Below are 72,089 nucleotides of genomic sequence, written 5' to 3'. Positions count from 1 at the left end.
CTCACAAATCTGTTGCCTTTATATATACCAACAATAGTTAAGCTAAAAAAGCAGTTAATAACTCTATTCTTTTTACACTAGTGCCAAAGGAGATGAAATATTTGGGAGTTTACTTAACAAAGGACATGAAAATTCTTTATAATTTTAACCATGAATCTCTGAGAAGAGAAATAGATGAACATATTAACAAATGGAAAAACATACCATGATAATGGCTGGGAAGAATCAACATGTTCAAATGACTATACTACCCAAAGCAATATACAATTTTCATGCAATCCCTATTAAAGCACCACCATCATACTTTAAAGACTTCAAAAAAATAATACTTCATTTTATATGGAATCAGAAAAAAACCTTGATTAGCCAAGACATTACTCAGAAATAAAAACAAATCAGGGGGAATCATGCTACCAGACCTCAGAATATACTATAACTCTATAGTGATCAAAACAGTATGGTACTGGGACAAAAACAGAGAGGTATATTTATGGAACAGAGTAGAGAACCAAAAGATAAATCCGGATACTTATCATCATTTGTTCTTTGATAAGCCTATCTAGAACATTCAGTGGAGAAAAGACTCCTTATTTAACAAATGATGCTGGGTGACCTGGTTGGTGATCTATAGGAGACTGAAACTAGATTCAGAACTTTCACCATTAACAAAAATAGATTATAACTGGATATAAGATTTAAACTTAAGACATGAAACTATAAAAATCCTAGAACAGAGTGCAAGGAAAATACTAGAAAAATTGGGCTGGGAGAATATTTTATGAGGAGGCATACCCTCAGACAATTGCAGCAAAACCAAAAATACATTACTGGGTCCTGATCAAATGAAAAGTTTCTGCATGGCCAAGAACACAGTATGTAAAGCAAGCAGACATCCCTCAGAATGGGAGAAGATATTTGCAGATTTTGTCTCTGGCAAAGGTTTGATAATCAGAATCCACAGAGAACTCAAACATGTTAGCAAGAAAAGAACAAATGATCCCATCTCCTTGTGGGCATGATATTTGGATAGAAACCTCTCTGAAGAAGACAGGTGCATGGCCTACAGACACAGCTATGACTTAATAATTTTTTAAAAAGCTGAGTGGTGGTTTTCATTTGCATTTCTCTAATAATTAGGGTTGGGGCAAGACATAATTGTAAGAGGGTCTTTACCTAACAAATGCAATCAGTGTAACCTGGTTTCTTGTACCCTCAATGAATCCCCAACAATAATAATAATAATAATAATAATAAAAAGCTGAGTGGAACTGATCCTCAGGGCTACTGTCAAAACCTCACAAAAGGGCAGTGGTTCCCTGTGCTCCTGCCTTTCAAAATTCTATTCTGTGTGTCTTGTCTATTTGTCTCTCATCATTGTTTCTAACTTTCTATTTTTTAAGTCAGATACCACCAGATCCACAGTCTTCATGAACCCTGCCCATGGGGCAGGATCCCAGCACAATCAGCCAGCCAGCCACTTCAGTGCAGCACTTCAGTGGGGAATTCAATCCCTTGAAGGTTACTGAGAGTATTGATAAGTGTGGTGGAATATTATTAATCTTGTTATGGGAAAGTCTGTTGTGTAGTTTTATCCTTTGCACCATTGTGGAAGCTATGTTTTGGCCTTTGGTTTCTAGGTGTTTACATTGGTGGTCCATTGTGGTATTCAGTGTTGAGAATAGGTCTAAGTATTTCCTGTGTAGCTGGTCTTGTTCTGACAAATTGCCTCATTGTTTTTACAAGCACAAAAGATTTTATTTCTTCATCAATGTTCAAGGTTATTTTAGCAGGATAAATAATTCTAGGCTGAAAATTATTTTGTTTAGGGATGTTGAAGTTGGATGACCATTCTCATCTGGCCTGGAAAGTTTTAGTTGGAAAATCTGTTGTCATCATAATGGCTCTTCCCCTCTAGTTCAATTGGCTCTTACTCTTAGCTGCTTGAAAAATTTTCTCCATCATCTTGAGTTTTGACAGGTTCATTACAATGTGTCTTGGAGAAGCTCTGTTAGAATTGAGATGCCCTGTGGTTCAGTATCCATTTGAAATGACTAACTTCCTTAGTGATACTTAGGAAGTTTTCATTTATGTTAGTCTCCAGTAGGGCTTCAATACCTTTGGGACAATCTTCCTCCCCTTCAGAGATTACTATTATACATATATGTGAACACTTCATGGAGTTTCATAATTCTCTAAGCCCCTGCTATGCTTTCGCTCTCTTTTTTTCTGCTTCTGTAACTACCTGGATTAACTTGAACACTTTATTCTCTAACTCTGATGTTCTTTCTTATCCATGGCTTAATCTATTTTTTATACTTTCTACTGCATCTTTACAGTACCTAATTGTATCCTTCATTTCCTTAATTCCTACCATATCCCTTCTATACTTTCCACATCTCTCATCCAAGTCTTCGTTCTGTCTATCCATTTTCTCATCCATTACCTTTATTGTCTTAATCATTCATACTTTAAATTCCCTTTCTTTGAAATACATTAATTCCTTATAGAAGAAGTCTTCTGTAAAAGCAGCTTCATGGTCCCTTGGAGGGGTTGCTCTATTTCTTTTTATGCTGTTTGAAATTTTCAATTTATTTCCTCCTCATCTGTGGTTTCTTCTTGTTCACTTCTTTGTGCTCCTTTTTACTTCTCACTTCCTCCTTTGCTTCAGATTACTTTGTCTTAGAATTTAGGTGATGAAGAGGCCTCTTGATATGAGGCAAAAAGGAGGAGAAAGGTAAAGAATGAGCAGGGACAAACAAGAGGAAGGGAAAGGCAGTATCAGAAAGAAGAAGAGAGTAAAGACAAAATGGGGAAGGAGGTAACAGAAAAACTTAAAGAACAAGAGAGAAAGATGTCAGGAAAAGAGGACGAGAATGATGGGAGAAATGGTGCTGATCAGAACAGTGATATGGTCACACCTGTATCTTAAGGATTTTGAGGAGCTTCCTGAAAATGAGATGCTCCTTGCCATCCTGAGTGGACTCAGATTCTTCCTCTAAAAAAAAATAGGAAAAGAAGAAAAAGAGCAAAGACAAAAGACACGAAGGAAAAATTACGTAGGTATGCAAATGACGTAGAAAAATTCTGCAATATAATTGTGCCAAGACTTTCTTCCTAGGGTCCAGAGTAGAAAGGTCTTTTATCTCCCTTGAGCCAGACCTCTGCTGCAGCCTCCCTGCCAAACCACAGCTGTGTCACTGCACCACTCAGCAAACAGAGAAAAAGAAAGATAGAAAAGGAAGTAATGGTAAAATAAGAATAGATAAAGGAAATTAAAAATATCATTGAATCAAATAAAGGAGAAAGAATGAAGTGGGATTATAAAAAGGAGGAAGACAAAGAAAAGGACCAGATATTTTAGCTGTTGCAGAAGTGATTTGTGAGGTAAAGATGAGAAAGATAGAAGAGTCTCTAAGCAAAGAGAGAATATACAGTAGTGTAATAGGGAGAGATAAATATGAGGCTAAAGTACTATAACCAAAAAAATGCAGGATACATTTCTCTTATTGAAAGTAAAAATGGAAGTTAAGAAAAGAACCAACCAAACAAATTAGCAAGAACCAAAACACATCAATACAAAAAACCCACAAAGCTCTAATAACCAACAATAAGCAACCTCAGAAACTAACAAAAAAAGGAACAAAAAAAGAAAGAGAAAAGAAAAAAAATATGCTAACAAGAAAAAAAGGATAAAAAATAGATAAGAAAATAATATATATACATATATAAACATATTTTTATTAAATTATAACTGTGTAGATTAATACATTTATTGGGTACAATGTGCTGATTTGATATACAATGCGGAATGCTTATGTCAAATTGGTTAACATAACCTTCACTTCACTTACTTATTTGTTGTGGTAAGACATTTACACTCTATTCTTAATAATTTTGACATATAACACTGCATTCTGCACTTTAGCTGAGGTCCCACCAAATATACTTCCTCCTCCCATCCTCCCCACTTCCCATCTCTTTCTCTTCCTTCCTTCTTTCTGAACTATAGTTTAGTTTTATCATTTGTATGAAAACGTACATAATTATATATTGGTTTCATAATACTATGGAATACATTGGTTACTTTTTTATTCCAGTCTTGAGATACTTTACTAAGAAGAATATGTTCAAGATCCATCCAGGTAAACAGAAAAGATGTAAAGTCTCCATCTTTTTATGCCTGCACAGTATTCCATGGTACACATATACTCAATTTCTTAATCTATTCATGGATTGATGGGCACTTGGGCTACTTCCATGATGTGGCAATTATGAATTGGGCTGCAATAAGTATTCTGGTGCAAATGTCTTTATTGTGAAATGATTTTTGATCATTTGGGTGCATACCTAGTAGAGCAATTGCAGAAACAAATGGTAGGTCTACTTTTAGTTCCTTGAGTAGTCTTCAAAATTCTTTCCAAAAAGGATGAATTAGCTTGCATTCCTAGCAGAACTGCAGAAGCGTTCTGTTCTCTATATATCTATGCCAACATTGGTAATTTGGGGATTTTTTGATGAGAGCTAATCTTACGGAAATTAGATGATATCCCAAAGTAGTTTTGATTTTCATTTCTCTGATTATTAAAGAAGATGAGCATTTTTTCATGTGTTTGTAGGCCATGCACCTGTTCCTCAGTGAAGGTTCTGTTCAAGTCTCTTGCCCACATAGAAATGGGGTGATTTGTTTTTATCTTATTGATTAGTTTGAATTCTCTGTGGATTCTAGTTATCAGACCTTTGTCAGAAACATAACATGCAAAAATCTTCTACCATTTTGAAGGCTTTCTGCTTGCTTTACTTACTGTGTTCTTGGCTGTGAAGAAGCATTTTATTTTAATCAGATCCCAAAAATATATTTTTGGTTTTGCTTCAATTGCTGGGGGGGTCCTCCTCAAAAAATATTCTCACAGCCCAATTTCTTCAAGCATTTTCCCTGTACTCTCTTCTAGTACTTTTAGAGTTTCATTGTTTTAAGTTTAAATCTTTTATCCAGTGAGAATCAATTTTTGTTAATCGTGACAAGTGGACATCTGGTTTCAGTCTTCTATATGTCTCTAGCCAGTTCATCCAGTATCATTTGTTAAATAAGGAGTCTTTCCCCCACTGAATGTTTTTGAAAGGCTTATCAAAGATCAAATGATGATAAGTGGCTAGGTTCATCTCTTGATTCTCTATTCTGTTCCATGCGTCTACCTCTCTATTTTTGTGCCAGTACTGGACTGTTTTGATCACTATAGATTTATAGTATAGCCTGAAGTCTGGTAATGTGATACCTCCTGATTTGTTTTTATCTCTGAGTAATGTATTGGTTATTAAAGGTTTTTTTCTGATTACATATAAAATGAAATACTATTTTTTCAAGTTTTTCATAGTGTAACATTTGTACATTAATAGGAACTGCATTAAACCTGTAGATTGCTTTGGGTAGTATGGACATTTGAACAATGTTGATTCTTCCCATATGTGAGCACAGTGTGTTTTCCATTTGTTAACATCTTTAGCTATTTCTTTTCTCAAAGTTTTGTAATTCTCTTTATAGAGATTTTTCATGTCCTTTGTTATGTAAGTTCCCAGATATTTCATATTCTCAGACACTATTGTAAAATGAATGGAATCCTTGACCATCTTCAGCTTGACTATTCTTGGTATATATAAAAGCCACTGATTTGTAAATATTGATTTTGTATCCTGAGATGCTGCTGTATTTGCTGTATTCATTGAGAACATCTAAGAGTTTTTTAGTTGAGTCCCAGTGTTTTCCAGCTATAAGATCATATCATCTGCAAAGAGAGAGAGTTTGAACTCCTCTCACCCCATTTGGATACCCTTGATTGCCTTATCCTGCCTGATTTCAATGGCTAAGACTTCCATTCCTATGATGAATAGCAGTGGAGACAATGTGCATCCTTGTGTAGTTCAAAATCTGAGGGAAAAAGGTTTCAGTTTTACTCTATTCAATATTATGGCCTGTATCAGTTTAAGAAATGATCTATCTAAGCCCATTTTCTTAAGTGTTCTGATCATGAAACATGCTGGATAGTGCCAAAAGGTTTTTCTGCAACAGTTGAGAGAATCATATGGTCTTTGCTTTTGTTTTACTCATGTGATATATTATATTTACAGATTTAGGTATGTTGAATCAACCTTGTAAACCTGGGGTAAAATGAACTTGATCATAATGTATAATGTTTTTGATGTGTTGTTGAATTCTGTTTGCCAGGGTCTTATTGAATAGTTTTGCATTAATATTCATTAATGATATTGGTCTATAGTTTTCTTTCTTTCTTGTTCCTTTCCTATTTTGGGGACCAGGATGATATTTGCTTCAGAAAATATGTTGGGAAGTATTCCTTTTTTTTCCCCCTATGTTTTGCAAAAGGTAATGGAATATAGGTACCAGTTCCTTTTTAAAGATTTGATGTGAAGCTATCTGGTCCCAGACTTTTCTTTTTCTTTGGGAATTTTCTTTTTTTTTTTTTTTTTTTTTTGAGACAGAGCCTCAAGCTGTCCCCCTGGGTAGAGTGCCGTGGCATTACAGCTCACAGCAACCTCCAACTCCTGGGCTCAAGCGAGTCTCCTGCCTCCGCCTCCCAAGTAGCTGGGACCACAGGCGCCCGCCACAACGCCCGGCCCATTTTTGGTTGCAGCCGTCATTGTTGTCTGGCGGGTCCGGGCTGGGGACTCGAACCCGCCACCTTAGGTGTACGTGGCTGGCGCCCTAGCCGGTTGAGCCATAGGCGCCGAGCCGGGAATTTTCAATAGTTGATGTTATTTCACTGCTTTATATAAGTCTATTAAAAATTTCCAATTCTTTCTGGCTGAGTATAGGATTGTGGCATACTTCTAGGTATTGAACCATTTCCTACAGATTTTCATATTTTTGAAAAAACTTTTTTTTGTGGTAATCATTGAGGTTGTTTGAATTTCCCAGGAGTCTGTTATTATTTCTCCTTTATCATTTCTGACTTACAATATTAGAAATTTGACTTTTCTATTTATCGTTAGGTTAGCCAAAGGTTTATCAATTTTGTTAATTTTTTTCAAATAACCAACTTTTAACTTTCGTTTCTTTGGTCTTCTGAATAATACTGTTGCTCTCAATTTCATTTAATTCTGCACTAATTTAGGTTATTTCTCTTTTTCTGCTGGCTTTGTGGTTGGAATGTTCTTTATTTTCAAGTTGCTTGTGATGACCCATTAAGTTGTTGACTTCCTCTCTTTCTATTTTCTTGATGAAGACTTCCAACACTATAAATTTTTCTCATAGGACTGCCTTTGCAGTATCCCTCTGGTTTTGATAATTTGTGTTTTCTGTATCATTTTGTTCCAAAAATTTGGTGATTTCCTTCTTAATTCATCTTTGACTGAGATATCATTCAGAATAAGGTTATTTAATTTCCATGACTTTGTTAGAGCACGAAGATTCTTGTAGCTATTGAGTTCAACTTTTATTCCATGATGGTCCAAGAAAATACAAAGAATAATTTCTATTCTTTTAAATTGTATGAAGTTAGAATTGTGTCCTAAATATTATCAGTTATCACCGTGGGCTGATGAGAAGAATGTGTATTCAGTTTTATTAGGATGAAATGTTCTGTATATGTCTGTTACCTCCATTTGTTCTAGGGTCAAGTTGAAGTCCATTATTTCTTTGTTTAGTATCTTCTTGACAATAAGGTGTTAATACCTGCAACTATATAGTACAGGAAGATATCAAAATATTCATATCTATTAGGGTTTACTTTATAAATTGAGGAGCATTCTGGTAGGATGCATAAATGTTAATTATCAACATTTCTTCATGTTGAGTGTTTATCTTGATAAATATGTAGTGCCCATCATTATCTTTCCTTATCTTTGTTGGTTCAAAACTTTTTGTATCTACAAATAGAATTGCAACCCCTGCTTTTTTCTGATTTTTATTTGCCTGCATTGTAGATGTTCATCCCTTCACCCTGAGTCTTTTTTTATCCTTTAAGGTAAGTGAGACTCCTGTATGTAACATATATCTGGCTTGAGTTTTTGGATTCAGTCAGCCAATCTGTGCCTCTTTAGAAGACAAGTTAAGTCATTCACATTAATTGATAGAATTGATAAGCATGATAGTGTTTTGGGTATCATGTTTCAAATGTCCAGGGGATGTTTTTAATCTTTTCACCATGATAGGAATTAATTTTCTTTAAAAATTTCTGGGTGAGTTTACTTTGGTGGTAGATCATTGTGCCAATTATAATGGAGGATGGGTCTGAGAATATCTTGGCGATCTTGTTTAGTTATGGCAATTATTTTTTCAAAAAAATTGTGTAATTCTGTAAGTATTTGATTCCTCCATCACAAATGAAACTCAGTTTAACTGGATACAGAATCCTGGGCCAAAATTGTTTTGTTTTTGGAGATTGAAGGTTGATGACCATCCTCTTCTGGCTTGAAAAGTTTTGGCTGAGAGACCTGCAGTCATTCTAATATTCTTCCCCTTGTAGTTTATATTTTTCTTACATCTGGCTGCTAGCAGAATTTTGTCCTTAAGTTAATTACAATGTGTCTAGGACATGCTGTATTTGGATTGAGTCTTCTTAGACTTCTGAAATTGTCTGCTATCTCAATTCCTGAATCTCTTGCAATTTGGGGAAAATTCTCATCCATAATATCTTGGAGTGGAGCATCTGTGCCTTTTCGATTGTCCTCTTCTTCAGGAATTCCTAGAAGATGAATTTTTGCTCTTTTGAAGTGGTCCCACAATTCTCTCAGAGAATGATGTTTTTGCTGTCCATTTTTCTTCCCCTATAAGTGTTTGGAAGCATTCAAAAGCTTTGTCTTCAATTTCAGAGATTTTTTCTTCTGTCAGGTTTACTCTATTACTTGAGGATTCTACTGTAGTATGGACCTCCTTAAAAAGTTTTTTCATTTCCTTGAACTATGCTATCTGTTTTCTCATTATGTCCATATTCTTGATGATTTTATCTTTGAATTAGTTATTCTTAAGACAACTTTTGCACAACTCTTTGGCTTTCTATTTCCATATTTTTCTCCATTCTATTCATTTTATTCGCCATCCATATTTCTGACATTTCAGCCATTTGTTTATGAATAGCATCTTCTGATGTATCTCCTTCATCATTGTTTGGGAGAGTTGATCTGCTCTGATTTTTCATGTTGCCAGAGTTCTTTCACTGGTTCCACCCATGTTGATTTTCCAGTTGATTTCCCATGTTGTTTGGTGAGTAAAACTGGTAAAGTGACATTGGCTTTTATACTCCAGGAATTGTAGTTAAGCATTCTTTTACCAAGTAGCTGGGACTGGTGATTATGGTTTTTTCCCAGAGCTTTCCAATGGTCTCTTTCAGACCTGAAGTCAGAGACTCTGAGAACCTGATTGGTTTGATAAGACTAGCTTTGTCTGTTTTATATTCATCCAGTCTCTATCCAATCCTAATGAATCACAAATTTAGGCTGAAATATCAGCTAGGGAGAGATACAAGCAACTGAGACACTCCACACCCCATGATAACAGGAAGAGGAGAATCAATCAGTCCCTCTCAATACAACACATCCATGGCTCAACATTGGTCAGTCCCCAGGTGGCCAGGTCAGGTCAGTAGTTCCAATCTAATTGTCTCAGGCAGCATAATCACTGCTAATCTGGGAGACTTCAAATGGTTTCTAGCAACCTGACAGCAGAGATGTACAGGCAGCTCCTTCTTGATAACCCAAGAGGCTGGAGTGTGGCTCCCTATGGTTCTCAATGGAGTCAGAAAGGCCTGCCTAGCCTAAGAGTCAGTTCAAGGAGGTCAGCACTTCCTTTCCTGCCTTACATCACAGTCATGCCCCTCATCAGTAAACGCATGGAGATGTGGCCCTGCTCCCTCCAGTCCGCAAATGTACCAGGGATATGCACCTGTGAGGGTTAAAGGGGAATCGGTGCCTCATTCTCTACCACTGCAGAATCTGGGCCAATGGGTACCATTATAGCATGTATTTCTCTCCCACAGAGTCTGTGTCTCCTCCAGCCACACTCTACCTCTAACACCCCAATTGAATTGAGTTCTGGCTCGCTCCAGTGGTCTACAGAGTAGGGAAAGTGTTTCTCCAAACTCTGACCAGGCATGAGCCTCATCACCATTGTTGCTGTGTCATAGCTGCTGCCGCCACCACCAACATGCAGCCGCCTCATACTCTCGAAGTTCTGCCCTTCTCTTTTTCCCTGTATGTCCCCTAACTTCTACCTGAGTCACTCATTCAGTGCAGTTTTGCAGTGGCCCATGTAATGCTCATTTCTCCCAAGGAATTGCCAGACACTCTGGGCTCTGCAGGAGACAGGTTTTTAGGCCACCAGGTGATAGAGGAAGAGTAGATTGGGAGTTCAGAACTGCAAGGAAAATATTTATTCAATTTTATTCTGGGCAAGAGAATGCCTAGGGTCACATATGGACCTCTCTCAATAAGGAGTCCTGGTGTTTAGCAGCTCTCTCCTGTGTGGTAAAATAATAGGTCTTCTGAACACTTCTCACTGGTAGAGAACACTCAGCAAGCCACTCTCTTGAGGGAGGAGTCTCTCATCCTCTTGGTGATGGATTTTGTACCTGGAGTTTGTTTCTTTGGAGTTGCAACTTGCCTCAGTAGGAATGATATGCATTCATCAGTCTTCTTTGTTAGCTCAACTCCTTACATTCAGCTTCATTCAGTTCATTCTGCTTATTATCTCTCCCTCTGGATGGGAGTCTCTGTTGAAAGCTGATTCTAGTAGACCATCTAACCTCCTCCTCCTCCTTCTTCCTCTCTCTCTCTCTCTCTCTCTCTCTATATATATATATATATATATATGTCTCAGAAGGGTCTGACTTTAGTAGGAATGTATTTGTGTTGCAATATATTACCAGGACACCAGGTGGTGCCATAGCTTTAACAGATGAACAACAGGTTACCATTAGTAATCTCTCTCTATTTCTCAGGCATAGACCTGTATTTAGGGGATGGACAACACAATTAGTAACCTCTCTCTATTTCCCAGGCATTGTCCGTGATGATGGCTTGATCATTTCCTCAGTATTCATGCCCCACCAGGTTCGGATCACAAAACTCTCCAGAATCCTTCAGAGGCAGTTCTCACCGTGCCTCCGCACAAAAGTTCCCATGTGCTACTAGAGTCCTTGAGCCTGTCATGAGTAGAGGTTTGGTCCCAGCAGGCGGAACTATGAAGACCGTGTCCCCGTATTTCTGCCCTCACCACCTTCTTGGATCCTTCCCACAGTGGCCACTCCCTGGCTGCCAGGACCTGCCAAGTATGACAGTCTCTGCTACTGCCAAACCAGCAGCAAGTCCACTCTGACCAGCCCTCACAACTGGCTGCTGTATGCTGTGTTCAGATGCACTTGTTCTTCTAGGCTTTCCTCTCAACTGCAGCTTCCACCGAGAACCTAAAACGGTAAAAGGTTTTCCTCTCATCCCGGAGTGGTTACTCCCACTTGCAAAATCTTGCCTAGTGTATCAGAACACTGCTGCTCCATTTTATGCACTGCCTGCAGCCCCTCATCACCTCGTTGTGCATCCCAAGCCACAGCTCCATGCAAGGACTCTGCACCAGGCACAGCCTGGCTTTCTTTTGTTCCTCAGTTGTAGTAGGAACATTCTGCCAAATGCTCTTTCTGGTCTGCCATTTTGCTTCACCAGCTAGTTTCATATTAATATTGAGTGTATTGAATACTTGCTTTTCCATTCATGTGATACTTTACTAAGAAGAATGTGTTTCAACTCCATCCAGGTTAATATAAAAGATGTGAAGTGTCCACCTTTCTTTATAGTGAATAGTATTCCATGATATATGTGTGTGTGTGTGTATCACAGTTTATTAATTATTCATGGGTTGATGGGCAGTTGGTTATTTTCACATTTTTGATATTCTGATTTGAGCTGGTATAAACATTCAAGAGTAAATATCCTTATGATAAAAATGAATTTTCTTTTTCCTTCTGGATAGATATCTAGTAAGAGAATTGTGGTATCAAACAAAAGGTCTATTTTTGGCTTTTTGAGGATTCTTCATACTTTTTTCTCTGAGCAGACTGCATTAATTTGCACTCTCAGCAATAGTGTGTAAATGTTCCCTTCTCTCTTCACCCAGGCCAGCATCTGCAGCTTTGGGACTTTGTGATGTGGGCTATTCTTGCTGCAGTTAAGTGGTATCTCAAGATGGTTTCAATTTGTATTTCTCTAATGACTAGGTAATCCACATGTTAAAATACCCATACTACTGAAAGTGATCTATAGTTTTAATGCAATCCCCATTGAAGCATCAATGTCACACTTTGAAGAACTTGAAAAACTAGTTCTTTTTTTCATACGGAATCAGAAAACAAAACAGAATAGCCAATGAAATTCTAAGAAATGAAGAAAAGAACCTGGAGGCATCAAATTATGAGACTTCATGTTATACTGCAAGTCTATAGTTATCAAAAGCATGGAGTATGGGCACAAAAATAGAGACATAGATCTATGGAGTAGAATAGCGCACCTAAAGGTGAAACCAGTTACATATCACAATCCAATATTTGATAAACCAAACAAAAGCATACAGTGGGGAAAAGAATCCCTATTTAGTAGATTGCGCTGGGAGAACTGGTTATCCACACATAAAAGAATGAAACTGTATCCACATCCCTCACCACTTACAAAAATTGATTTACACTGGATTAAAGGTTTAAATATAAGACACAAAATGTTGAAAATTCCAGAAGAAAGTGTGAGAAGAATTGTTGATGATATTAGCATGGGAAAAGGTTTTATGAAGAAATCCCCTTGGCAACTGCAGCAAAACCAAAAACAAATAAATGGGACATGATCAAGTTAAAATCTTTCTACACAGCTAAGGGCACAACAACTAAAGCAATCAGACAACATTCAGAATAGGAGAAGATATTTACATGTGGAAAATCTGGAAAAGGCCCAATAACCAGAATCTACATACAACTCGAACTAATCAACAAGGAAATAGTAAACAACCCCATGGATTTTTGAGTAAGAGACATGAATGGAACCTTCTCTCAAGAAAACAGAAGAATGGCTAACAATACATGAAAAAATGCTCCTCTTTCAAAAATTTGTTTTAATAGATTTAGCGGGTACAATTTTTTTTTTTTTTACATGCATGAACTTTGTATTGGTGAAGTCTGGGCTTGTAGTGTTACCTATCACTCAAATACTATACCTAGTGCCCAGTAATTTTTGTCCCTCATCCTCTACACACCCTCCCCTCTTCTGAATCCCAAATTTCTATTTACCATCCTATATGACCATATATAACAATAGCATAGCTCCCACTTACAAGTAAGAATATTTATATGTTCTTTCAATGATATCACTGTGGCTAAGGAGACAGGATAATCAAAGTGGTCATTAATGTCATATGTAAATTAGTGTATTATTATTATTTTTTGACTGGGGCTGGGTTTGAACCTGCCACCTCCTGCATATGTGGCTGGCACCCTACTCCTTTGAGCCACAGGTGCCACCTGGAAATTAGTGTATTATGATGATGTTTTTACACTAGTATATGATCCTTGGAAACTAATATGGAGCCTCTCTGATGTAACCTTACAAGCTGGGAACTATGAAGGACTCAATGGGATAAACATTCTATTTAATGAGGCCTATCATAGAGGGGCAGTTATGATATAGTGGAAAGTGCTTGGGCCTCAGGGTCAAATACACTTGGTTGGGCTAGTATTCCAGCACATCACTTACTGCTATATAACCATAAGGAAATCATTAATTCTGTTTAAATCAGAGTTATTTTTGGTAAAATGAAGATTACAAAGAGTACCTATTACCTAGGAATATCATCAGGACTATATAAGGCAAAATATTGAAGTAGGAAAGCATATGAGAGATAATCACTGAATATTAATTTTTAATTTTCCTTTTCTTTCTCTGCATGTTTCCTTGAAAAGACTTGTTAAGGAAAATAATTTGCTTCTGGTAGAAAGCACAAAGAACAAAATGTTTTGTGGATGACAGCCATGTGGCTAGGCAGCTGCCCTCAGTTGGTATCCATTTTGTTCAGACATATAGCATCTGAACCCTTGGCATTTATGTGAAGTTTCTGAGGCCTTAAAAGACTAACTGCTGGATGCACTGAAATTTGTCAATCACCTGTTCACAGAGATCTGATTTCCTTGTGTCCTTCTAGGGGTATGGAGTGGTAGTGCCACAGGCAAACACTGCATGAATTCCAAATCATACAAGGGCCACTTATGTGCTAACCCTTCCTGTGCCTCCATTACCATCCATAAATTAGAAGGGTCAGTCAATCTCCCCCACTGTACCAGCATTCATTATTTTATTGGGTGAGAAAATGTAAGGCCCTATTGGGCTTTAAAGAAGGCCTTTTTTGAAACACAGGCAAGAAGGAAACATCACAGGCACCAACTTCTTACTCCTCCTCCATTCTGTGGTGGCTCCTTAAGTAAGCCGTTTTGTGGCCTGTGATGGTACTTCCTAATACCTTTTCCTATACCCATTCTTAAGGCTATATTGTTTTATTCTATCTTCTTCCTTTTATATGAGTGATACTTCCTAAGTCTTTCTCCTCTATCTTCTTCCTACATGTTTTTTCTTCCTTTTATCTTCAGGATATGTACAGTATACAAGGCTCAGAAAAGAGAGAAATGAATGGGACTCTGCATCTCTCTCTCTCTTTTTTTTTTTTTTTGTCCTGAATTGAGTAACTGAGTGGTGTGATGTGTGTGTGTGTGTATGTGTTCGTGTGTATGTTTGGAGAGAGAAACAAAATAAGAGAGACAGAAAGAAAGTGAAAAGGGGTGAGAGAGATTGTTTATGGATTTATTCTTGGTAACATAGTGTTTAGAAAGTAATTAACTTGGCAAACCAGTAATACTATACTCAGAGATCAATGATCACTGAAAATTTTTAAAGAGAGCTTTATTGAGGTATATTTTACATATTACACAATTTATCCACTATAAACTGCAGAAATTAATGATTGTTATTACCTTTATTGAGTGGTGTAGCCATTATTGTAACTCAAATTTAGAACATTGTAATCCTGTAAATAAGATCTCTCACGCTGATTATATTAATATTTAATCCATTTTTTCACATCTGGGCAACCATTAATCTACCTTCTGTCTCTATTAGCTCTATTAAATTATGGTAAACCACAACATTCAAAGATAAATGGTTTCTTTCTATGTGGTGCCTTTAATCCAATGAGACTGTAAAATACACATATATTACTTTTAAAAGATATTTTATGTAATTGAATCAAACAACATTTTTTCTCTTGTATATGGCTTTTTTCACCTACCATGCTTTGATATGTATCTATAGTGTATCATGCGTCAGAAGTTCAATCAATTTTATTTTTGAATGGTATTCCATTATATGTATCTGCCACACTTATTTATTCATCATCTAATGATGGACCTTTCTGTTTCCACCTTTTAAGTTGTATAAATACTATTTCTGTGAATATCTATGTACAAGTAGTATGTATACATATGTTTTTAATAAACTTTGGTATATAGATCTAAGTGGAATTACCAAATAACTGGATCATATGGTAACTCAAACTTTAACTTTGGTAGGAACTGCCAAACTATTTTCAAAAATGGCTGTACTAAGCCAGGCACAGTGGCTCATACCTGTAATCCTAGTACTCTGGGACGCAGAGGCTGGTGGATTGCTTGAGCTCAGGAGTGCAAGACCATCCCAAGCAAGAGCGAGACCCTGTTTCTTTTTTTTCTTTTTTCTTTTTTTTCCTGACAATATATCTATAAATTACTCATTTATAAGGAAAGAAAGATAATTAAAATGTACCTTCCTTCAATGGCAGCCACTAAAAATATAGGTAATGAGGCAGGTATGGGAGGCAGGAGAGGGACAGGAGGAATTATCATCATCTCAATGTGGCAAAGCTGTGTGCTGGGCAAGGGAAGCACTATAGTTTGGTCCCTTTCATAAGCCTGAATCTGAGAACTCTGAGGGAGAAAGTGGCTCTCCCGGACTCCTCTTTGTCAAAATCCAATTCAAAGCATATGGAGAGGAAAACATTGAAACAAAAACCTAACTCACTCCTAGCAAACATCTCTCCTCCCTTATAAACAACTTTTTGTCTTTTTGATAGTTCAAATCTGGACAACTCAACTATTATCTAGGCTTGGAGGTATATCTAAAATATTTTTTATCAAGTATACTTAGTGCTTCTGAAGGGGGTCTCTGAAAAGCAAAAATCAACCCCTGTCTATCATTCAGAGGGACTCTCTGAAAACCATGGAGCAGTCCTGAGACAAACATTAGAAATCAGCAAAACAAAGCGTAAGGTCAGAGAAGATTAACACAGGAACAAACAAGATGGAACCACAGGAACCAGAGGGCTCTTGTGCTGGCTGAGAGAGGGAGTCATGAGAATGTAGGGGAAGTTATCTTTCTTGCACAGTGAATGATACTATGTATGAAACTGATTTTAGATTTCACAACGTGTGATTATCTTGCACCAAGATCTTATCTCAAGTGCCAACCAGGAGCAGGGTAGGAGAGTCTGATGTTCCCCAGAAACACTGGCTTTGAAGGATTTACAAGAGGTTGGAAAGGAGGTTGCTGAGACTATGAAAATTAAGGAGATTGCCATACTAGGAAAAGGTAGCTTTGGGTATATAAGAAGTAAAAATTTGAGTAAGGGTTGGTGAGCCATTTCCACCACCCTTCTACTGTTAATCCTTGTCTTAACTATTTTAGAGCTTTTTGATGTCTTTTAATACACTCTGAATTATCTAAGGTGGCATGTACTCTTTCCTTCACGCTGGTTGTCCTGTATGCTCAGAAGGGGTGTGTCAATTGAAAGCCTCTGACTAGGGTACTCCCTCTTGTGGCTTGAGGACCTCCCTGGAAGATAGGTGGATGAATTGCCTTTGAGGTTGGCAAGCAGGCTTTTCTCTGGTTCATTTTTCACAAAGGATGGTTGCCTGTTCTAGTCTGTTTTGTGGCTCTGTATTCAATGGTAAGGTGACCAGATGTCCCACTTTTTAACAATTTGTCCTGAGTCCCACTGCATTTTTAAAAAGTCCCAATTTTTGGAAAGAATGCACAACAAGCTAGGGAACAGCAGGACAATGGGACGGGAATATACAGTTTTCAGCTGCTGAAAAGGTTAATGTAACGCCATTTGGGAATGAAAAAGTTAATGTAACTTCATTTGGAAATGAAAAGGCTAATGTAAACTCCCTACTCCCATCCTGGGCAAGGGTGCCCAGGTGGAATCAGTTTCAGAAGGAGACTGGCTTCCTCTCTCACTTCTAGGCAAGGACAATTAGCTCAGAAGGAGCCAAACTGTCTGGAACAAACAAGTAGCCCCCCCCCAGGGTCCCTAACCATAAACATCTCAGCCAATAGCAGCCCAGCCCAACAAAACACCTGATGAAATTCCTCTGTGAGCTTTAAAAACCTTAGCTTGCTTCACTAGGGGGTTGCCCTTCCTCCAGCCATGCTGAGGGAAGAGTGGCCCAGGCATATGCTTGCAAAATAAAGCACTTTTTGTATTTACATGTGTGTGATGGTCTGTCAGCGGCAATTCTGGTCCCAACATTGTCATGTGGCTACTTCACCAGGATATGAGTTTTATATTATTTTTGTTAATTTTATAATGTTAACTTTAATAATAAATAATTGTTGAGAACTGATTATCGAGAACTGCTTATCAAAGTTCGCATTGTGGATCAGTTGTTAGAATTCAATCACCATGTTTGGACTTAATGAACAATGGCATTTTTTGGCATTGGCAACCACAAAAAGATTTTGTAACTGTTTCTCAGATGATACACATCGTACTGCATGCTAGTGCTAGTTAAACAAGTGATGTCAACAAATCAGCTATACAGATATTTTAGGTAAATTATTTATTTATTTATTTCATGAATTTAGTAGACAGTACTCATATTATTTATATTTTATAGTGGCAGCAAAAAGGCTAGCACCAGCCTTGAAAGTGACACTTATGACTTACAAGGTATCATTATTAAAAAAATATATTATAAGGAAAAGATTAACTCTTGGGTATCAGCAAAAATCACAATAGAGAACAAAAGTTTAGAAATATTTTATCATTTTGAAACAAACCATGTTCCATACACTAATGCACTAAAAATTGTGGGATATGTGCTGTCCTTACCAGGAACTAATGCTGCGACTGAACGGGTTTTTTCTACAGTAAATAAAGTGTGGACATCAGAAAAATCACAATTAAGTATTGTGACTTTGAAAGCCATTTTATGTGTAAAATATAATTTAACAAATTCTTGTAAAAAATTTCATGACCTTTTAAACAACAACAGCAATCTACTAAAAAAAATTCACTCAAATGAGAAATATGCCAAAGAATAAAATAATACTATACTTTTTTTTTTTTTTTTTTTGGCCAGGGCTGGGTTTGAACCCACCACCTTTGGCATATGGGGCTGGCCCCCTACTCCTTTGAGCCCCAGGTGCCACCCTATACATATTTTTTTAATGTATTATATTTGTAAATTGTACTTATGTTGAAATGTAAAAAATATATATTACAATACTATTTTTGCATTCTATGAAAATTTTTTGTTGCTCCATATAGACCAAATTTTTAATTAAGAACCACCACTACCACCCCCCTCCACCAGCAGGTCAATGGTGTCCCGCTTTACTAATGTTAAAATCTGGTCACCTTATTCAATAGTGATATGTCTTTCAATTCTTTGTCTGACCACCCAAGAGCCCACTGTTTAAAGCTCCAGAACACTTTCACTTCCACTGACCAATAACCTCCAAGTAGAAAAGACACATAAAAGTACAGTGTTCAAACAAAGATGCACCCACTTTAAAATCAATGAAAAAGAAATCTTTTTTTTTTTTTTTGAGACAGAGTCTTGCTATGTCACTCTTAGACATAAGAGTAGAGTGTTCTTGCATCACAGCTCACAGCAACCTCAAACTCTTGGGCTTAAGCAATTCTCCTGCCTCAGCCTCCCAAGTAGCTGGGACTACAGGTGCCCACCACAACACCAGCTATTTTTTGTTGCAGTTGTCATTGTTGGTTAGCTAGTCTGGGCTGGATTTGAACCCACCAACTACAGTGTATGTGGCTGGCGCTGTAACCACTGTGCTATAGGCATCAAACCGAAAATGAAATCTTTAAAAGAACTATCGTGGTATAAACACTCAAATATGACATTTGCTGTGTCCATACAGTAATTATAATTAATCCTTCACATTACCTCTACCCAAAATACCTTAAAAAGAAAAGCAAAATAAAAACTTCACTGTCTTTTTACAATTCCCATCTCCTATTGTTAAATGTCAGAAAGTTGGAACCAAAGCAATTCTGGGTATAGCTTGGGATTGTCACACAATGTTCATGCCATGAGAAAGCACAGTGAAGAGAGCATTATTGTTATTATTACTGTATCATAATCACTATCTTTCCCACACAGCAACAGTCTCAGACTTGGGCTTGAGCCACTGCCAGGCACATGGTGACTTTTGAACATTTGGGGCCTGTTGAAGCTGAATCATCCATTGCTTGGGTACTAGTTCTTCCCCTACAAGAAGGTATAGACATGACTAATTAAAGACAGATAAAAATAAACTGTGTGTAGAGAAGAGCAGAGTTAAGGACCAAAAATGAGAGATTATTCTGAGACATAAATGAAAGGAATTGGAGTTAAAGTTCTGTGTGAGCAATGTGGCCTTTATTCCACTCTGGTGCAAGCGAGCTGAGTCTGAGAAAGAAGTCAACATGTGGGTTAAGGTGGATGGGAATACAAAAGTTTGGAGGGATAGGGATTGGCACATTCATTTATTCCTGGGTGGGATATTAATGCACTCATTCCTTCCTGGATGGGACATTATATTTGGGTGGGTTCCTACATTTGCCCCTATCATTCTGGTCTTTTTAGTGTATTATAGGGAGGTGAGGTGATAGGCATGGTGTCTCTTTGACTGCTTACTGAAGACTGAGGGTCTGCATGGGCTGTCTATAAGGAAAAGGGAGGGGATCCAGAGTGGTGTTTATAGAAACACTCTTGGATCATCAGTCTGAACTGGTTGATATCTGTGTAGAGAGAGGATATGAGCGGTTGTTTATTGAGTGACTGCCTGGTCAATAAATCAGAAAATAAGGTGGGGAATTACTGGTATAAAACTGAGAGTGAGAAAGATAACAATTAGTGGCCCTAAAATAGAAAATAACCAAGGAGACCAGAAATCAAGTAAGAACCAGGGATTAGATTATTCAAGGTCTGTTTGTCTGTTTGATTCATTCTTGGAGTTCTTTTACTTTGCCTGTTATTATTCCTGACTGGTTAAAAAGGAGCAACATTCTTCTCTCTAAGAGACACTGGACCATGTGGTTATGGAGGTGGATCCCAGGAGTGTTGGTTTGGTAATTCCAATTGGGATCTTTCTGGGGGATGGCCTTAGATGACCCTCTGGCAATATTTTGTGTGTCCTCCATAGATCTTTGGAGTGAACGTGGGCCTGGGTCCAGATTTTCTCTCTCTCCTCTGAATTTAGGGTGGAGGTGATGATAACATATAAATCATGTCAGGTCAGATCATATGACTGAGATAGAGGTCTAAATTCTTGAGATTATTTTGTGGGATCTGTGGAGAAGGAACCCAGTTTCTGACTTACGTGGGATAGGTCTGAGAGAGAAAAGGGGACATGAACCCTGATGATACCCTCTGTTCCTGCAACATCTTGGAGGGGATGTAGAGTTGTGGTGGTCTGGAAGTGGAAGGTCCAATGATGTGTTCAGTATGAGGTGGGGAAATTGGGCTCACCATGTTGCCTTCCATGCCTAGATCTGCCAAGTTTCCTTTCCTGCCACTCAGATTATCTTTTCTTTTTTGCCTACATACAGCTGAAGGAGGATGGAGGATAGTGCAGAGAGAGGGTAGAACTTTTCGGGTGGGAAGGAGCTTAGGAGGGGTTGTGAAAGTGCAGAAGGAGGAGGGTTGTTTTTTAGGTTGAAGGAAGACAATGGAGATTCAAGGGGCTCAGGGAAGGCTGGTTTGGCCCATGCAAGGAAAATTTGAGGGAGTTCACAAGACAACACAAAGAAGAAATGTTTTAGAGGAGGAGGAAGGCCTGAATGTAGAGGATCTCTGGTCATTTGCTCAATATTAGATAGTAATTGTCGAGGTCAGTGAGGATCAAAAGGTCAAAGGTGCCATTTCCAGGCCATTGTGAGCCATTGTCTAGCTTATACATAGGCCAAGCGGTATTACAGAAAAAGATGAGGATTTTAGATTTAAGGTAAGCATAGAGCTATAGGGGATTGAGGTGAGTTAAAAGCAGTTTAAAGGTGAAAAAATGGAACTCCATGACTGACTGGTCTCCATATCAGAAACTAGAGGTAGAAAATAAATGGAGTAAAAGAGAGGATGAAAGAAGAACTTCAATGGGGAGGAGAAAGGAAGTGGCTGAGGCTGGGGCCGGGGAAGTTACAAGACCTCCATATATGACCTTTAATGAGCCAGAAAAGAGTGATCCAGGCCCATGAGAGGGCATCCCCACACACAAAGCAATGGATGGGCAAGTCTGACTCCCCAGGGTTAGTCTGTGACTGGTACTGTATTTAGGAGGCATGAACCACCAGGGTTTTTTTTGGCTCAGAGTGAGGAAAGGGAAGAAAAGTTTAAAAAGTCCAGAAAGGGATTCTAGGCAAATGCTCTCCTCACCATTAAATGGATGAATTTGGGGCAGGGGTCGGAGGTGTCACCCCCTCCCTTTCCCTTCATCTAGTTGGAACAAGAGTCCGTCTAGTTGAGTCCAATGGGGTGCATCTCGGCCCCTGGGGGGCTTTTCCCCGTTTCCTGTTTTCAGCACCAAAATGAGAGATTAAGGACTAAAAATGACAGATTATTCTGAGATGTGAATGAAAGGAATCAGAGTCCAGGTTCTGTGTGGGCAATGTGGCCTTTTTTCCACTCAGGTGCTAGACAGCTGAGTCTGAGAAAGGAGTCAGCACATGGGTTAAGGTGAATGGGGATATAAAAGCTATGAGGGACAGGGATTGGCACATTCATTTTTTCCTGGGTGGGATGTTCATGCATTCATTCCTGGAAGGGACATTCTATTTGGGTGGATCCCTACATTCAGCCTTATCACAGAGACCCTGAATACTAAGGGTCTAAAAGTTTGGCTTACATATATTTGCTAATACCTGCATGAAGCCAGACTATTTGGTGCATGTTTATAATTCAATTGCTTCTAATCTCCAGTCCAGCACAAGGGAAGCCTTTTTTCTTTTTCCCAGGTGAATTTAGCACCTTAATTAATGGGTTACTCCTGGGGCCCTTACTCAGTGTTTGCTTATGTGACTATACCCAAACATGCATTTAATAAAATCTTAAAATTAGAAATATTACTGTAGAGAGAACTCCTTTCCCAGGGATAGGACCTTCTGCCAAATGTACTTAATTAACTACTAAGTACTTGTGGCATAGAAATTAAGTGTACAAGGCTCAGAAAGGTACTGAGATAATAAAGGAGAATACAGCCTCTAAGAAGCCTATTTTTCCTCTGGCCATGAGGTATGTAGGTATGAGTTAAAGGCAAACAGACACTTTAAAAAGAATAAAAGGGAAAGGAGTAGTGGGAGAACTGGGATTAAATTGACTGATCAGTAGAAAAAGACAGCAAGATGCCTTTCCTCTCCACACTCAGCAGCCTCTAAATGGATTGGGAGACATCTTTGGGGAACTGCTTGGAAGCAGTTTGGGCCGAGAGGGAAGGTAAACTTGGTTTAGAAATATTCTATATGTTTCCAAGAGGGCAAACTTTATCCCTTTTGCCTATGAATGTGGAGAGTTATAGCACCTCAGTTATAGGATAAGGACTAGGAAATTCCCAGAGAAATGGCTTGCCCTGCCCTATGCTTCCACTTAGAACTATTGTTCTTCAAATATACACAAGACCCTCCAGGTGACCCTGGGAGTACAGTGAATCTAGAGGACCTGGAATAAAGAATAAATCTTACAGGCTGTAGGTGGTAAGAGTCAGAGGAGACAATAGCAAAAAAAAAAAAAAAAAAAACCAGAAAAAGTGTTTTTAAATCTCCCCAAAACTTCATCCTGTCCCAGGTAGAGTAAGACTCAGATGAAATCATGTTTTTTTTTTTTTTTTTTTTCTTTAAGATTAATGTGAAGGTACAAATGTTTAGGTTACATCGTTTTTGATTCTAAGAAAAAGTTCAAGTTGTAGTTGAGCCTTTCACCAAAGGGGCATGCTGAGCACCGTCACATTTGAACACCCTCACATTGCACACATTAGGTGAGATTCCCCCCCCAGCTTCTTCCCTTCTCCCCTTACCCTTATCTCCCCTCTCCCTCACAAGAATATACCTGTGTTTTTCTTTCATGTGGGCTTTTAGTTGTTTATATATTAGTTTCATATTAGCATTGAGTACATTGGATGCTTATTTTTCCATTCTTGTGATACTTTACTAAGAAGAACATTTTAATTTTTCATGGAAGACTACTCTGCTGCCTCAGGAGTACTTGATAGATTATGGGGCCAGCTGTTTTTCCTAGCAGTGTAATGGGCTGTCTTAATCAATCTCCTAATCTCTTCCTTAGGCTTTTCCTTGATTTTTAAGGATTAGTCAGACTATGTCTAGTAAAGAGAAATAACCAAAGAGGACACTTTGTCATGCCTGCCTGTATCTATACCATAGCCAAGAGCAGGCATCCTCAAACTACCACTCATGGGCCACATGCAGCCTGCTTAGGACATTTATCCAGCCCACTGGGTGTTTTTGTCCCCTCTGACTGTTCTGCTTAGCAGCCAACTCATCCCGGGACCCACATCCGGCCCTGCAACAGTGTGAGGGACAGTGAACTGGCCCCCTGTTTAAGAAATTTGAGGACCCCTGGCCAAGAGTATTTCTGCTCTACCTGCCTTTCCCTGACCTCTACTCTCAGTCATGGGATCCACACTTGGGTAGAGTGGTTGTGTGGGACAGGCTGCCTTCCTCAAATATAAACTGCTTTGGGTAAGTCAATTCTGTGTGGGTCTGAAGTTCCTTATTTTTATAATAGCTATAATGTATGAATGAGATTTTTCAAATTGTGAGGTACTGAACTGTTATTATTGACGGTTTTGCTCTAATAATTTGCAATCATTCTGCAGGAGGTTTTTAAAGATAAGAGAATTCCCCCTTTCATATTTAAATGAAAATAAATCTTCAAGTCATGCAAACGAAAATCTTAAAGACCCTTAAATTGCACAAAGGACAAAGAGATGTAGGGCAAGTAGGTTATAGTCCTACTGGTTCCAGGTTTTATCCCCTCTTTCAGACCCTAGGAGCAAAGAAAGGTAAGATAGCTAGAAAGAAATAGTCCTGTCTGGCCTTGCAACTTTTCTCGCTTTCTGATATTTTTTAAGAAACAGTGTTAAATAGAAATCTCTTAAATTTCCACTGGTGTCAGAACTGGCAGAGGATGTATGAGGCCTGAAGTAGGGAGAGGAGTAGGGAGTAGGTAAGAGGAGAGGACTGGATTTGTATGGTGGTTAAGGGCATTACCTCATTCACATGCAGGCATAAGGGCCATATTTCTCTATCTATCTTATTTTATTCCAAAAAGAGTAATTTTTCTGGAACAAATATGCCAGGAAAACTTAAATCCTCCTATTCCAAAGCACTATCTTCCAGAAATGAAGATTTCAAGATATTGAAGAGATCCTGAGGGCATCCTAGCCTTGCTATTTACCCCTGCATCACTGAGTAATTTAAGGCCATTGTTTTCTGTCTCTGGGTCTCAGTTTCCTTATCTGAAGACTGAGTATGATAATACATGCCTTGCCCACATCAGGGTCTAGCCAAAAATCCAAGGATATGATGCCTGTGAAAGCACATGACAAAATGTAAAGTGGAGTACCCATATATATTGTAAATTTCAGAATTTTTAACACAGCATAACTGTGTTTTACCCCTATTCTTGTGTTTGAAAATTAAATCACTCAATATTCCGGATGACATAAGCAGCTTTTATGTAAAGGAGCCAGTTGCTCTACTCACTTCAATACTTTTCCCTTTCAAACCTGACCCATGATTAGGGAGTAGGTATCAGCCCAAATGGTCCATTATAAACATAAGTGAAGACTTAAAAACAACTCATGTTTCTCACACCTGAGACTTGAGAGTCTCATTTTCCCTGTTCTATCAAAAAGCCATGGAGAAAGCAGTTTCATTTCATGCTGAGAAGCATGGGAAACTAGCAGTTAGGGCTTGAGAGATTAATTGGTTCACTCTAAACTAGGAAAGCACAAAATAGTACCTAAGCTGTCCTAGTGCCAGGTGTGAGTAAGAACTTTAGCTCCTCAATTTCCTCTCCCAGACCCCAAGAACTTCACTGTCATCCCAAAGACCATAGCTCTGAGCTCTGATCTAGTCCCTGAGTTTTGATCTTTAAAAGAACAGGAACCAGGAAGGAAAATAAGAGGCAAGAGTATAAGGTAAATAAAAATGAAAAAAAAAAAAAAAACCCTTAGGACCATCTTAAAGATCAAAAATACATTGATTTAAATCCTCAGTAAAGAATGGTAGAAAACTATTTGGGGGGAGGAAAACTCTAGCAAATATACTGACTCCAAAGCTGTTACAGCTACAGAAACCTAAGACATGATTTAGAGGATCACAGCACCAGACCATCCCCCCAAAATGCGTGTGTGTGTGTGTGTGTGTGTGTGTGTGTGTGAATTGAGAGAGAGGCATTGTGAAGGTTTGATTTTTCTCTCTAAAGTGCTAGGTATATGCATAAATAGAGTTCTGAGAGGCTGACCTAAACAAAAACGCCATCAGAAAAACTCTACCCCATTTATTGTCATTTCCTCCCTTATTCCCTATAATCAAGTTAAGCTAGCAGCATGTCTTCTAGTCCTGTGACCAGGGAATCTGGCTGTCCAAGCTAGATCTGGGAGTGAGAAACACTGCAAGTCAGTCTTGTGAACATACTGGAGAATCAATTCCCTCAAGGTGTAGGATAGACTACATTCCATCCATAGAATGCTGACTGTTGTGAATACCACATGCCATCCACATGCCATTCTCCTCCTGTTGTGGTATGTAAACAAGGCAAGAGAGCCTAGGAGAACAATAGGGTAAGGCTTCCAGCAACACAAGAGACCTAGGGAGGGAGTAGAGCAAGTTGGAAACCTATGGATCAATCTCACTAGCTTCCACCTCTCCCTACCCCACAATATGTGTTAGGTCGATAGCTTAGGATCCAGTAGAAGAAATACATCACCCAGCTAGGGAGATAACATTCTACCCTATTCCAGATTGGTAAACTCACTCTTTATGAAAGTTGATTGAATTCTAAGCTCCACATATTTTAAAGGAATTAAAGTGATGATTTTCAGAGGTCAGATGCTTTCTTTAAACCTCTGGAGGGCTATCACGAGGCAGAAGAAGCAGATGAAGTCTGTTCAGCTGAAGGAACAAACCCAGGGCCCATAGGTGTGTACTACAAAAAGTAAAAGTTTTTCTTTTACTTTTCTTTCTTTCTTTTTTTTTTTCTAGAGACAGTCTCACTTCATCACCCTCAGTAGGGTGCTTTGGCGTTACTGTTCACAGCAACCTCCAGCTCTTGTGCTTAGGCGATTCTTTTGCCTCAGCCTTCTAAGTATCTGGGACTACAGGCACCTGCCACAACACCTGGTTATTTTTTCTTTTTATTTTATTTATTTACTTATTTATTTTTGTCGCAGTTTGGCCAGGGCCGGGTTTGAACCCGCCACCCTCTGTATATGGGGCTGGTGCCCCACTCACTGAGTCACAGGCACCATCCCTGTCTATCTCTTTTGTTGTTGAAATTTGGCTATAGCTGGGCTTGAACCCACCACCCTCAGTATATGGGGCCAGTGCCCTACTCACTGAGCCATAGGTGCTGCCCAAATTTTTCTTTATATTGTAATATATATTAAGCAATAGTGAGCTCTCTGCCACTGCAAGTATGTGAGCAAAAACTAAACAAATACTTTGGGAGAATATTTAAAAGGACCAAAGCAGGGATTAAAGGCTTTGGGTAGATGGATTAGATAACATTGAAGGTATACAGTCAGACTGATTTACTACCAATAACTTGGCTTTCAACTGTTGTACATTGTTCACATTTTCTTAGGTAAGATGTAGGAAGGAAGTTATTGGAGGACTTTAGAATATGTTAGCTGAAGAAATATACAAATAGGCAGTTAAAGGTAGTTGGCTATTTGAAAAGTAGGAAACTACTCACAATCCTACCTCATACTACCTCATGCTACAATAAACCTCTGAGAAAGTAACATTGACTATGGAATACTTCCAATGGAGTTGGATAAGCTCTAAAATGGAGCCCCCAAACTTAGCTTCTAGCCCAGTTTTGCTACTGACTTGCTTTGTGACTTTGAGTAATCACTTTTTCTCTCTGCATTTCAGTTCCTGTCTCTATAAAATGAGGCTAATATACCCTTATCTGCTAACCACCAAAGAGTATTATGAAGATCAGATGATTATAGTAGATGTGGAAGGGTTGTGTAAATTGTGACTGGGGCAGTAATGGGAGTGAAAAACTAACACAGTTTAAATATCTCTAAATTATCAGACACCATAAAAGGTGCGTTTGCCTACATTTTTCATTCAACCCTCATAAGAAATTATGAGATAGGTAGTATTTTCTACTTTTTAGAGATGAATAATTTGAGGCTTAGAGAGGTGAAGGGATTTATACGATCTTTAATTAGTTATTAGGGACGAAAGTAGATTTGAAATATAGGGCTGCCAGATGACCAAGGCTTATATGGTTTTTCTACTGTGCTACACTGCTTGTACATAGGAAAGGGGCCTGAGAGAACTTGCAAAAAGCCAGAGTGGAGACTGGTATCATGGCAACCTGGCCAATTTCCTGACAACTGCAGACCCAAAAGTTGATGTCTGACTGGTTTAAAGGTTAACACCACCACTGTTGTCCCTTCACCCACTAGTGTTTCTGGCTTGCTGCTTGCTGTTCCTTTATACCTAGCCCTACTGAGCAATTGGACTCCAGAGGGAAATTCCCTGAAAGTAATCCCTAATGTTTGGGGTTTTTTGCCCCACCTTTCTAGCTCACCTCAGTACAGTTAATGTCTGGGAATTTCAAAGGGCACATTGAGCTCCAGGTTATCCCCAGAGCTTTCAGCTGTGTTTTTTCCTGATGTCTCAGCTCCAATATAGAAGGCAGAGCTGGAAAACTTTTGTAGGTCCAGATCTGTGCATTCAATGGGGTTGTGGACCCAGTGGGAGTCGCTGTCTGAGGCACAAGAGGCCATGGTAAAGGACTCTTGTGTGGGGAAGCTACAAGTTTAGCTGCAGTCATCCTCCAGGATGGGGTTAAATGGTTGGTTCTCAAAGATGCTCTCATTCACTAGGGTCTCTGGACTGGTTTCCTGGCCAGGTGGCATGGGGAAGAGAGATTCCTTCTCTGCTACCTTGTCAGCCTCAAGCTTCAGTGAACCTCCTGCAACTCAAAGCAGAAAGTCACTGAATCACTCAAAAGCAAAGGTCCTTCTCAGCAGGCCACATTGTCCTGAGCACAAGATAGGAGCGGGATCTGAGAGGTAAGTATGTTCCCCTTTCTTCACCCTGAGGTCCAGAGCCCCTATCACCAGACTGAGGTGACACAATTACCAGAGATAAATGAGGTGACACAGTTATATCCACAGAAAGGGAAATCCTTTGCTGGTAACAAAATTTTGACAGCCCTTCTCCTCCCACAAACTTCATCCCCTGGTGTTAAGTCTGTGTATGTTATTCTGTATGGCAAAGAGACTTGTTAGCTGGAATTTAAATGATGGATCTTTAAAAAGGGAGATAATTATGGATTAATCGGATGGGTTCAATGTAATCATTTGTTCTTGACAGGAACAGTAGTAAATGAAGGCAGAAGAAACAAAGAGTAGAGTATCAGAGAGATGTAGCATGAGAAAAACTCAACTCTCTATTATTAGTTTTCAAAACAGAAGGGAATCATGAGCCAAAGAATTTGAGTATCATTGAGAAGATGGGAATGGCCTTCAGCTCATAGCTAATAAGAAAATGGGACTTAAGTCCTATAACAGCATGGAACTGAATTTTGCCATCTGCCATAATGATCAAGGAAACTGATTCTCTGCTCTAGAAAGGAGGGAGCCTCTGGAAAGGAACACAGCAGTGCAAACATCTTGACCTTAGCCTTGTGAGACTATGCAGAGACCTAACTGAGCCTGCTGTACTTCTGAGTTGTGGAAACTGTGAGATAATAAACTTCTAAATGTATGGTAAGTTTGTTATGGCAATGATAGCAAAGAATACTTCCATCATGTATGAGTCTGGTTCAACATCAGGTACTAAACTGAGAGCATACATAATATGTGTTTGTTTGGCCTACCCACTGTGGCTATAATTTTGTTCTTTATTCAATTTTTTCCCCAAATTTTAAAATGATTTCATTCTAAATTTCTCTTAGAAACTTAGATTTTGCAACAATAAATATTCCCAAATGGTAACAATGAGCTAGAGTTGAATGGTGAAGCCCCTTTAGACAAGAAATATGATATCTATCTTTCCACAATCCCTACTCATCTCTCCTGCACACTACATTTGATATAATTCACACATTAATCTTAACCTACACTGCCCCAGTATGTGTGTAAGTCAGTGACTCTTGATAAAGAATTTCCCTCAATGAGGAAATATCTAGCTCTCCTTCCCTTGTGAAGGCCAGGAGGAAGCTGCATGCCCTCATATTCTGAGATGAGTACCACATTATTATCTTGAGGATAGATGAGAAACATAGAAGAGTTTCCATCTCTCTTCTCCTGAGGGAGGATGAAGGAGACAGACAACTCTCAAATGTTCCTTCATTTTCATCTTGATGGGCACTGAGGAGGGCCCCATTACCCATATTTCATGCTCATGCCAAGACACTGGAAAAAAGCTCTTATCTGAGAAACTGACCTCCAAAGTCAGTGATGAGATGGTCTACCATGAGCTACAATGTCCCAGGAGCTCCCAAAGAGTAGGAGAGAGAAGTAGAGTTTTAGAAGGATTATGAAGAAACAACAGTGTTCCCTTTGTATCCTGAACCAATAAAATACTTGATTTATCTTTGTTTAAGCCAGCATCACAACCAAATATATCATCTGGATTTTTTCAATATCATGTGGCAGGCCCCAGAAACAAACTTACCAAGGTACAAGAGGAACCTTCCCACACAGATAAGAATTGCTTTGGGCCCAATAACTTGTTGTAAGAAGAGGCATCCTGAGCAACCTTGCATTTAGTAAACTTTATCCTCCTCCTTATTAAGCAACTCCATTCACTAGTTTGAGTTCCTGTTTTGGTGTTTCTCCCTAGTTCTAAGTTTCATTAATAGTACTGAAACTGCACCAAACACCAGTATTCTAGGCTGGTACTCCTACCCCTTATCTTCTGGTCTTGACCAGTCACTATCCTGTCTCCTCTATCTTTGCCCTCAGTGAGCCGTACTTACTGTCTTACAATCTTGGATAATAGCTGATGTTGTGCTATACATATATCACAATGTTGTTATGACTTTAAATGTTACCCTTCACCTGGAATTTCACATGGCAATCTGGCATCTCTTAGGGCATCAATATTGTCTGCGGAAGTCTAGGTTTCCAACTGTTCTGGACACTGGGATGTTAGTTACCCCCCATTTGGTAAACTATTATACTGACACAAGTTGCCATAGACCTCATTCACTTTTGTTATAGTAATCTCTCAGATATAGCCAGGCCTTCCTCCATTCCTAACATGCTCCCTAATCTAAACCTACTAGTATAGATATGAAGATTTGGAAAATAACCTTAAAAAACAATCAATCCAATACGATTTATCCTTCTCAAGGTTAGGAAGAAATAGGCCCAATGAGACTAGATGACTTGTTTAGTGATTATACAGTGATTTAAAGGTAGATTTAGAACTGTGTTCTCCAGATTCCTTTCCCAAGGGATTTCCACCCATGCCGTTCTCCTCTATGAACCCCTAAAATCAAATTAACAAGGGCCCCTACTCTCAGCATTGTCCTGAGTCATCTCTTAAGTATCATGATTTCTATTACTATCCCAGATAGATCCCCAGGACAACAGAAGACTACTCTTGGGGTTTTCCAGTATGGTAGATAAGGCCTATTAAATTTTGACCTCAGAAAATCCCTCTCTTCTTTCAATAAAAACTTGTTCTTGATTCATGTGAAATGTGGAGTAGCCACCCTTACTACGCTGACAATTTCTGTTGAAGAATTGCTTGCAGTAGAGGAAGAAGAGCCCCAGGAATGCCAGGATAAACACCACTAGCAGACTGCTCCCTAGTGCAACAAGTGCAGCCTCCTGAGGGGGCACTGTGGGTGCATCTGCCTGCACTAATCTCAATTGGAAGGCACCTGTGAGACAAAAAGGTAGGACATGTCACTTAGGGTGGGCAGTCAATAATCACCCTGACACTGGGCTTGAACTTCCTCAGGCTATCACCCCTCTCCCTAACACCTCTCCCAATTACGGCTGCAATGCTAATTTTACTTCTTTGTTTAGCAAACAAAATTATAAAGATAGAAGCAGAAAAATGTATATATGCTTCTGGTATGATATCAATTCAAGGAGTCAATTGAAGATCCACATATCCTGTGGTCTTTCCATGCCACATCTCATTATACAACCTAGAAAAATAGAAACAAGCTAAAATGTTCATAAGTAGAGCATAGGATAAATAAATCAGGATATAATCCTAAAATATAATTATATAACACTTAAAGGAAAAGATAATTAATGATCAATATAAATAATCCAAAGAAGAAAAAAGAAAATTGGAAAAAGAGAATATATATCTTGATATTTTAATAAATCATTATAAATATATAATAATTGTGTATATTGCTTATAAGTGTGCACATATATCACAAAAGAATACAAGTATTAAAACAGTAGAAAGTATGACAGAGGCATAGTGCTCACGAGTTATCCAGATGCTCCCCTGAGTTATCCTTATACTCTTGAAGTAAGGTCATTATAACACTTCTGGCCAATGGACTATGAGTGTAAATCATGTGTGTTATTTCCAGACTGAAACAGATAAGGGTCAGTCTGTCTCTTCCATATCTTCCCTATACCATTTATTTGGAAGCTACCTAGTCTAGAAAGCATAATCACATGATTGAAGAAGAACTTTGCATAAGGAAAAAAAACTTATTATATTAAGTCACTGAGATTTGGAAGTTTATTTGTTACTGTTACTACCAATAGAATACATAAAATTTCAGGATAATGGTTGTATCTGGGAAGGTAAGTAGAAAATAGAACTCAAAGAGGATCTAGAAAGGAATTTAAATACATGTATGGAGTCCTTGTTCTCTTTTCAAAAATCTGAAGCAAATATAGAGGGTGCCAAAAATGTATACACATTTTAAGAGCTGTTATTTTTGTAGTACTTTTCAAAGTTTGATGAAGGTACTGTTATTGGCCCAGTGTACCTAGACATGATACACACACCTATTTTACCTGAAATTCCTACTGTTTGGGGGAATGATTAATTTTACTTCCAACAAGATCTCTTAAAATATGTATGCATTTTTTGACATGCCTGGTAATATAGAAAGTTAAGATGTATTAACTCTGGCTGTTGGGTAACTATGCATCTTACTATCCATTTTCTTGCATTTTAAATATTTCCACATGCTTGAAATATTTCATGATTTTAAAAATAATAATTAAATAAGTATGCAGATAGATGATAGACAAAAATAATAAACAGATAAATGGATGGAAATTTAAGCATAGATTATACCCTAGTTCTTCATTTAGCCTTTTACAAGCTTTAAGACCTAGGAACACTTGCAATTTTTTTGTAGTAATAATAATACTTCATAATTGTACACGTCATAATTTACAAAAGGCATCATAATATCCTTTGTTTCATTAGACCTAGGCATCCACCCTATGACATATAACTCATTATAATGAGTTTCATTTTTCAAATGAGAGAAATGAGATTCAAGGAGTTTGAATGATTTACAGAGGGTTACATAGATAATACGTTATGATATCAGAATTCAGATATACTTGATTCCCTTGCCACTTTATGGAAAGGTGTATGAGAGGAAAGGAAAAGTCTTTAGTACTCTGTTGTGCTATCGCCTGATGGGTTGGGGATGAAAGGGGAGAATAGAACTGGATACACACACTGAACTTCAGATGTGGGACTCTGTTACGTACATGGGTTGCACTTTTGGTCCTGCAGGCCTCCAATGCATGTCTTTTGGTAGAACCTGTGGTCAGAGCAATTGCAAATGGCAGAGTGATCAAATAGACAACAAAATTGGACTACTCGTCCTGGGCTCATAGGCAGCTTCCATGCGTCTTGCACTCCTGAAAGTCAGCACCCACCCTTTCATGTCATATTGCTGCTTCTGTGTCTGATACTGATTCAGAGGCCCAGACCCTCAATCTCTTCCTCTATTCACCATACTGTAAAGGAAAAAGAGGAACTAATCCCACAAAAGAGGGGAGTATTGCTTTGCTACCAACTGCTTCATAATTGATTTTAAGTCTACAGTGAGATTTATCTTTAATCTTGGGCCTGGGATAAGAATGCCAGCATGATGAAAGTTATTTAGTAATCATTTGTGGATGACAATGTGTTAGGAACTTTATAGAGGCATTGTGGGGAAATATATTTTCTCTTTTCTGGGAGATTAAACTGAATATGATGTAGACAGAATATTTCAAGTTGATTCTGAGAGGTGAGGATAAAAGAGGCTTCCAAAGGCTAGAAAAGGCCTAGAAGAGGTTGACATAATATACAACAGGCTCACCTGGGAAGACAGTCCCCACAGACAGCATTAGAGGTCGCTATGCAATTGGCCTTCTGAACATGATTGATGACAGCACAGGTTATGCAAGTCTGACATCTGTGGTGGCCCTGGCTGCTTTTGTACCTGCAAGAAGGGCAGGCTGTGCAATATGCATCTCCACCCTCTCCATAACCACAATCCTGTAGAGAGATGGGGATCATAAACATTGCTCTGGAGGAACTTGGAGACAGGATCAGCTATGGGACAAGTGGACAGGATATAGAGTAGTATAATATTTTTCAAGCTACAAGTTGCAACCACATTACTAGGTCATGAAATAAATTTACTTAGTTGCAGCCAGCATTGAAAATTGAAATAGAACATAGTAGAATAATGATATCAAATATTGAAGTGCATATCATGTAGTAAAGCATAAGCTAGGTTCTACTATGACAAAAAGCAAACCTCAAATCTCAGTGTTTCAAAAAAATAAAAGTTTATTTCTCACACTATTTGCATACCAGATAGTTTGTGAAGGCTCTGCTCCATATTATCCTCAAAGGGATACCCAGCATGTACAAAGGCTTCATCTTTGTACTGTCTTTATTGGAGCTTGCAGGACAAGAGATATAGTAAATTGTGTACTAGCACTTAAAGACTTCCTCTAGAAATCTAATTTTATTTTTTTCACATGTCCTTGGCCACATATATCAACTGGTCATTAGTTACTACAAAGGATATAAGAAAGTGGAATTCTATAGTTCCAGAAGGTGGAAATATTTGACAAATAATTATAATCACAATGCATGTTAGTATTATTTTGTAAAATGCTTACAGATAAAATATATGTAAGTATGTGTTAGGTTGTGATGAAAAATTTATTTCTCATTCTAAAACATAGTAAGAAACGTTTGATTGCTAATGGTATAGATGATAGATGGGTGATTCAGCTGACTCTCATCTCAGCTCTGGTATTGATTTAGTGTGACTCTGGCCAGTACCACCCCCCCTACTTTCTGGGCATCAGAGGTCCAAACTCCTTACGAATTTAAAATAGATGGTTTCTAAAGATTCTTTCAGCTCTGACAACCTAATCTCAATTACAAACAAGAATCCTGCCTGATAGCAGTCATAGCTCTTTTTCAAAGACATAATTCTAGTTGTCAAGGAATATTAGCTATTTTCTAGTTGTGACAGAAGCTGTGTGGTAGGTCACGAAATCTATTCTCCATTTTTCCTGGGAACAGCACTATCCAACATTTCATAACCCCACCACAGTTAAGTACATGCGTGATTTCTAGCCTATGGACTATATATAAAAATGATACATGCCACTCCCAGCCCTGGCTCCCAAAACACTTCCTATGTCCTACTTAACATTCTTCATATTTTCATTTTTTGGTGTATTTTGTAATACAAGAAAACCTTGGAGTCCACATAAAAAATAACAGAGGAAGTCAGCAAAATGAAAGAATAGGCAGCTTCAAGCTCTTATTTTCCCAAGAAACATACAAAAATAAGAAGAAACTGTCAGAATCAAAGTCATCAGAACTCTGGAAAATAGTCAAAGGTTTACATCAACCATAAAATGCTGAATGAAGAAAAAGCCCATTTGAAAATGATAGGGGTGATCCCAGAAATCACCCTCCCTCCACCCATCCTCCCCCCTCCCCTCTCCCATGTGAATCTTTCTAAATGTGGAATATAAATGTCTTAACACAACGACTATGAGAATGACATGAAGGCTATGTTGGCAAATTGGATGAAAGTATTTCAAACTGTATATGGAAACAACACCTTGTACCCCATGATAGTATTAATGTACACAACTATGATTTAATAAAAAAAAAATAAAATAAAGAAAAAGAAAATGATAGGGGATCTTTGTGGCCTTTTTACTTGCTCTTGTTACATACTTCACCCCAGAGGAGTGGCAGTCCAAAAGTTGTACAAGTCTTAAAGTGTTGTCAGCCTGTGTTCCTAGCATGAGGCCCTCATCTCTGGTTCCAAAGTGAGCAAAGCAAAACTTCTTCACAAATTATTGTGTATGTCAGTTCTAATTTATAGGGGGGCTACCTGAATGACTGATACAAGGTGCTCATCAATGTTTCACTCAATTCAGAATGTAGATTGAAAATGCAGTGAGTATCATTTCAAAATGCTGCAGTGCAACTAACAAACTACAGCTGTATAGAGAAAAAAGACATACAACAGACTGCCTAAATCTGGGAGCAAATGCTGGGGAAGATTCTTTGAGAAATGATGACATTTGAAAGCATCCATATATATGAAGAGATTTAGAAAAGCACATGCATGCACAGAACAAGATGCATGCTCTGAATAAATAGAGGGTGTCAAAACATGTATACACATTTTAAGGAAGGAAAAACCTGTATTAAAATTGTAAAACTCAATATATACTGATCACAAAAGATGAATGAATACAAGGCATGTTTGTCTTCTGAAATTGCAAGAGGTACTCAAAAGTGGTTACCACTAGCATCTAGATACTTGTGTTTATGAACTACTGTTTGAGCAATGTTGACTAAAGTGTCCACTTGTATTGCTGCTCATATAATTGCTATGTGAAGTACTGCCAATATAGCCTGTTTTGTCTGATACACCACATTCTTTAAGGTTCCCCACAGGCAGAATTCAAGGAATGTTAAACCAGGACAACGTGAAGGAAACTCAACTGAACCTCTTCATCCTGCCCATCATCTTGGAAAATTCTCATGGATGCAAGGCCTTATGTCTTGGTGCATATAATAATTGTAAGATGAAGAGTTCCCAGATTTCTGTTTTAAGAATGTGTCATATGTGTTAACTTCTGTTTCATGTGTCCCATGTTTGGAAGACTTCTCTGGCAAGTGTGTAAACTGTTCTGACACTGTAGGAGAAGCAGCAGGACTTGGTGCTGTATGAGCCCTCTCAGATCTTCCCTTGTGGAAATAACATAGTACCATGAGTCTCATACATATCATGAATGTATTCAATTGTTAGGCATGTTGGAGACTCTGTTGTAGACTCAAGCTTCCTCCACTTCTACAATGTTCTTGAATTTCAAACACCACCACTTCAAAATGTTCCTGTGCTCCTCTAACAACAATCATACTTATAATAAAAATTGCCACTTTTCAATGAAAGGAAAATCACAAAACATAAAAAAAAATACATGTGGCAAATTAAAAGGAACAAAATAAAAGAGCAGAAATTTTTCCCAAGGAAGCCAATACTAGATAAAGACTAAAAGAACTGTCTTAAACATGTTTTTTTTAATGGACAAATATGCAAAAGAAGTGAGGAAATAAATATATGAATAAAATGAGCAAATCAATAAAGAAAAAAATATTTTAAAAGAACCAAACAGAAGTACTGAAGCTGAAAATGAAAAATTTACTACAGTATTTAGGTAGAAGAAAGAATAAGTAAAGTTGAAGGCAGTACAATTCAGATTATCATGTCTGAGGAGAGTAAAGTAGACAGAACCTAAGGAATCTGTAGGACCCTACCATGTTAACCAATATACACATTACATCCCAGAAGGAAGAGAGAGAGAGAGAGAGAGAGAGAGAGAGAGAGAGAGAATATTTGAGAAAATAATGGCTGACTTCCCAAATTGGGTAAAGATATAAATTTACACTTTTAAGATGATCAAGTGTATCTCCAAGTAAGATAAACCTAAAAAAGACCGATATTGAGATGTATTATAAATAAAATGTTGATAGCCAAAGACAAAAAGAAAATATTAAAAGCAGCAACACTGAAATGACTTGTAAAGAACAAAGAATCCTCAATAAGATTAAAAGCTGGTATTTCTCTAGCTTTCTATTGATTCATGTTTTTCTTAAACTGATTTTTATTCATAAACTGAAGTGACTCAAAGTCAGTGAATAGACATATTTAAGTGTAGAAAGAAATAAACTGTTAGCCAAGAATTCCATATGACACAGAAAATCACTCAAAAATAAGAGAAAATCAAAATATTCCTACATAAACAAAAACTGAAGGAGACTGATGTCACTACATATAAACTATAAGAAAGGAGTCCTTCAAATTGAAATGAAAGGAGACTGAACAGTAAGTCAAAGCCATAGAAAGAAATATTTCTAGTAAAGATAAATATTTGGAAAAATATTGTTTGTTCAACTTATATGAAATATCTAGAATAGGTAAATTCATGAACACAGAAAGTAGACTAGAGTGGCTCCCAAACTTTTTGTCACAAGGGACCAATTTCATGGAAGACAATTTGCAGTGCAAGAAATGGGAAGCAGTGTAAATACAGATGAACTTCTTCACTCATTAGCAAGTCACTCACTTCCTACTGTGTAGCCAGGTTCCTATGTTTCATGGAAGACAATTTTTCCATGGATAGGGAAAGGGGTAAAGGTGGTGGGAGTGTAGGTGGAGTTCTACATCTAGTTCCTAACATGCTATGGTTCAGGGGTTGGGGACTGCAGGATTAGAGAGTACCAAGGGTATTGATGCAGAATTGGTAATTGTTGATCAGAGTTTCTGTTTGGGGTGATGAAAATATCTTGGAAATAGACAGTGGCAATGGTTGCTCGATATTGTAAATGTGATTATTGCTACTGAATTACACATTTAAAATGGTTTAAATAACAAATTTGATGCTATATACTAGCGGTTCTCAACCTGTGGGTCGGGTCCCCTTTGTAACAACGAAAATACATCCTGCATATCAGATATTTACATTATGATTCATAACAGTAGCAAAATTACAGTTATGAAGTAACAACAAAAATAATTTTATGGTCAGGGGTCACCACAACATGAGGACCTATATTAAATGGTCGCGACACTAAGAGGCAGTAGGAAGGTTGAGAACTACTGTTATATACTTTACCACAATTTTAAAAAATTAATAATGTAATACACCAAAAACCATAGAGTTGCATACTATAAATGGGTAAATTTTATGCTATAGGAACTATGTTTCAATAAAGCTATTTTTAAAATGACAGAGCCTTCCTAAGCCTGGGTCCCTGAATGACTGAAAAGAATCCTCTCACTTACTCAAACTGACTGGAATTAGAAAAATAAATAAACTGATAATCTGTTATTTTAATACTTTAGTTACAACAACTAGCATTATCTTAACTGATACACTACAAAATCTGTACTTTCCCAGAGGTTGGAAAAGTGAGCATCAGCCAGCTTCTAAACTCCTGATATCCTATCTCTTTGTTTGCCTACTCTGGCCTTATTCAATGCCTTCCAGCCCACTTATAATGATCCCATCCACCCCACCCTAACTCTGATGAATATTTGGGTCTAAAATGGGTGCTATCTAGGTTTCTTGGGAAAGCAACAGGCTTCTTGAAGCCTCTGCTATCTTATGTGCAATGCCAGAATGGGGTTATCTGCTTTATAGGATGGGCTGAGAATCAAAGTAATAGGAAATATGGAGTGCTAATAAAGCATTGATTCAGAGTAATAGAGCCCTTGCTTTTACTCCTACCTGTACTCCAGTTGGGGATTCATCGATTCATAGTAAAAGCAAGGCCTCTATTACTTGCTTTTACTGACCAGCCATGTGACCCTAGGCAAGCCACTAGTGCTAAGTATTTTTGTCAAATTGGAAATAATGGGAATTGGGGGTCTCTGGCAGCTCAATTTACAATCAACAAAATGTGGAAACAGCCAAAATGCCCACCAACCCAGGAATGGATTAACAAGCTGTGGTATATCTATAACACAGAATACTATTCAGTTACTAAAAAAGATGGAGGCTTTACATCCTTTGTATTAACCTGGATGGATGTTGAACACATTATTCTTGGTAAAGCATCACAAGAATGGAGAAACAGGAATCCTATGTACTCAATTCTGATATGAGGACAATACATGGTGGAGGATGGAGGATGGGGAGAGGTGAGAAAAGGAAAGAGGGAGGGCGTGGGGGGACAAGGGGTACACATTTTGGGGGTGGGATACAATTATAAGAGGGTCCTTATCTAACAAAGACAATGTAACCAGGTTCTGTGTACCCTCGATGAATCCCCAACAATTAAAAAAAAATTGGGCTGCAAAGGAGAGAAATGGAGTGGGAAGGGAGAGGAGTGGGGAGGTTTGATAGAGGGAAGGTAAATAGTGGGACCACACCTATGGAGCATATTGCAAGGGTACAAGTCAAGTCTATCAAGTATAGAACATAAATGTCTTAACACAATAATCAAGTAAGTGAGGCGAAAGCTATATTAATTAGTTTGATAAGCACTCCAAATTGTATTTTAAAAAATCAACACACTGTACCCCACATATGCCTGAATGTATTCATGGTCTATGTGTATATGACTTAATAAAAAGAAAAATAATTGGAAATAATGCCACCTAACACTCTTTCTCTGTCTGTCACTCTGTCTGTCTGTCTCTCTGTCTCTCTCTCTCACACACACACACTTCTGCTTATATTATAAAAAGAAACAACAGAAGAGTAAATCATAAAATTAAAACTAAATCCCCCAAACAAAAACAAGACACTGGGGAGAAGATGAATTATCTACAATGGAAAACAAGAAATACATTGAACTGGACAAGGATAAATGTAAGACTTTTGTAAACATGCACTTTATTTTATTGATTTGACTTTGGAAGATTTTAAATATTTTACATGATCTTTGTAGGATCAAATTTAAAATGAGGCAATCCCTAAAATTTACAATTAAATGAAACCAATTGCCCTAACATGAATGAGTGTTTGTGTATGTGCCATGTTTCCCTGAAAACAAGACACTGTCTTATATATTTTTTTTTTCTCAAGAAGACACACTAGGGCTTATTTTCAGGGAATCTCTTATTTTTATTAAGTATAATACAACAATCTGCATTATTCAAATACAGTTAAGTCATCTTCTTCTGGAACTTGACAGGGGGAGCCAACTTTGTTGGTGGGGCTGGCATTAGTGGTGTGTGAACTCCTTTCCCCTAGCTGTTTGCACATACACAATAGTATGCCTGCAACCATGGTTATCATACATGCACCCGTGCAAGTGTGAATGGCTTGAAGAAAGGAGCTGTGGCAGATAAAAGGTATTCCAGTCTTCCTTACCACCCAACACTGAAATGCATGGTGTGGCTATGAAGATACGCTGCATAGCCATGCCCATCACTAGATCTTATTATCGGGGTAGGGCTTATATTTAACAAATGCATAGAAATTCTGCTACAGCTTATTTTGGGGGTAGGTCTTATTTTCAGTGAAACATGGTATATGTGTTTGTGTGTGTGTGTGTGTGTATAGCATTTGTTACCATGCCTATAACATAGTAAGTCCTTAATGAACAAATGAATCTTAGGTACTTTTATTATAGAAAACAACTTTATATAGTACCTAGAGCACTGGAATCAGAAGACCTGAGCCTGAATTTTTATTTATTCACTTTCTAGGAAAGGGAGTAATCGGAGATATCTGGCAGGAATTGATAATCAACCAATAAGTTGATTAATTTATTGGTTACCATTCCCCTTTATATGATTGATTCATTCAGAAAACATTTATTAAGTCACTACTATGTGTATGCCAGGATACTACTCTAAATGTTGCAATTTAGTTATTGAATCAATCAGACAAAAAGTCATGCTCTCATGGATTTTTACAGTTCTGTATTCTCTATAAAACCTACTAAGTGTGCATTACTATGTTGTTTCACTTGAGGCATAAATAGTTGTGTTTACAAGTGGCCAGCCTGGGAAGCCTCTTCCTCATGGACCTAAGAGTCTTCATCCACAACCAGAGACACCAGGATACAGAGGACACTAAAAGAGGGATATCATCACCATAAGTGTTCAGCCTAAGATGCTTCTTTGTCCTGTGGGTCACACATTCTTCTCCTCCATCTAGAGACAAATGCCTGGGGTACACTGGCAAGAGGTATACTATAACAAGCAATTTGGTCAGAGACACACTATTCTTCAAAACAAGTAAGAGACTTTCTTGCCCCAACCTAGGGGCACCAGGTGACTCAACCCCATAAAATGCCTTCCATACCTTAGGCAGTGCCAAATAAACCATACAGACCAAAAATTATACCACTATGGACCTAGAAATTAAGTTATCTTTAGGATTGTAGCCCACAAAAGTAGGCCAGAACTTGTATGCTAAATTTGAACAGATAATTGGCTATTATAATGAAACATTTAAATAGGACCCTGAGTCTTCAAACATAATTGACAAAATGTCCAGAATGCAAAGAAAATTCACCTATGATAATAAGAATCAGGAAAATTACAACAAGAATGAGAAAAGAAAACCAATTGATATCAACATTTAGAAAAATCTGATATTGGAATTATCTGACAAGGATTTTAAGGTACCCATAATAAAAATGTTCCAATAAGTAATAAAATAAAATAAAAGTAGAAAATCTCATCAAAGAAGCAAAAGGTTTTTTTTTTTGTTTTTTTTTTAAAGAACAAGATGGAAATTATAAAAAAACTCACTGGGTAGAAATCAAGAATAGAGTAGAGATAGATGATAGAGTCAATGAACTTGAGTACAGAACAACAGAATTGATGCAATCTGAACACCAGGGAGAAAATTGACTGAAAATAAAGTGAACAAAGTCTCAGGGACCTATGGGACTATAACAAAAGAACAAACAATCATATTATCAGAGTCCCATGAAAACAAAAGAAAAAAAACATTTCTAAAAACATTTTCAAATAAAGGCTGAACTTTTTATATAGTTGGCAAAAGACCTATAGGTTTAAGAGAATGAAAAAACAAACTCCAAACAGAACAAATCTAAAGAAACACACACCAATACACGTCATAATAAAACTTCTTAAAGACAAAATAAAAAAATCGTGCAAATAGCCAAAATGAAATGGCATTACCTTTAGAAGACAACAATTCAAATGACACTGAGTTTCTATCTGAAGCTATGGAAGCCAAAAGTAAGTGATACACATTTTTAAGTGCCAGTAGAGAATAACTGTCAACTGCAAATTCTTCATCCAGTGAACGTATCCTTCAGGAATGAAGAAGAAATGTCAAAATCCTCAGTCAAATAAAAGCAAATAATTTGTTGCTAGTTGACATACCTTTAAGAGGAAATGATTTTTACAATGGAAGAAGAAGGAAAATGATTTTTAAAAAAAAAAAAAAAAAGGGTGTGGTGGTGCACACCTATAGTCCCAGCCACTTTGGAAGCAGAAGCAGGAGGATTGTTTGAGCCCAGTGCTTTGAGTTTGCAGTAAGCTATATTGACATCACCATACTTCAGCCCAGGCAACATAGTGAGAACATGTTTCAAAAACAAAACAAAACAAAGAAAAGGAGTCTTGTAGCATCAGAAAGGAAGACACTGGAAGAGCAAGAATATTGGTATATAAAATGAACTGTTTTACTCTTCATAAGTTTTATGAATCATATTTGATGTTTAAACAAATATAATAAAAATTATTATGTCTGATGACTTGTATATATATATATGTCTGTTCATGACAATGATATTTAAATGGGGAGAAAGGGAACCTAAATGAAAGTGACTTTTCCATACTTCACTTGAAATAGAAAATTATTGATAACAGTAAACCCTGGAAAGTTACATGTATATTCTATAGTTCCCAGAACAACCTCTGACCTCTGAGAAATACCCTGAAAAACATCACAAATAAATAAAGACAGAATCCTAAGCAAAATGTTCACGTAACCCACAGTAAGATAAGAAAGGACAAATAAAGAACAAGAGACAGACAAAACCAACAATTAAATGGCAGATTTAACTTATAAAATGTTAATAATTATCTTAAATACAAAGGGGCTAAGTAAACCAACTAAAAGTCAGAGATTTATCATACTGAAATAAAAGCAAAAACTATAAAATGTCCTTAAGAATCATTTCTTGAATAAGTGAGTGAATCATTTCTTAAGAAACTTAAAAAAGATCAAGTTATTATGAAATATAATTTATTGAGAATCCTCATTCTTAATTAGGAGGCAAGGGAAATTGTTTCAAATGATCCAGGCCCCCCAAATTCTTTTGCTACTAATCACTTTTGTAACCAGAAAACATTGATCTTAACTTCACCATGGTCACACAATGCTAATACAAAATTTGATGCTGACAGTGCTATGGGAGTAATTATATATTCTAAGTCAAATATTAACTTATAAAGCATAAAAGGATATTTAACTCAAAGCTATAATCAAGAATGATTTATGCTTAGAACACAAGATATTTTAATTTTAAGAATTTATTAATGTGCCATCAAATTAATATAACAAAGGGAAAATACATTAAAAACTCTATAGGTGATGACAAAATGCAGCAAAATTCAAAACCATTTCTGATTTTTCTTCCTTCCTTCCTTCCTTCCTTCCTTCCTTCCTTCCTTCCTTCTTTTTCTTTCTTTCTTTATTTTTTTTTTTGAGACAGGGTCTCATTCTGTTGCCCTGATTGGAGTGCAGTGGCTTGATCATAGCTCACTGCAACCTCAAACTCCAAGGCTCAAGTGATTCTCCTCTCACCTCAGCCTCCCAAGTAGCTAGGACTACAGGAACATATCACCACACTCAGATATGTTTATTTTAAATTTTTATTTATTTATTCATTCATTATATAGAGATATGGTCTCACTATGTTCCCCAAGCTGGTCTCAAACTCCTGGCCTCAAACAGTCTTCCTGCTTCAGTCTCCCAGAGTGCTGAGATTACAGATGTGAGCTACCATTCCCAGCTTGATTTTTAAATATATGAATAAGATTTAAAAAACACTCTGGATTCTGCTATATGTTTGTCTACTCAGGTGCCTATCATGAGTAGAGAAAAAACAATAAACAATGAATATTCAGAAAAAGAACCAATCAGAAATAACTCATAATACTGGAAATGCCAATGGACAAGTAACAGAAAAAGGTTGGTATATTTTTTTCTATCAAATAGAAAAAAGTAAAAAAAAATCACCATAAAGTCCCCATAAATTAATAATTTAATATTATGAAGGAAGGCATAAAATTAATAGATCATGAAGACATGCATTATTCATTTGTGGTCAGGCTTCTGGGATTATGAACTGTTGAAAATAAATGTAACTGTAATGGAAATCAGTACAAAAAATTCAGAAGTGTTATCTGTTAATATATTTCAAGAATTTTAAAATTGTATACATTATTTAGCATGACAATAATACTTTAATTTAAATGTCCTGAGGAAACAGTGTTAATTTTCTACAATGATTTACTTACAGTGATGTTTGTAATTCATGAGTGAAATTAAAAAAAAATAAAAGTAACTTAAAGAAAAGTCTGTCTGTGATGCTCCTAGCTGCTTATTCAAATGTCATTGCTCTTCTTCTTTACTAACAAAACATTGATTTCATTATAGGTGGCATGATGATCAGCCTCAAAAATGTATTCTTGATTGGTTTTAGTCAGTCATTCTCATCTGACAATTACTTACTTCCCATCCTCCCTTCTAGCTAGAGATAGCTATATCATCACTCAGTCCCGGACCATAAGGTATAAGGGGAAATCTGCTTCATAGCTTCTGAGAAAATACTTTCTCCCTAATAAAAGGAAAGCTATTTTGACCCTGACACTGATTTCTGATTTTGAGTGCACTGTAAAGATGTGATACTTTGAGTGCAGGCAAACATGCAGGCACAAACATGAGGACAAAACATCAAGGTGCCCAAGATGAAGTATGAAAAGATTCTGGGTCCTTGGTGACATTGCTGACCTTCCCTGCAAACTGAAAGATGCCTGTCTCCAGACTTCATTCCATAAACCAATGTAAATATGGCTCAAGTCATTGTTAAATTTTATGTTACCTTTAACTTAGGTACATCCTAACTTATTCATACTTTGAAATACTTTGTTTACAACAAAGATGGGACCCAAGCCCACCTGTACTAGGCTCTAAAGGTCTTGTGTTTATTTTTAATGCACCACAATTACTTTTAGCAAGTCACATCTCCTCCTCTTTGAACTTCAATTGTCTCATCTATTAAGTGGGGTTAATGATACCTTCTTGATGGAATTGCTGTAAGAGCCAAATGAGATAACACATGAGAGCTCTTTACCAAGTACAGACTTTTAGATGAGTACAAGCTATTTAAATAAAAAGCTTCTGAAGGAGCACAATATTGCAATTCATTAATTTTATTTGAGCTTACCAGTGGTGAAGAAATAAATGTCAGTCAAAGAGGAGCTGAGCCAAAGGTACATATCATGACGGGCTTTTATTTTTAAGAGTTTGATAACAGTACTTTGACAAATAGACCTATTTTTCTCCCTCAGAGAAGGTCAGCTTTGTAAATATGGATGACTTTAAAGGTAATGACCATGCATGTAATAGGAACGTTTGAAAGGCTTTTCATTATGAAGATTGATGTGGCATTTAAAACAAATGTTTGTTAAGCCAAATAGCTTATTCCATTTGGCCCATCCTAATATCAAACATCACCTAAACTATGATGGTCTTTCCTTCATCTTAAGATCCTTTATCCACCATGTAGGCACACTTGTGTGAGACATAATGTTATATGTAAAGAGTTAAAGTTGGAGTCAGTGTTTGTATACCTTGATATACCTGGGCCTTATTCTCTTCATTTCTGAAATAAAGTGACTGGAAAGAGAGTGGGCCAAATAATTGCTATATTTTCTTTCAGCCACAATATCATGTCACTCTCCTACCCAAAACCCTCCAAGGAGTTCCTATTGTACTTTAAAAAAAAGAACACTTCACCTATACCTAAAGCCCCCACATGGTCTGGCCCATTCATCTCTCCCTCTGACCTCACTGTGGACCACTCTTACTCTCACTCACCATATACCAGTTGCAATAACTTCCTCCTTATTCTTCCTTGAACATGCCATTTTCACCTCTGGACTCTTCACTAGCTATACCCTCTTCATAGCTGTATTATCTCCCTCTCCTTAGGAAGGTCTTCCCCCATTTCCTGATCTGAAATAACCACCCAGTCACTCTGTGTCACATCACCCTAAATTGATTCCTGTCATATTTTTATATCAAGATTCCCCATTTATTATTTGTTTCACTGATTAAAAGGTAAGATTCAGGAAGGCAAACATTTTTGCCTGTTTTGACATACCCATGATGCCTACAATTTATGCCTGTCACTTTACAAGTGCGTTCAGTAAGTAACTGCTGCATAAATGAGGTATGAGAATTCATATAGCATCTTCCAGCTGTCTGCTTCCAGCTTTTACAGCTCTAGTTGCAGCCTAAAATTTTTTTTTTTTTTTTTTTGCAGTTTTGGCCAGGGCCAGGTTTGAACCCACCACCTCTGGTATATGGGGCAGGCGCCCACCTCCTTTGAGCCACATGTGTTGCCCAACTGCAGCCTAAATTTAACACCACCAAATTCAGAGACCAACAATGTACTTGTGTAAAGAACAAGTAGATCCGGCCTTGACAACCAGTACTTGGCATAAAGTTGGCCTTGCTGGTTATTTTGCTCTGTCCCTTATATCTAACTGGGAATTTTATCCCTGGATTCTTCCTTGCACAGCTTCATCAGTATCCCATTCCTTCTAAGACAGAGGACTGTTTCCCAGTCCTAAGACCTGATATCTGGCTTGTGAACCCCAAGTGAGTGGGCCTTGCATTAATTGACATGTCTCTCTAATGCTGAGTAGTCTTCCTGGACCTCTGCATTCCACATCTCCTCTTGGGTTATCTTGCTATCTTTTGGAAACTTCCTTTGACCCTTCCCCTTCCCCTGTTAGGCTGATTTCTTGCTGAGATCTTCACTACTACTGCATACTCTTTGGATACCCTGTTTTACTTACTAAACCGAATCAGTGATAGGTGGGCCTGATTCCCCTACTCTTATCCCCTTTTAGTTGCTAGGCTTACTCTCAAGATGTACAAAAAGCAAGCATACTGATTAGGAGGACTTACCTTGGAGAGCTCCTGTCTAGGACCACACTGTTGGCAGATCACACAACATCCTTATTGGTTCCAGTACTCATTTTCTCAGCAATCCATGGTGGGAAGGCTGTGGGTATAGAATACAAGAACCAGGGAACTAGGAGGAAGGGATTTAAAGGTAAGAAATAGCTTTCATATCACTTGGCTTCTGGGTCCCTTTAATCTAGTCTTTGGCTCTGACTTAAAGGGGCTAAGTAAGCCAACCCCAAATGGTTAATGTTCATATAGTACTGTCCATGTTCCAGGAACTCTTATAAAATGTTTTGCATGTAATAACTCATTTGATTCTCAAAACAACCATATCTGGGATTGTTATTTACTTGAATTTACAGATGAAGAAGCTGAGGCACAGAAACCAAAGAACTTGATTAAATTCACAGGAGCTCCATCAAGAACTGAACTGGTAAAGGGAATTGTAAAACAAGGAGTTGGTTCCTTCCAGGAGGTATAAAATAACCACAGTACCTCATATGTGACTAGATTTTATTAGTTTAGACAGCACTTTTACATTTATTATTTGATCTATGGAACATCCCTATAAAGTAAGTAGTATAAGGATTATTATTGTCTTCATTTTGAGGATTTGAAAGCTGAAACGTGGTTTTCCTCTGCTAACAGTGTCTTTGCTTCTGTTGGCTTCTATTGCTTCTATCCTAGGAAGAATGAGTGGCAGGATGACCCAGCATGTAGAAATATTTTGACACACTAAGGTATAGAGAAGAATAAAATTACTCAGATAACAGTCCTTGGAAGGCAGATGGCATAAGGCACTAGCACTAGCATCAGTCTGAGAACTGAGAGATGTGTATTCTAATACTGGCTATAGGGTAGCCAAAAATCATGTCATGCAGGAGCAAAAGATTTTCCAGGGAATGGGACTTTCAGTGCTAACACTGGGGAAGTTCCAGAAGACTGAGATGGCTGGTTACCCTACCTGGCTCTTTCCCTTTCAACCTATGATATTTGATGAATAAGTTTATTTTTACTGGCCTCAGTTACTTAATCTGAGAAAAAGGGACAGTATATTCCTCACTTACCTTATATAGCGCTTAGGAGGAATAAATGAGCTAAGGTCTATCACACTGAAGGACAGGGTTTGTCCTGCTAAAAGAGAAAGGCAGGGTGAGGTTGTTTTATTCACTCATGTTATCATCCCAGGACAAATTTCAAGTGGTCTTTCAAAGTACTGAAAGTTCTCAATGTGCCCTTCACATCAGAGAGGAGAGTGTGCCTGTGTACCTTTGAGAGTCCTCTTGATACAGGCATCTAAAATCTCCATGGAAGCTGCTTCTGGCCTTTGAGACTCTGAAACCAAACCTTTTTTTTTTTTTTTTTTTTTTTGGTTTCCACAGCCTTAACCACATAATAAACATTATGTTTATGTGGCATGAATCCTAACATGTCCCCTCTAACCATGGCTTTGAAACCTCTCCCTAGGCAAGGTAACCTCATTGGCAGATCTCCCTATCAAGAAGTAAACAAAGGGCTTCTTTTTCTCTCTTTTTTTGGTCACACTGCTTATCCAAAGTATACAAGTTAAATTACCTTTCATTAGAAGCTTAACAAATTGCATTTATTAAAAAGACCAAAATCACAGACTCTGAACCATTTGGAAAAAATCAGTGCATCATATGGGGCAAAACATCCTAATAAGGGTTAAATATCATTATCCAGGGACAAAGTCAGATCTCATATCAAGTCTTTCCCTGTGGTCAGCAATGACCTATAGTAGATGTAACAGCTTTTTTTATTTTAAGAGACAGTAAGGGAAAATAATTAGGTTTTGAGAAAATCAGAGCCACTCTAAGGAGTCCCATACTGCAAATGATACTTTTCTCAAGTGTTACATAGGATGTGGCTGAATACTCCAAACTACTGGTTAAGTTGGCAGATCTATAAAATTACCTAGAGACCACTTCATGTTCAGTTTCCTGAACCATGGTTAACCAGTCTAGCCACCTAGATTATTTCTCTTTCAATTAATGACTTTTCAAATAATTATAGTAAATTCATATTAAGGAAAGAGCAAAAGCCTAAGTTTAGGGGCATATAGACTTGGGATGGAATCTCAACTCCATAACTTACTAGTTGTGTCTTTAAATAAATTATTTTACCTTTCTCAAAATTATTTTCCTCATCTGCAAAATGTATATTTTTAATAATACTTACCTTATACAGGTAGGAGGATTTGTGAAATTAATTTAGAGAATCAAATATGATAATATATGTCAAAGAACCTAGTATAGGTCTTAATACATATGAGACACTTGGTAATTACTAGGTTTCTTTCCCATTCTTCTCTAGTTTAGGAGAGTCCTTTTCCGCACTCTCCTTCAGAAGAGTTGAAACAGTACTAATGAGAACACACTTGTCACTCTTGGGAATTATTGGGGAAGAAAAGTGAAAGGCACTTAAGCTTCATAATTGATTCACCCCAGCTGGAGCATGAAGACCATATTTAAGACTTGGTGCCACTGTATTTCCTCATAAACTGCAGCCACTAGTGACTTGAAGCTTAAGAACAGAATTCCCTACAATACCCTCAGTATCTAAGCCACCTTGGCTAAATGGAATATTGTTTTCATTTGTTGGATGTTCATCAAAGTATTTCTGCATAGGATAAACTCAGTTGAAAAAGGGGAGAGGGTGGAGAGGAGGGCGGAGGATAGGTGGAGGGAGGGTGATTGGTGGGATCACGCCTATGGTCCATCCTATAAGTGTACATGTGAATCTTTCTAAGTGTAAAATATAAATGTCTTAACACAGTATCTGGGAAAATGACATGAAGGCTATGTTAACCAGTTTGATGAAAGTATTTCAAATTGTATATAGAAACAGCACACTGTACCCCATGACAGTATTAATGTACACAGCTATGATTTAATTAAAAAAAAAAAAAAGAAAGAAAGAAAGAAAAAGGTTTGGAAACTTTTGTAAGATAATTGCCTTTGAAATGGAAGCACAAAGGAAATAAAATAATATTTACAAATAATTTTGGATATTATTAAAGACTTTATTGTATAGCAGCTTAGTTTCCACAGAATAATCCCTCTCACCTTTACAACCTCAGGTAAGACAATTCTTTTGTCTTGAATCTGAAATGGGATTATGTTTGCTTTTTATCTCTACATTAGTAAGGGATAGGGAGAAGAAGTAAGTGGTCAGGTACCTCTTTTCTCCATATTCTGGAACATTAGCACATGATGGATTTCTGCTTCTGCCAAAGCCCTACACTATAGTGTTTGCAAGAAGCACCCTGAAGTACTGCCTCCAACTTGCCCAACTTTCCTCAGGAATATCTATCCTGTGTAACTAACTTCTAGGAGTAGTTTGGGCATCAGATAAGGTAATAGAGAAGTGCTCTAAAAACTCATGTGGATCACATGCTGGGCTTTTTTATGTGTTTGTTTTTTATTAAAGTACAACATATACATAGGAGGTAGCAGAAAGATTAAGTGAATTGTTGCATTTTTACATGGGTGTACATACGTGTACACCCATGTAAACACCACCCAGAATCAAAACCTTTTCACTACCTCAGCAGGCTTCTATCACAGCAATTAGTAACCACCACAATGATTAGTTTTACCTCTCCTTTAACTATATAAATTGGAAACATACAAGACATATTCTTCTTTTTCTGGATCAGTACAATGTCTGTTCAATACAATGTCTGTGATATCTATCCATTATATTATACATAGAAACACGTGTTCATTATCATTGTCATTGCTGTGTACTACTCAGTGTATGGACATGCCACAGTTTATGTTTTTGTTTTTTTTTCTTTTTTCTTTTTCTTGATGGACATTGGGCTGTTTTTAATTTCAGGTCACTAAAAATAAAGTTGCTATACTATGGCCAGGTGATATTTAAAGATTCCAAGATAATTTAGTGGAAAAAGAATGCCTTTTTCAAAAAATGATGTTGATGCACCTAGATATCCACATGTAAAATAATTAAATTGGACCTCCACCTCACATTATATATAAAATTAACTCAAGATAAAGTAAAGCACTAAATGTAAGAATTAAAGCCATAAAACCTATAAAAGTTTTCTTATAAGAAAACATAAAAGTCTTATAATTTTTTATTTCCTTCTTAAAATTATGTCTAAATCTTTGTGACATTACATTAAGCAATCATTTCTTAAATGCAACACCAAAAGCCCAGGCAACAAAAGAAGAAAAAAAGATAAAGGGCACTAAAATTTAAAACTTCCTTTTTTTTTTTTTTTTTGAGACAGAGCCTCAAGCTGTAGAGTGCTGTAGCATCACAGCTCATAGCAACCTCCAATGCCTGGGCTCAACTGAGTCTCCTGCCTCAGCCTCCCAAGTAGCTGGGACCACAGGTACCCTCCATAATGCTTGACGATTTTTTTTTTGGTTGCAGCTATCATTGTTGTTTGGTGGGCCCTAAAATTTAAAACTTAAAATAAAAAACTTTTTGCTTTAAAAGACACTATCTAGATAATGAAAACAACTCTCATAATGTGAGATAAAAAATTGCAAATCATACATCTGATCAGAAGCTTGCACTTAGAATATATACAGAACTGTTACAACTCAAAAATAAAAAGAAAAATAGCCTAACTTAAAATAGGTATAGTATTTGAATAGATATTATGCCAAGAAGATAATATGAATTGCCAAGAAACACATGAAAAGATGATCAGCCTAATTAGAAAAGGGAATAGAAATCAAAAAGGCAATGAAATACCACTTTACACCCACTAGGTTAGCTATATAAAAATATGGACAATCAAGTTTGTCATGGATGTGGAAAACTTGGAAGTCTTATATATTGCTGGTGGAAAAGTAAAATGGTGCAGCTCCTTTGTGAAACAGTCTGGAAATTCCTCAAAATGGTAAATGTGCAGTTATCACATAACCCTGCAACTTTATTCCTAGTTATTACCCCCAAGAGAATTGAAAATACAGGTGAACACAAAACTTGTAGATAAATGACTTTAGCATGTGATTTGTAGCAGCCAAAAAATGGAGGGGAGCAAATGTCCATCAATTGGTGAGTGTATAAACAAAATGTAGTGCCTTCATACAGTGAAATATTATTTGGCCAGAAAAAAAGAATGAAGTACTTAACATATTAGATAACGCAAGTGTACTTTGTAAACATCATGCTAAATGAAAAGAATCCAGACACAAAAGAAGAGATATTGTATGTGGGAATCAAGTCTGTAGTACAGTACAGTATCAGCCAGACTTTTCTGGAGGGCTTGTTGACCAGAGTCCAAGTTCCCACCCCCTCAAGGCTAGCAATAGCATATTGGTCTACACAGGATGTCTGGTACTCAGCAGGCTCAGGGCTAGGATTCCGGAGGTCCTACTGACCACAGTCCAGGATCTGTGTGTCCCCGCATTTTTCCTGGGCCCCAAATGGCCCTCTTGTTATCTGATGGCTGAGAAAAAAATGCCCAGCAACCTAAAACTACTATCGCCTGAGTCTCAGGGCAGGACTAGATAGAAATCACCGAAGCAAGTTAGGCAAGTTTATCCCCAATTTATAAAGTTTAAGTTGTAATCGCATGGTGTGCCTGCATGATTTGCTTTTCTTTTGTTTCCCTTCTTCTGATTATTATTTACCTGAGGTACCTTGCTTTGAATAACTCAAATTAAGTTTATGCATTATGCTGTCAACATGATTTATGATTTTTTAATGAATAAAGAGACCTATGGGAGAATGGCCCAGCGCTTCACTTGCTGGCTGAACTTGAGATATTGTTGGCTTAGTATATGCCTCTCACAGGCTCACATGGGTTATTTCACCTGAGATAATTGAATCTGAGTTTTTTTCTCATATCAACTGCCTTCAGTGCAGATTCCAACAAAGGTCATGGGGGCCCAGGGCCCCATAATCGTATGATCCAATTTACACAAAATGCCCAGAATAGGCAATCCACATAGACAGAAAGTAGACTTACTGTTTTCCAGGGCCTGGAGAGAAGGGAAATGGGAAGGGATTGCTTAATGAATATGAGTTTCTTTCTGGGTGAAGGAAATGGCCTGGAATTGAGTGGTAATGTTAGTATAATTTTGTGAATAAACTAAAAAGTGAATTATACAGTATAAAAGGGTGAATTTCTTAGTATGTGAATTGTATCTTATTTTTTAAAAATAAAGATGGTTCTACAGCCTTTTCTATAATACTGTGAACTACCTTATATGATTTCAATACATATTAGCTAAGTTAGCCCACAAGTAACAAATCTTTAAACCTGGTAAAGGTACAGTTCGGTGCCTGTACCTCATCGGCTAGGGCACCAGCCATGTACACTGAAGCTGGTATGTTCGAATCCAGCCAGGTCTGTCAAATAACAATGACAACTACAACCAAAATGACCTCAGCATTTCCAAATGTTGGATTTATGTTGCTTTGCCATTTGGTTCTCATCTCAGCCTTCCCGTTTCTGACCCAACCCAAGACCACTTCTATTCCAGCTTTCTCTTGCCCATAACCTCATTCCAAACTATCAAATACTGTATCTTCCTTTTTCCCTACTATTTGTGAATCTTGCCTTTCCTACTTTAACTCAGTATGGTGAATGGTCCTAGGCCCAGCCTGGCACCATATTCATATTCCTTCCCAATGCTGAATATCCCTTCCTATTCATACCATGAGGAAGTTTGGCCAATCTCTTAGACCAATGGTTCTCAGTCTTGACTGAACCTCAGAGGATACAAAAAATACTGATACCTGGCTGCCACACCTGAGATTGTATTGTAATTAGTCAGCAGTGTGGCCTGAGCACATAGAATTTTTACAGTTCACAATGTGATTCTCATGTGCAGCCAATGTTGAAAATCACTGTTCTAAGGGCTCTTTCAGCTCTGACCTTGTGTGTTTCATCTGAATACAAGGAATAATCTGGAAATTATAGATATTATTTACATGATTATAGATATCTAGATATAGATATTATTTATATCATACCTTTACCAGTTTTTTTTTTTTCTATCCCACATTGAAAGGGAATCTAATAAGGAAGTAACCTAGGGTCTGCCCAATCTCATTCTCCAGGAAGAATAAGAAATAAAGGGGCTGATGATGGGATGGTTATTTTAAAACATATTAGATAATGTCATTTCCAGCTTCAAAATCCATTAATAGCTACCTCTTTCACTCATAATAAAACTTAAATCCTACATAGTTTGGGACATAACCCCATAGAAGAATGGGTAGGCACAAACAAAAAAATGTGCACAGTTATGTATGGTATATAATAAAGCATGTGTATGTAAAAATAAAACAAACTTAAGTCCTTATAATAGCCAATAGGAAATTAGATAACTTTTTTTTTTTTAACCACAACTTCTTCCATTATCTCTTATTTACTTCACTCTAGCCATGTCAGATGGTTTGCTTATATTCAGACTAACCAGGAATGCTCCCATCTGAAGGGCTTCACAGATGCTGTTCCCTCAAGATGTTCTTTCCATAGATAATTCATCCCCAGAAATCCACATGACTAACTTGCCCATCTTCCTCAGGTCTTTGTTTTTGTATCATCTTCTTAGTAAGGCTATCCTAATTACTCTTTCAAAATTGCACCTTTGCTCCATACTTCTTATTTCCTTTTCTTGTTTTATTCTTCTCCATAGCACTTGTGACTTTCTGATAGATCATACACAGTTACTTATTTACTTCTTTATTACCTGTTACTTCCCCAACTAGAATGTAAGCACCAGGGGACCATGGTGCCTGTTGTGTTCATTAACTTATTCCTAGTGCTTAGAATAGACCCTGAAACATAGTGAGCACTAAATAAATATGTATTGGATGAATTAATGGTAAATATAACTTACAAAATGATGGTAACAATCTTCTGCCTTCTTACAATCAAAGTTTTTAAAGGGATTTATATCAATTAGCTCAGTAGATCCTCAATAACGCAGGAAGAAGCTAGGTATTATTATCACCAATTAACAAATTTTAAAAAAATGAGGTCCAGACAGAAAGGATTCCTCTAAATTTATTTTCTAGTGAAAGAAGAACCAAAGCCAGGTTTTGAAGAAAATTTAGGACTCATGAATCTGGATTATCTCATTTAATCCTCACAACAGACAAATGAGGTAGGTGCTACTATTATCTCCACTTTAGCCTGGAATTAATGGAAGCACAGAGAAGGTAATTCTGTTTGTCCAAGATCAGGAAGCTTAATAAATAGTGGGGATAAGATATGTAGTAGTCCATCTCTGGAACCCCATAAGGTTATAATTTTAAAAAACAATTAAAAAAAAAAAACCCTGTGGCAGCACCTGTTACTCAGCAGCTAGGGCACCAGCCACACACTTTGTCTCAGAATGGAAAGACTGAGTTTGGAGGAAGTAATTAGAGGAAAGGAGACTACAAAGGTGCAAAATAAAGAGAAGTAAAGTAGCCAAGCATGGTGTCTCATGCTTGTAATCCCAGCACTCTGGGAGGCTGAGGCAAATAGATTGTTTAAGCTCACAGGTTTGATATCAGCCTGAGGCAGAGTGAGACCTCATCTCTAAAAATAGCCAGGCATTGTGGCCTGTGCCTGTAGTCCCAGCTATTTGGGAGGCTCATGCAAGAGAATTGCATAAGCCCAAGACTTTGAGGGTACTCTGAGCTGTGATGCTAAGGCACTCTACCGAGGGTGACAAAGTGAGATTCTGTCAAAAAAAAAAAAAATGAAAAAAGAAAAAGAAAAGAAAAGAAATAAAAAAAAAGAAAAGTAAAGCAGACAGAAATTAAGAGATGAGACAGGAGAGACAGACCAGAGGAAGCTAGGACAAGGAGGATCTTTGAGGTAAGAAACAAGGAGGATTTTGAAGGTGGAATGATCTGAAATTGTTGAGAGCATTCAAGCCTGGTGTCCTTTGATATTCTCAGTGAAATTGGAGGTGAAGTCTTCTTCTAAGAGCTTGAAAGTAGTATTGGATACTTGACTTAAAGGAAATGAGTTAGAAACAGACATATTGGGCAGGTGGAAGGGAAGATTATTAAGGATGAGAGGAAAGACTGTTGAACTGTTCTATGACCCAACTTTGAAACTTATGACCCAACTTTGAAAATTCCAGGACTAGAAGAAACTTTCTTATTCCCCAATTTTTGAGTCCAGAAAACCCATTGCATCAGACACCTGTGGCCAAGGATATCTACACAGTCTGACTAAAGGACATCAGAAGTTGATCTTGTATTCAAGGGCATCCCTAGACATGCTGGAATTCATAGGGGCCACTCAGCAGGCCTCAGCATCTCCAGGTGCTTCAGCTGCTGTTTTTTCTTTCTGCTTTCAGTCTTCAAAGGACCTTTAAAAGGCCTTATTTTGTCTGGATAACCATGAGGCTTTCCCATGAGAGGTCACTCTGTCTGTGCTTAACACTAAAATTAAATATTCAGGCTACTCTGAGATATAGCCAAGGCCAATATTCTCTTGAATGACCCTAAGTAACCTGAGAAAGAGCTAAAGGGCTACAGCAAGGAGCCCCAAATCTCTAAGCCCCCAAAGAATTGCTATGGTCACAAAGATAGGCAAGGTAGGGGCTAGTTCTGTCTAACATGCTGTCATGTTAGGCTGATTCCAGCAGTGCAGTAGTAGTTGAAAAACCCTTTATCTGTGAGTACTCAGTTATAGGTCATGTAGTATCTCTTGTCCATCATGATAAGAGAAGACAGGAAGTGCCCCCAAGAATAAGCTAACCCAATCTCAGTTATTCTGTCCAAGAACATGAGGCCAGAATGATTCTCTCACAGAGAGATGAGCTGAGAGTCGTAAACCTACCCAGCACCACAAGGGTCCTTGGGGCTAATGCTAAGGAAAAGCTCACATAAATGAGCTTATCCAGTCAAGTATAAAACTCCATTATTTTATAGTATATAGGGGTTTTAGGAAACTGCTCTTTGATAAGTTAACATTTGAGCAGAGGTCTGGAGAAAGTGAAGGAAAAAACCATGCAGATATCTGTGAGAAGACTTTTGTAGGCTGAAGGAACAGCAAGTACAAAATGAGAGTCTGGAATATAATTTGAGTGTTGGAAAAAATAGCAAGGGTGCCATTGGGGCTTGATATGATGGTCAAGAGGAATGGTAGGAGATGAGGTAAGAGACAAATGAGCAGGTTGGAGGGGTTGGGATGGAGTGGGAGTAGATTGTAGTTTGTTATAGACTACATTTCAGGACTTTGGAGTTGACTTTGAATAAGAAGCCAGGCAGAAGAATGGTTTGAAAAGACTTAGACTGATGTACATTTTCAAAAGATCACTTTGGGTATGCTGAGAATTTACTGAAGTGGGGTAAGTACAAAAATGAAGAAACCTGTTGGAAACTATGGCAATAATTCAGGTGAAAGGTAATGAGGTCTTGTACTAGAGTAGTTTTAGTGAAGGTTCTGGGAAGTTGTGGGATTCAGAGTATATCCTGGAAGCAGAGATGATCAGATATGCTGATGAACTGGATGTGAAATGTAATTTTAATAAAGAGGCAAGGATTGTTTATTTATTTTGCAGTTTTTGGCCGGGGCTGGGTTTGAACCTGCCACCTCCAGTATATGGGGCTGGTGCCCTATTCCTTTGAGCTACAGGTGCCACCCAGGCAAGGATCATTTAATGTTTTGGACCGCATAGATTGTTGCAAGAAAGAAGTGAATTAGTTTGTATAAAACATTTGGAACAGTGTTTGGCAAATGATCTGTGAAGGTCAGCTGTTATTATAATATTATTGGGCAAGGTATAGTGGAAGGCAGCGGCTTCATATTTGATGCTTTTAGTCATTTTCCAAATAATCAACTTGTGGATTCTGAGATTTCCCTAGTACCTCTAGGTCAAGTTTCCTCCTATACTTCCAGGCAGAATCATGCACTACAAGGAGCTTCTTCATTTGTAAAATGGGGATAATAATTCCTATCTATACACTTGTAAACTATGAAGGGGCACATTTGCATGATTTACAGATGCTCAGTATATGTTGTTCCTGCACACTTTCCAGACCCTTTCTACTGAAAATATAGTCTGTGTACCACCAGCATCAGTATCACCTAAAAACTTTGTTAGAAAAATCAGAGCTTTGTCCCTTAGAGCACTTAAATCAGAATCTGTGTTTTAACAGTTTTCCTAGGTGATTTGTGTGCATGTTAACATATGAGAAGTACTGCTCTAGAGTTTCAAAGTCATCTAGTCCAATAACTTGTTCAAGTTACAGATGCCCAAAGGAAGGCTAAGAGAGAGGAAGAGACTTAGTAGAGTTTCCACAGAGTTAGTTTCACTAAGACTCCTAAATACCAAGCTAGGATTCTTTCAACTACACTAGAGTTTTAGTACTGTTTATAACACAGCCTTTCTGGGTGGCACACAGTAAAGAAAATGAGAGCCCCTCCTATAGGAAGGGACAGGGTAGACTTAAGAGATACACAGGGTAGCTATTTTTATTTCAATTTTACAGATGACATCAGAGGGCCTTAAAGTGCACACATATATTTATTTTATTTTATAATCACTTGTATGCTACCTACAATGTCCCCGAAAGTATTTTAAGCTCCTTACTTGCATATTATTATGCATATTAATTCATCATATCATCTTCAAAATAAGCTTATGAGGAAGGAATTATTATTGTCTCCTTTTAGAAAAGAAGACAATGAGCCCCAGAGTGGTAAAGTATCTTGTCACAGGTTAAACTTAGTAAGTGGAAGACCTGAAATACCAACTCAGGCAGTTTTTTCTCCTTCTAATCCTGAGCTCATAGTAGCAGTCAAGGTAGACACATTTGGGTATAACCAGAGAACAGGTATGGAGTTCATTAAAGCCATTCAAGTGTCACCTCAAGATCCTATTTAGATTTTTTCCACCAAAAGTTTTACAGTCCTTGTTTTGAGACCTCACACCAAACTTCTGGCACATAGCCTTTTCCCAGTCCAAAGGCATCTTAGAGTCTGATAGTGGCCCATTGGTTGGTCCCCTCCCCCATACCTTGGCTCAAGCTTTTCTCTTCCTTTATCTATAATGCTATTTGCTCTTTCTCCTTTTTGACCCCTGCCTGCAATCTATTGAAGAATATTTGCCTTTTAGAGCTATGTGTTCTCTTTTTTGCTCCTCCTTCCTGTCCTCTACTGCTCCTGTAGCATGTATCCTTTGTTCTATACTGTGTGCTATTCTCTAACTCTGTCCAGTCTGTCTTATCTCAAGTCCTCTGCATGTTAATCAAGGTCAGGGACTTGTAATATTTCAGGATTTACCCCTCATTCACTCCCTCTGCCTCTGAGATCATTGGTTCTTAAGCTCTCAAAGTGTCATGGCTGGAAGAGCCCTTAGGCAGTGGTTTTCAACCTTCCTAATGCCACGACACTTTAATACAGTTCCTCTTGTTGTGGTGACCACACAACCATAAAATTATTTTCATTGCTACTTCATAAATGTAATTTTGCTAGTATTATGAATCATAATGTAAATATCTGATATGCAGGATGTATTTTCATTATTACAAAGGGGTCGTGACCAACAGGTTGAGAACCACTGCCTTAGAGACTGGGTAGTCCAATCCCTCCTTGCATAGACAGAGACTCAGGGGCCCAGGGAAGGTGAGGAGCTGGCTCAAGGTCAGAGCCAAATCGAGAATCCAGTTTTCCTTTATTTTTATTTAGTGGTCTTTTTCTCATTTCATGTCTCCTTTCCTCCTCTTACCTACCCTTCTGAATGAAGGAATAATATATATACACAGACACACATACATATATATACACATATATAATGTGCATATGTATGTGTTTGTATGTATGTATATATATGTGTGTGTGTATGATAGATATAGATATAGATATAGATATAGATAGAGACAAGGCTAGAGCTGGAAAGTGAATTTTTCATGTGTCTGAAAATCTTTACTTTTCCAACCCTAATTTTCCCTGTCAAACTCCAGGCTTGCTAACCATGCACAAAACTTCGATAAACTGAGGATTACAAGGATTCAGATACATTCATCTGTGAGAGTCAGAAGACCTGGAATCATCACAGTGCCTTCCACCATTTGATCCTCCCTCTGTTCCAACAAACTGGACTGGACCAGTACTGGACTTGGCCCTCTGCTCTATGACCCTAGCTTCAGTCCTCAGAGCTTTACAGCTCCTGCTTTACTGGAAGCTTGGTCATTGTTTACCCTCCAGCCTCACAGAATCACTTTCTAAGGCAGGATTACATTGCATAGCTACACCTAGAAACCGAAGCAGTCCAGGAGCTGCTCCAGGAGGCTCACAGGGGTGAGGGACTTGGTGGTGCATGAAAGGAATAGAGTGTAAGTTTGAGTTGTTGCTACACGTGGACATGAAATAAGACAAGCCCAACTTTGATTGCAGCATTATTTCCTCTACTCTGAGCATGGTATGCTGGCTAGGGCCTGACAATGTGGGGTAAGGGTGCTGAGGGGTGGGGACTGAGTGGGATGTCTACTCCACACTGAGGTGTGTTTTTTCAGGAATTCCATTGCTGAGGCCAGATCCATCCATTCATACCATCCATTCATCCGTTACAGGGTAAGTGTGGGAATACCCCATGGCATGGCAAGGCAGTTGGGACTTGTGATACCTAAATGTGGAAGTGCAGGATCAGGTCAGGATAACCCTGCTAGAATGCTGGAAAGTCACAGCAGTTGGAAAGCCCCCCATGGACATCTCTGGGTCTATCCATTTGTGTCTGGAGAGTACTGTCTGAGATGCCAGGAACCTAAGCTGGTATCCCCTAGGGTCATGGCGAGCCAGTTCCTGCCTGGGTAAGCTATTACTTGACCCAGATGGCCTCTAGGAACATGCCCAGACGTGTCCAACATCCTTCAGCATGTGGGGTTTAGAAATAAGGAAAAGAAGGTGGCTTGGAGTTAGAGGAGAGGAGGATGTAGTAGGTAAGACATGCTGAACACCCAGAGGTAATAAGAACTGCTGGACAACCCATGTGGCTCCTAGGCAAGTCAGGACTTGTATGAAGAGCATACTGGCTCTGTTTGGAGACTTCAGTCTATTCCTTCACCAGTTGACTGGGTTTCACTTGATCCTTCACTCCTGGAAGCTGAGCCCAGGGAAGTGATATTTTGATCCTGCCTCACCCCAAACACTGGCCAAGCCCCAGGTAGCTGCAAGAACTGGGGGGAAAGTAGAGACCCATCAGAGCCAGCCAAGGAAAACAGAAACAGCAGGGTCTGATTTGAACAGGTGTTGGCAACACTGGCCAACCTCATGCAGGAGGCTGGGGCAGGACAGTGTGAAGCATCTCCCCCTAGATAATTCCTATGTCCTCTCCTTCACCAAAACATACCTTCAATTCAGCTTGATTCACTGACCACCTACTCTGTGTTACCATGTGTGGGACAGTGAGATGCTTAAGACATAGGCTGTAGCCACTGTGGCCTGACGATATTTTAACATGGGTATAAGAACACCAATAAACATAGCACAATATACAATTCTGAGTTCAACAAAAATGCTCTGAGGTTGTCAAGGATCATATCCAGTTGAGCCAGACAAAACCATACAAGTTGTTGTTTTTGTTTGTTTATCTGTTTTTGAGACAGAGTGAGAAGTGCGATCACATCGCAGCTCACAGCAACCTCAAACTCTTGGGCCAGAACGCCTGGCTATATTTGGTTGAGGTTGTTATAGGTGTTACAGAAGAAAGTAGAAGGACTAAATGTTTGGTACCGTCTGTTTTCTTAATGAAGAAGATAAGAGTCCATTTTTAAAACTGAGTATTAGGGGAAAGAATAGGGAATTTAGAGAAAAGGTAGAGGTTTAGAATAGCTCTTCAGGGAGGATGGGAATAGTTTGTAATTGAGAAGGAAAGAAAGAATTGTACTTTGGATTTTGGCAGTGAAAAATTCAGGCATTGTTTATTTTTGAGAGCCTGGCTTAATTGTGACTTATTTGTTGTGGCACCATAGAAAAATTAGTTACCTATTATCTCTGTGTTTCATTTTCCGCATCTATAAAATAAGGGTGATATCACAGTTTTTACCTCATAGGTTTATTGCATTAATTGAATAAAATGTTGCATACAGAATATTTGATACAGGGCCTGACATAAAGTGTGGATCAAGCACTGACCAAGTGTTGGCTATTTCTATTACTTTGGGTGTGGCCTCCAATTCTTTTTTCTCCATAATCTTTGTATGGTGGCCCAACTTGAGCTTTGGTAGTTCATTACAGAAGTAAAAATTCAAATGTGAGCATTTTTCTCCTTAGGTCCACACATTCAGTCATTTATTAATTTGTTTATTGAATAGATGTATGTATTAATATATAAAATATCTAAAAAGTTGTTAACACTTAATATACTCTAGATGAGGTTTTGCACATGGGAATTAATTGATGAAATGACATATAAGGTCCCTGCCACATAGATTCACACTTTAGTGAGAGAAATTAGAATCAGAAAAGAAGGGCAATGATTAGGTGGAGGACTCCAGAAAACCTTACACTTGAGGAGCAAGTGAAGAAGGAGAACCCAGAAAACATTATAGAGAAAGGAGCAAAACTAGGAGACATGAGTTCCATGAAAGTCAAAAGAAGAAATTCAGGAAAAAAAGAAGCCAAACAATTTTGGATATTTTAGAAAATTCAAATAAGAAGAAGAAAGGAAGAAATCATGGGTTTAGACAGCAAGGATTCATGAATAACCTTGAGGAAAGCAGGATGTAGTGAGTTAAAAATGAGGTGGAAGTGAAGATATGAAAGCATGAAATTATGGTATCATCAATAATTAATTGTCTCACAAGCAGTATTGAGACTAGAGATATGTTGGCTTCACAAAAAGGCTTTGGCTGAGTTGTCCCACATGGGAATTTAATTTATGGCATGATATTTTTGCAAGGTTGAGAATGGATTAAATTCAGACAAGTGATCTAATTTTTGTTCTATAAATATATCTTAGTCTTGCTCTCCATTCTCTCAACACTATCCAATTTACCAAGGTCAGGAAGCTTAATAAATAGTGGGGATAAGATCCGTAGTAGTCCATCACTGGAACCCCATAAGGTTATATAATTTTAAAAAACAATTAAAAAAAAAAAACCCTGTGGCAGCACCTGTTACTCAGCAGCTAGGGCACCAGCCACACACACAAATCCAGCAGTATTTTGTGCTAAAATAGGAAATGTTGATCCTCTAAGCCTTCACTGAAAATTAATTTTTCTTCAGTAATATTTAAGTGGGAAGAAAGGAATTTTATGAACTTTAACTTTATGGTACTTTAAATAATAGTTTGATAGGGTTACTGTTAAAGCCTTATGAGACAAGGAGCAGGACAAGGCTGGTTACAATAAGAATACAGAGGAAAGGATGGTAGGAGATAGAGATCTTACAAAGTAAAGGTCAAGAAAAAGGCACGAGTCAAAGGATATTCTGATAGGTATTGCCTGGGAAACTGGAGGCTACTGGGACCATGAAGATGTGAAAGGGGAGTTGTTTGGTAGGAAAAGAAAGACAATGTACTATGTTTTAAATTATTTTAAGAATGGAGATTTGGAGAGGAAAGAAGAACATTCTTCAATGTTCATGCTTCATGCAAAGCAGGCAGCTAAAATATGTTGAACATAGGTTGGAGTTGGAGATGAGTCAAATACAAGAAAAAAAAAGCAGAAAAGAAGTTTTTACTCATCTGAATAATATGGAACATTTAAAAATATCTGTGCCCTAGACCAGTGGTTCTTAACCTTCTTAATGCCACGGCCCTTTAATATAGTTCCCATGGGTTGCAACCCACAGGTTGGGAACCGCTGCCCTAGACTAATTACATAAAAACCTCTGAGTGAGATGAAAACTACTGACCTAGATAAATCATAGCAGAGGCTTAAACAGGTAAAGAATATAAAGAAGAAAGCATTGAGGGATAACCATACTTGAAACTCAAAGACCAGCTAGCAGAAACTAAGAAGGGGAACCCAGGTAGGAAAGAATAGAATTTGGATATGGTAGTAGAGGGAAATGTTTTAAGAAGTAAGGGGTGAGCAATAGTGTAAGCTGTTAATATAGGGAGTGGAGATGGGTCAGGGCTGGGGATATACTATTTTGACTTTATTTCATGGGCATGTGATAAGTGTAATTGTCTTTTAATGTTCAAGCATGTTAGAATATGTGCCTGAAATAGAAATAACTCAGAGAACACAGGTGATTAGTATATTTTTAAGGTTCTTCTCTATCCAATCCAAAATGACTAAAGAATTTTAGCTGTTAATGATAGCAGCATCAAGTCCAGCAATGTTAAGATTAGCATAGTGACAGAGGAGAACAAAGGAAGCTGCGTAAAATTGAAAAAGCACCACCTATTTACGTTGTCCTTTGTGTCATTTATTGTAGTGCACAATGCAAGAGGTAATGCCCCAGCTGGGGTAGAAAAAGAAAAAAAAATAGTCTTATTAAAGGCTTTTGTCACTGTACAAATAGTATTAATAACCAGTTGAACTGGGTCACTTCCACTCAGCCAAAAGCAAATACTAACCATATGAGTAAAATTCTTTCTCCTTCAGGTCATTTGTGTGCATGTACACACACAACAAACAAAGCAGAAACTCAAAAAACAAATACAATTTAGAAGACTATAAATTGAATAGTAGAAAAAGCTAAATATAGAAATATTTGGTTAGTGTCTGGAAATTGCTAATAATTTTTAAAGAGAGGGAGAAAAAGGAACTGTGTAGTCAAGAATAGATATATAATTTCCAAGGAAAGGGTATTAAATTAAGACCAGCAAACTTTGGACTGATATTGAGGGAATATAATCCTTTTAATGATTGTTGAACAATCTTCCCAAATGGGAGCCACTATCCTGGATGATGTTCAAGGGAAAAATGAGATAATGTATGTCAGAGTGCTATGGAAACTCCAGATTGTGCTACACATATGAGAGGTTGGTATTATTGCTGTTACTATCCCACCCAGAGCTGGGGAACAAAGGGCACTGGAGACAAACTACAGACCAGGTCAACACGGAGCCAGTATCTGAAGCCTCTGCTTTTCTCTGTTGTCATCCTAGCCAAAGTGAGCTATTTATTTGTGTACCAATCACCAATTTACCAAGCCATCTGAAATAGCTGTCTAAAATCTCAATAAAAATGGACCTTTTTTTTTCCCCCATAGCAATCCAAATTCTATCAGTATTCCATCTGTTCCTCATAGGCCAGGGAATAAAATAGTTTAAAGGAGCAGGGATACAAAGCAATGGGCAATTGAAGGCACAAACCAGGGCTACATCTTTACAAAAGGACTGAGAAAATCAGTCCATAGAATGAGGCCTGTGTGTACAGGATGAAATACTGCTGCCAAAGTATTTCTTGCCTTCTTTTTGAGGATGCTCAAGAAAAGGAAGAAAGGTATAGGACTTTGTAGGGTTGTGGAGAGGAGGTGAAACTGCTAATAAGAAGCCTATGATGTCACATGTAATATACACTCTGTGAGATCATTTTCAGACTCTGATAATCTTAGAGTGAAAAGGAAGTTTAAAACTCACCTTAATCTCAGCTTCCTGTTGCCCAGTAGAGAAATACCATCCAGTTTTAGTAACAACACCTCAGTAATCACAAGACAGTACATTCTATTATGGCTTATTTTCTTCTCTTTTGCTACTGATTAAGCCTTTATCAGATAATTGGATGCATATAGTCATAGAATCCCAGAAGGATTCTTCAAGGCAAAATAACCCCATTCCCTAATGATGCAGATGAGGAAAATGAAGCTCTGAGAAGGAATAAAATTTTTCTAATAGTTTTTCTAATAAAATAGTTTCTAATAGTTTCATATAGTTGTTCAGTGGCAGAGCTTGGACTAGAATCCAAGTCTCCATATTCAGGGCTTAGTGGTTTGTCTATTTTCCATATAGAACTTATTATTCAGTGAATATATTACCAAGCCTACAGATTCTTTTTCTCCTAACTCCCAAAGCCCAAATTGGCTTGTTTTACCCTCACCAGGAATAATTCCAAAGAGTGGGCTGGGTCACAGAGAGATGGCTATTGGAAGGAAAATAGTGTTGCCCCCTCTTTGGTTTATCCAAGATGTTGACTAACAAGCTTCTTGAAGTTATGATATTTTACTGCTTGATTTCACCATATAATACACATTAATTCCTTTACTTTTGATAATGGAATGGTGTCCTTTGGAGTATTTGGGGAATATCATAACTGTCATCACCCCCACAATAGGAAGGGTAAATTTTTGGTCACTCAAAAACCACTTGACAAGAAACTTCTATGCTAGGTTTTCTGTTAGGACTTAGTAGCAAGAAGGTAAATCAATAGTATGATGGACAAAACAGAAGATTTATAGAGTTAGCTCTATTCCATGATATGCTATATCCTTCCTTATATCTCCTATTGAACAGAATAATACTAGTTATTCCATTTTCTTCCATTTTATAGGCTGATGGTGAAACTGACCGGCATCCTTCCTGTTTAGCTTTTAGGGGAAAATACATGGATAAAACAAATCTCTAGAAAGAAATCAGGTAAAAACAGTTTCTGCTTCAATATCAAGTTTTGAAGAATGGCTCTAAAAGATACCTCACTCTCTGCAGGAGGTATTCAAGTGGAGCAGTTCACAAAGACAATCCAAGGCCAGGCATGGTGGCTGGTGGCTCATATCTGTAATGCAATTTGGGAGATCAAGGTGGGAGTATCCCTTGAGGCCAAAGTTTGAGGCAAGCCTGAGCAACACAGCAAGACCCCATCTCTACAAAAAAATAAATCTGAGTATGATGGCATACACCTCTAGTTCTAGCTATCTGGGAGGCTAAGGCAGGTGAATTACTTGATCCCAGGAGTGAGAGGTTGCAGTGAGCTATGATAATACCACTGCACTTCTGCTTGGGAAACAGAGTGAGACTTTGTCTCCCCCACCCTAAAAAAATACATCTGAGGAGAAGAATTCTTTCAAAGAAGGAATAACTGGTGAGATGTAATTAAAGGACCCATCCTCTTCTTGTCTCCTTCCCTAATGCCCAGAAGTGGCCTAATTTCCCAGTCATCACCTTAAACCCAAAAAGTTGTGGAAAATGAAAAAAAAACTCACTGATTTTTGAGTTAAAAAAATCTGGTTTTTAATTCTGGCTCAGACATTACTTACTAAACAATCCCTGGCAAGCTTCATTTTCTCTGGCCTACTTGCTACCCGTACAATTAAAACAAGAAGATCTGCACATAGATAATAGGTTTGAAAATTCTTAGCACATAGTGGGTAAATGATAAAGAAATAATAATTTAGGGTGGCTCCTGTGGATCAAAGGAGTAGGGTGCCAGCCCCATATGCTGGAGGTGATGGATTCAAACCCAGCCCCAGCCAAAAACTTCAAAAATAATAATCATAATAATAATAATTTAGAAAGAAATGTGTCACATTTATCCATTCTGTTACTTTTTCAGTATTCCTCATGACATTCTCACTTCACCTCACTTCCTTTTGGAAGAGAAGAGGTGACAATGATTTTTTTTTTCCTCTACTTTGTCCTGTACAGATCATTCTCCATCAATTATCTCCACTATCTGGTACCACTATTATTTACTTTCCTTCTGGTACTCACTCTTTCTACCTGCAAACATATTTGAATCTCCTCCACTGAAAATTAGAATCAAACTTTCTTTCACACTGCATCTTCCTTAAATAATAGGCTCAACTCTCTTCCTTTATCAGTCAAATTTCTGGCCAGAGTCATATCCACTAATTGTTTCCATAACTTCACTTACCATTAGTTCTCCAACCTATTGTAATCTGGCTTCTAGTACCATTAGCACTTACTGATGTCACAAGGAACCTCTTTACTGGCAAATTTTAGGAAACATTTTCACTCATTTTCTTAAATGATGCATCTGCAGCTTTTTCTAGTGTTGTTCACTCTTTGTGAAACATTCTTTCTTGTGTTAGGGGGAAAACTGTCTCCTGAATTCTTTCCATTATTCTAATCCCTCCTCAGATAGCATCACTAAACATTGTCTCCCATGTCTCACTCCATGAACGTTTGGTGAAGTTGTATGTTATGTATACTAAATCATTTATTCTGTAGGTCAACACTTCGAAGTATGTATTGTTTCCTTAATTTACACAGGAGGCAACCCAGAATCAAAGAAGTTGACCGACTTGTCAAAAGGCACATAGAAAGTACAAGTTTAGTTCAGCATAAATTCCAGAATTTAGTTCTAAACAGGTCATATCATATTGTCTTTCTCCAGTGAGTAAATCCATGACACAGAAGTAGAGTGGCTTTGGATTCTCAATTGGGATGCTACATCTGTCACTTACTCACCAATTTGCTGTGTGATCTTGGGCAAGTGACTTAACCTTTCTGTACTGTAGTGCTCTCCTACACTGAATAAAGAAAGAAACAAGGTTCTGGGGAACATTTAAAAAGAATGTTTATAGAATCTCTAACCCAGTTTCAGACATAGGAACTTAATAACTGGGATCTGTTAGGATGATGGTGATAAAAATGACTGTACTTATTAACTTTTGCTCTTTTCTATGGTCTGAATGTTTGTCTTCCCCAAATTCATCTATTGAAACTTAAACCTGAATGGGAGAATATTAGAAGGTGGAACTCTGACAGGCAATTAAGTCATGAAGGTAAAGCCTTATGAATGGCATTATTGACCTTATAAGAAGATTGATATAAAATGCAGAGATCCTTTGCTCCTTTCACTATATGATGACACAAAAAGACAGACATCCATCTAAGAACTAGGAAGTAGGCCTTTACCAGACACTGAATCTGCAAGTATCTTGATCTTAGTTTTCAGAGAAATGTGTGAAATATATTTCTATTGTTTATAAGTAAGACTGTGATATTTTATTATGGCAGCACTAACAGACTAAAACATCCCCTCTTCAACTAATTTTCCTACCTTATTCTAAACCTTAACTTACCAGTCTACTTCATTTTCACTTCTTTCTGTTTTTGTTTGTTTTAGTCTAACTCAAATCACCTCACATGTAATTTTGATTGAGGCAAGAATCTAAATCCCTGTGTTTACTGTAAACACTACCTCAACAGGCCTAAGCCTAGAGCCTTGGAATACAGTGACTTTCATACACATATATTTGTTGATCTTATTATTTTAAAGTAATGTGGGGCATGGTTCATTAAAGTTCTGTACACGCCATCTCATTTGATCTTTAAAATGACTAGAAGGTGGTAGTACTGTTATTATGACAACTTACTGATTGGAAAGGGTAAAATTGCCATCTGTTGGCTATGTACTATATGAGGTCACTATGCTAGGCAATTTGTATAAGTTGTTTTGCTGATCCTTCCACAGCACTTACATGATTAACTCAAATTTGAAAATTAAAAAAAAAAAACATATACAACATTTCAGCAATATGGTAGAAAAGAACTATGTACCGTCATCCCCTTGTAGAAACATCAATTTGAAAAACTATCTATGCACAAAAGTACCTTCACAAGAGCCAAGAACCCAGGTGAGAGATTACAGGCCCCAGATATATAACAGAAATAAGAAAGGACACATCAAAGAGGATAAGAATAGTTTTATGTTATCTATCTCACCCCTCTCCAATGTGTGGGCAACACAGTGTAGAGATAGATACCTTCTGTGTGGAGGAAAAAAGTGAAGTGAGCACTCAGTTTTTCAAAGGACCACACATCAGGTGCACCCCAGTAAAACCTAGAGCCAGGCTGGTCCCCAAGGTCCCAGGCTAGTACCCACAGATTGAGATACCAGGCCCACTCCAATGCTGGGTCAGCACCTATGGCTCCAAGCAGAAGCTAGTTCCTATAGCCTCAGTTTTCAGGCCCTCTCCCAACCAGGCCATTCTATATCGTATATATATATATATATATATACTATATATATATATATGTGTATATATATATATATCGTGTATATATATATACGATTTTGTACCATATTGCTGAAATGTTGTATATGTTATTTTTTTTTAATTTTCAAATTTGAGTTAATCATGTAAGTGCTGTGGAAGGATCAGCAAAACAACTTATACAAATTGCCTAGCATAGTGACCTCATATAGTACATAGCCAACGGATGGCATATATATATATATATATATATATATATATATGATATATATACATCAGGCTAGTGTTTGCAAACATAGTTACCAGGCCCACCTTAGCTCCAGGGACACTCCGATAGATTCAAATTCTACCCAACCTCAGTCTCCAGAAAAGCCCCAGCACTAAGCTAGTCCCCACAGCATCAGACTCCATGCTAATACTCACAAACCCAGCCTCCAGTACTGCTAAATTATCAGAATACAGACACAAGCCCCTGGTTGGCATCAATATTGTCAGACTCCAGAACAGCACCCACAGACCTAGGTTCTATGTACTCCTCAAGGTCCCACATTGCAAACATCTTCACCAAGGGTAGATTCCCTCTAAAGAAACTAATTTCTTTGCTTATCTGTAAGAAACATCTACTCATCTGTTAAAGTTTTATTGTGAAATGGCAGAAATTCAATCACATCTTTAAGCTCCACTTCTAATTCTATTTTCATTACATTTACAGTGACTTCCTCCACTGAAGTATTTAACTCCTTAAAGTCATTCAAGAGGGTTGGAATCAACTTCTTCTGAACTCCTGTTAATGTTGATATTTTGATGTGCTCCTGTAAATCATGAATGTTCTTAATTGTACTTAGAATGTTGAATCCTTTCCAAAAGATTGTTAATTTACTTTGACCAGATCCACCACAGGAATCATATTAAATAGTAGTTATAGTCTTATGAAAAAAAATGTCTTAAATTATAGGACTTTAGAGTCAAAATTTCCTTTTTATCTATGAGCTGAAGAATGGATGTTGTCTTGTCAGCAGGCATAAAAATGATATTGATTTTACTGTACATCTCCATCAGAGCTCTTGGATAACAAGGTGCATTGCCAATAAGCAATACTATTTTGAAAACTATGTATTTTCTTTCCTGAGCAGTAAGTATCAACAGAGGGATTAAAATATTCATTAAACTATGCCATAAACAGATGTGTTGTCATTCAGGCTTTATTGTTCCATTTATAAAACACAGTTAGAGTATATTTAGCACAATTCCTAAGGATCCTAGGATTTTCAGGAAGGTCAATAAGCATTGGCTTCAACTTAAAGTCATGAGGTGCATTAGCTTTCAAAGAAGAGATTCAGCCTGTCTTTTGAAGGTTTGAAGCCATGAATTGACTTTTCTTCTCTAACTATGAAAGCCCTAGATAGTGACTAGGCATTGACCATAAGTGGTATTTCTGTCAATATGAATATTGTATCTACATTGAAAATTGGTTGTTTAATGAAGCCACCTGCATCAATAATATTAGGCAGATCTTCTGGAGAATTTGCTACAGATTCTA

At 37.7% G+C, this 72,089-nt stretch overlaps 1 protein-coding gene across 1 annotated transcript; it reads right to left on the bottom strand.

Annotated features, from left to right (window-relative positions):
* Window positions 1-28,140: 28,140 nt before the first annotated feature.
* On the bottom strand, window positions 28,141-47,826 carry EDA2R (ectodysplasin A2 receptor). The gene is given in 5 exon segments (XM_003801313.1): window positions 28,141-28,517; window positions 31,278-31,442; window positions 33,235-33,320; window positions 33,867-34,045; window positions 47,740-47,826. Coding segments are annotated over 5 exon segments (894 nt in total).
* Between the last annotated feature and the right edge of the window lie 24,263 nt (window positions 47,827-72,089).

Source organism: Otolemur garnettii, unplaced genomic scaffold, assembly GCF_000181295.1.
Source record: "Otolemur garnettii isolate 467f Iridium unplaced genomic scaffold, OtoGar3 scaffold00206, whole genome shotgun sequence".
Classification (NCBI taxonomy): Eukaryota; Metazoa; Chordata; class Mammalia; order Primates; family Galagidae; genus Otolemur; species Otolemur garnettii.
This window is presented reverse-complemented; position numbering and strand designations above follow the sequence as displayed.